Here is a 72,089-nt window from a genome sequence, read left to right as displayed (position 1 = left end):
TTACTATATCTCCACCTCCCTGGTCAGTTCTAATAACTGATGAGGTCTAAATTGAGCAACCCATATCAGCCCTTTGGGGTTACCTGGGGCTCTGGTTCATCCAGTCAGTCAAAGCAGACTGTTTAACATAGTCTTGAACAAGTTTGTTTTAAAACAGGTAACAGTATCCCAATAAAGGAAATATTCTGGTCTGAGTACAGCTATGCAAACATACAACCATTATTTCATCACTATGGAAATGTTATCTAAATATTCCCTTTTATTTCCCTGTGACTTCATCTCCCCTCAAAAGGAAGTGAATAACATTCATTAATGCACATTTATTTTTGTATAACAGTTTGGTGATCATGTAAAGCTATAGGAATATTTTCTTTAGTTCTACCAAATCAGGATGGTTTTAATCTAGGAAACAAACAAAGTCAAAGAAATAAGTGTTCTTCTGAAACTGTGGGTGAAGAAAGAACAAAATCCCAACATGTAAAGACACTGGGTTAACACCATTGTTTTAGAAGTCCAGCCATTTAACAGTACCGGATAATACTATACCCCAGAGTTGACAGGAAAACCTGATACATAAGGAATAGTTACATTTTCCTGGGTCTTGTAATATTGACTGTCCCTGTTATTTTACTTAAAGGCTTTGTGGAAGGTTGGTAAACAGGTAGAGGCCAAGCGTAGGATAAAAATCCAGCAGCTGAATTTAGTAGGAGGGTCCTATATTTTAAAAAAGGATTAGCCTTCATTAAGTGACGCTTCATAGAATAGCATGAAATACAGTATGAGGATCCTCAGTGTCCTGATAACACATCAAAGTAACCTAGTAAGTGTAAGCTTGCTGTGATGGTTGGGATGAAGAGAGAGAGCTGGGAGGGAAATTCATAGTGCAAAGTTCTTCATGGAATACAAGGAAACTGGATGAACTGATGCTAATAAAGGTGGAGACTTCTGACATTTTGCAAAAATACATATTCTTTATAATTAATTTTAGTCATGCTATAGGAAGGTCCTACATGTTTACAACTTCTATCCCTGTTCACCAGCAGTGGATATTAATTGCAGCTGTGGAGATGTAAGGCCTTTTTCATATCGACTAATGGGTGGCCCTCTTTGTTGCCGAGTTATTCCTGCCATCCTGCTGAAGAAGGTCCTTTGATTTCTTGCAGACCCTGCAAGAATACAAGGCTTCCCTCCTGGCACCCTGTATTACATGTAGCTACAACCCTATTTTGGAGTGCTTTCCCTTTGCGTCAGCTGACACATAAAATCACCAGAGGCAGTGAAATGAAGATGACAGATGGGATCCAAACCCAGCCATAGTCAGTGAGGATCTTTCCCTTGACTTCTCTGCCCTTGAGATCTGATGCTTTGTATTAAATGGACTGCTTTGCTCAGGATGCTGATACCATCCCCGGATGTTGAATCCCTCCTGGAAGCTCATGTTGGCTTGAGCTGACTTCCATGAAATGCCACTGATCGCAAGAGTACACATGAAACGGGTGATGCTAGGACTGGGCAGCTTTGCAGGGCTAAGAGATGGAATCAGTGACTGCCTTCAGAAATCAAAGTAATATTTAACTTGACATTTGCTGACGGCACAAATGAACTCTGCTTCCCCAAAGTTATGGAAAATTTCCTTGATCATGAAGTTACTGCCATTTTTATGTTGTTTTTCTAATCTTCCCTGAGAGTCTGTAATCTCCAAGCAGACCCATCTCAGGATTTGTTGTGTTTATTGCTGCATCTTTGAATGTAAATGTATGTTAGACTGTGAGATTGTGGACAAGAGGGTTTACAAAGCATTTGGTTTCTTCAAGAAGCACACAGAAGGAGTTGCAAACCATCTGGATGATAAATTTCAAGAAAAAGAATGGAAGGTCAAATCTGAGGCCTGTTCCTTATATCAGACCATAACCATTTGATGGGTTACAGGTAGGGAGGCTGAGAAACACTTGGTGTTCTGTAAGTCAAGGCTGGAGCCCTGCTGAATATCTTTAAATGATTACTCACAGCAAATTCTAGTTTTAATGGATGACAAAAGCTTACCTGCCAATAAAATATGAGGGCCCTAAATACAATCACTCTGAGGTGGGAACTTATCTGAGGTACTTAAATTAGGATATGAGTCAATGAAAAGTAACACTAGGAGGTTTGTATCTCTAATGGGCTGAAATGCCTCAGTGGAGTATTGACTTGGTGGACAACTGAGGGTCTTAATTCACTAACACACTTAAACAGATGAAATTAGGAAATATAAGCCCAAGGTGACATTTGGGGTATTCAGGGTCTGACCTCATCTATACAGATAAAAACTCTAAGAATATCATAGGAACCAAAATCTAATTTGACGAACCACTGACACTGAAAATTTGTATTTACGGGAAGTCCATTGAACTAGGGAAGTCTCCTTGATGTCTGTAGCTGTGAACTACTGCCTAAGAACTGACAACTGAGCTGCTAGGAGTTTCTTTCATGCCTAAGCATTGTTATACATTGTTATATGATACAGCATGCATTTCCATCATGCTACAATACTACAATTTGTTTCTCTGCCAAGCAAAGTTGTGCTCCAGCTCTTCTTCTGGCTCATGTAAACATATGCACAAATGGAGCAAGGAACTACATGTGCATGTACATCAAGCTCCACAAAATTTGTGACCAATGTAGGTGTCATGCCAATCTATGAATATGCAGGGTTGCTCCAGTAGCAGGTGGTATTTTCTTATTAAATGAGCTTAAACCAGTGTTTCTATGGAACTGAAATGCTGGCTATCTTCATGAAGAATGCAAGTACTTAGAAATCATCTTAGTTACCTTGGGAAGAAGCAGTTATCTAGGGAAAGACAAGGTACAGCGTAGGAGAGAAGAAAGACTGAAAATGAGAACTACTGGTCAACAAGTAAGTGAAGACGCTGTCATGTATTGTTTGGTACTACGGAATCTGCATAACACTTTTTCTAGAGATATTTCTTCTAGATGCGCTCATTTCTTTTTCTAGAGATAAAATTATATTTACAGATAGTTCTGCATAGCAGCTAAAGTTGTATTGACCAATTGAACAACATCTTTCTTAGAAGAGGAATTTAAGAGGGTGTTAATACAGTGGATAGCCTTTTTTAGTGATTCAGTGTTAAGACTGGGTTTTCTATGTGTAACTCAAGATGCCTTGGTTATCCTTTGAAACACTCATCCCCTTCAGCTTCGACCAGTCACCCCCTATTGTCCCCCAAGGTTAACAGAGCAGGAAGACTCAGGCTCACATATATCCATCCAGCATACTTCTCCCTGCCCATTGCTACAGCTCTAATCACAGATGTTAAACACTACAGCTCTGATCAAATGTTCTATCTTCACTGAATGATATATCAGGAGGAAGACTAAACAATCTCAAAAGTTTTGGTTTATTTGAAATTGTTTGCAGGGAATTGCTAAGACTTTTTTTTCTAAAGGTGTGACTAGACTCTACAAATCCCAACTGCCTACAACAGGAAAAGTTTTGACTTTCTTCTCCATATATGAACTATTAATCCAGAAAACAATGCCTCCATTCTTAACATCTCTTCCTCCTCTCATGTTGCCTGTTGCCATTTATTCTTCATTAACTCTTTCAGCTGCACAGATGCAATAATCTTGGAGCAATAACATTTCTGCTGTGAGCATGGGCTGTGAGGCCATGTGCTTGCTGTTCCTGCAGTTGCATCACAAGCACATGATCAAGGAAAGAATGAATAGAGGAATGAAGATAAGCAGTGGGAGAGGCAAGTTGAAAGGAGCTTAGCCTCTGCAATGCAGAGCCACATCCTTCTAATTTCTCTTCTAGAGAGGTTGTGAAATAGGGAAAGGTCCCATATGGAAAACCAGAACCCAGAATTTGAACACCTTCAAGTTTGGTTGTTTTTTGTTTCAGAATCTGGTTTGAAAAATACCTGAAGTCTTTCTGGTTTGCTTGAGAGAGAGAAAGGGTTCTGGCCTTAGGCATAAGGAACAGTGTGCGTACACAGAGTGCCTCGTTTTATTTAGTAACGGAAGATGGTGTGTGGTGAAAGCTACTCTAATTATTCTCACTTAGAACTTTAGGAGTTTTAAATCTTCTCGTTCATTTTCCTTAAGAGAAATGTCAGCTGATATGAAGGAAGATTACCTATCTCATTGCAATCTCCCTCTTCTTCTGCGAAGATGGAAGTGAACAAAACAACAACAGGAATGGCCACTGAAGAGGAGTAGTTGTATGGAGTGGGTGGGAGGTCTCGCATCATGTAAGGGTAACAATCATGCATGGAATCAGCTGGGAAGGGCACTGCACCCTAAGGACCCTTTCACTTACAGCACAGTTTTGAACATCCTTGAACTGGTCTATTTACACCAAAGACGGTCAGGTCCCAACCAGGGCAAGTTCTTTACTCAACTAGTAAATTTTAACATCTGTTTCATACCAGGTCTAAGTTCCACTGACTTCATATAAAGTCTCATTCAACTGAGGACCAAAAAAGTGATGTTTTAAGCTTTTTTTTCTCCATTTATATTATATTTCATTGACTGTACTTTTTGCTCCAGTTTTCCTTTGAAATAATGCTACAGACCAACAGCAACTATGGTTATCAGCTGTGCTGATGCTGTTCTTGGCAATGAATGCAGGGAGACTAGAAAATTATTTTATTCATGGAATTTCCTCAATACCTTCTGCATTAGACACAATGGAGTGAACATGACTGACGTAGTAAATTCATTGGGCTATTTGTTTAAGACCAACCCTCTATGACTCTTGAACGTATCTCAGTCAAGAGGGGATGGGCTAGAAGCTCAGCAACTAACTTTTTAAAGGAAAAATGTCCTTTTTCTTTTTGGGAAATATACACAGCTTTAGGATCTATAAAGGCAATAGGTTGATAAACTAAGGATTTTTCATTATTAGGACAGATACGGTCCATCAAACACTTGACAGTTCCAATATGGTATCAGCAAAAATGTAATCAACTTCCTGGTACTGTGTGTGCTCTGAAGTCACAGAACTTCATGCTGTGACCCTTTAAGAAACAGAGAGATTCCTCTATAAATGTAACAGGATTGAAATTTTTTCTGTCTTAAAACTGTCTCTACCTTCTCCTACTTCTTGCACTAAGCAGCAAAAGAGTAGCAGCTGCAACTCTGGTTTTGAAAGGGACCAGCATGAAGAGCTATCAATTAGTGACTGGTCCAAGACCAGACTAAATGATGACTAAAATTTAGTGGTAGCCAGTTTTCACTTACTTCCCTGAAAACAGCTAGAGTTTGGAGCAGTGGAATTTTCCCAAAACAGAACAAAAATCAGGTGATGTGTGCGAAAGGTCTTATAGTATTGAATGTCCAAGGATAGCAAGAGAGGCAAGAGGAAGTAAATTCCAGCCATGCAGAATCCTGTTTCTGACTGCAAACTCAACGAAAGTCAAATAAAATTTATTTGGAAGGCAGTGAGTCAAAGCTCAGCTGCAGGCAAAACATTCTGTACATTCTGCAGTGGAGAGGTACAAACTTTTGTTCCATAGCAAGCTGGACTTTGATGACCCCTCAGTAGGACTGGCCAGACCTGTCCAGGGCCACACAAGGCTCATAGCAGCCCACCACACATTTGCCTTCTCAGACTGCCTCTCCACTTTTCCTATTCCTCCCTCCTCATGTTGCTTGACCCATACATCCCTAGGGAAGAGAATACCAGTTTAGGAAGGAACAATCTCCCCAATTTCCCAGTGGCAAGGAGTCCCAAAAGATGTGAGCCAGTGTACAGGCAGAAGGTCCATAGCTGTGGCTTCAGCTATTCCACAGCAATTTCTACTTGCAGGTGCCTAGGCTGAGGGACATATGAAGTATCAAAAAAAAAAAAGGAGCAGGGGGAAGTCCACGTGGGTGTATGCTGTGAAGTCGGTAGCCAGATGTAATTCAGTAAGGGGTAGACATGGCCTACAGGATTGCCAGAAGGTCAGAGCTCGAGGTAGTGACTTGTATTGCTTACACCCGGAGCTGCCAGAGAGTAATCCGGTTCTGGGATAATCTTGAACAAATTGCAGCTGCCACTTCCTTCCCTCCATCTTCCACCCCACCAAACACTCCTACCACATGCAAACAAGGCAGCTGGGGTGCAGATATCATTCTCAGAGAGTGGTTCGAGCTGGTGAGGGAAAGGAGATGAGGCAGGCTTCACAATATCATTCAGGAGGAACTCCCCCTACCCTCCTCCACTGCCATGTATTTTTTTTGGCTATTTAAAGAGGAAACGTGTTGACAAGCCTTAGCAAAGCCTGACTGGGATTGCTGTAAATCCAGAGATTCTGCTGGACTGGAGATCTTGCAGAACAGAAGGTGACGCCAGAGGTGGTGATGAAAAAGCAGCACTGGAGCTCTTTCACTCCTTCTAGGAGAGAGGCTGTGCCAAGAAAATTCAATTGAGGGACAAAGAGAAAAGCCAGTAGTAATCCCCATCTACCTTGAGAAACTCAGAGCCAAATGGGCTCAGTGTAGAGCCCAAATGCATCAGGCTGGGGACCATCTAGTTCTGTGACAGATGCACTCATTCAAAATACCGGGCTGCTTTTTTTTTACTTGCAGCAAGTTAAAAAAAGATATCCACATGCAGCAGAGTGAAAAAAATGCCAACACTGGCTTTAAAAGTCTGTAGGATATGGAATAAAGGGTTTTTCCCCTCAGCTCATATGTGCTAGGAGCATTATGTAACCTTGTTTTGTAAGAAGTACACTGATCTCCTGACACTTGAAAAAAAAAAAAAAAGATGTTGACTGCAAAAAATGGGAGAGCCGGGAATGTATTATACAGGAACGGATCTTGCCAAAGTAAGCAAAGTCCAAACATCCCACACTTCCCAAATTATCTTTCTTTCCTGCTTAATGCACTGTAAATGAAATTCAGTTGGACTTTGACATTATTGTGGACTGGATTCAATCCCATTGTACATAGATAGGAACTGATGATAAAATGATATTGTTTGAATAAATAGCTCACTTCCTTTGCAGTAATTCTTATGATTGTTAACGTATTAATAATTACAACCATGCATTGCATTTATAATAGCACCTTTCTTCACCAAGAATCCTAATGCTCTTATGAAATTTGAAGTGTGATTGTAGTGTGTATGCTATCTTAACTGAAAATATATCCGACGTCACCGCTCTGCCTGTAAATCATACCTTCAAACATAAGGCGGTTAACTTTCCCACCAAGCCATTGCATTTTCAGTGCCTTTTTTATTGTTAAATATGCCTCTGCTAATTCCTCCATAGAGCTTACAAAATGCTTTCCGTCAGAATAAACATGTGAGAAATCTGCAACATTAGGCAATCTTCCTAGGGGAACTCTTCATTTCTTTCCATTGCTGCAGCCATTCCAGCTAAGTTTAATTTCTCTTGATTTTCAAAAAAAACAAGCCAAAAATCGGCAGCAGAAAAAAGACTCCTTAATGAACAGCATTAGTATTTCAATGATTCCATTCAGCCATTACTGTTGACACTCTGGGTGTGCAGAAAAACATCAGGTAAGCCCTCATTGCCCAGTCTTGAGTGAAGCAGGAAAGTGCATGCTCTTTTTACTCAGGTGAGGTATGTGAGGTCAGCCCTGGGAAAAACACTCTTAAAAGCAGCTCATGCTGCTTAATATCATTAGGCTATACATTCCAGCAATTTAGGCTAGGTATATCAATTAAAAATAAGCAAAAAATCACTACATATTTATGTAGATGAACTAACCAAAGTCCTCTTAATTCGCGATTCAGTAAAAATAGACAGGCTTTGCAAGGCTCGTACAGTCTTGTTTAGGTCCACAGGGACAGTCGCATCAGAAGCTAAAACATATGGAGAAGTGTTTAAGGGAGTTGGGTATCTCTTTAAATCCAAAAGTGAAAACTTGCCAACACAAACTTAACATGAAGGATTCCACTTTCTCTTATTGGTCAGGGGTTAAACACGGGTGCTCTGGAGGACTTTGGTAAGAATTGGATGGTGAAATCTTTCCAACCTCATACAGCACACAGCAATTGTAAATAGAACGTGTCCCATCACTGCCTTCACTGCCTCAACATCTCTGAGCGATGGGGTTAAGAGCACAGAATCTGTGCTACTCTCTGAGAATGCTGAGAACTTTTTTTTTTCTCTCTTAGGATCTGTGAGTATATTATTATTATTATTATTATCATTAGCCAATGTAGACAGTAGAAGTAGTCAATACTGGCACTGGTTACAAGCCTGGTGTCAAGATTTAATCAATCTTTATTCTTCTTGGTGTAGATTTTTATTTGTGATCTTAGAGTTAGTATGCTAATTGTATCTATTGGCTCTTTTAATCCTATCTAAAGATCAGAAAATAGGGAAAAGAGAAAGAATGGCAGTCACTCACAATGAAAACAATGTCAGAGGAAGAAGCCAAACTGCATTTCTGAAACACAAAGTCTGGAAACTCTTTTCCCAGTAAAGACAAAACAAAACCCAAATCTCTTGTTGGCCAGTCATGGAAAATGCCTATTCCTCAGATAAATGTTTGAATAGTTAAAAAAATGAGGGAAAGATGGTGTTAGCTAAAATGTTTTGTGCATGAGTGATATAACAAGATTTCTTTACCAGGCAGATGTAATAACAGTGCAAGCTGTAGGAACGCCCTGCCCTGTGAGTTAACAGACTGACAACATGGCTATTATTTTCCAGATTAGAACAAGAAGCAAATGCTTTGGCTACTGGAGCTGAAACTCTAGGGCTAACATGGGTAAGCAAAATGGAAGTATGAATGCTAGAACATCTCCAGGATGCCAGGTCGTTAACACCTCTACCTCTATTAAAAAAAACCCAAACTATAGATACTGTATTGCCTACAAATAAGGAAGCATTGTAAATATTGACCAAGATTCCAAATTATTCACAGAAGGCATGTGGAGACTTAACAGCAGCAAATACACGTCTTTTGTACGAGCTGTTATCTGCTTGTGTGGGTTATTGGAAAAGGTGGTGGGTTGACGCTTAATGCTCTATAGGGCAGATAGCACAGTGCTTGTCTTCAAACCCTTCCTGCCTCTTTTGAGGATCTCATGCTAGGACTGACACTCACTCCCTGTGTGACCCTCTTATCCCAGAATAGGTGTACTTTGTAGATGAAGCTAATTCAGAAAAAAAAAGCTTTCTGAATCTGGAAACAGTGTCTGATTCTGAATTGGCTTTGTGCACAGACCACTCTTCTTTCCCAGATAAGAGAAATCACCCAGGAAGCCAATCAATGACAAGCAGCACAGTGTAAATTCATACACACCCCCTTAATCCAAATTCACTTCCGTAAGGAGATAAGCTTTAAGTAAGTTCACTAATCAATGAGTATAAGTGGAGAAAGCAGAATGGGAGGTGTGGTTTCACTACTTAATTTATTTTCTGGGATTTTCATTTAATTTAAGTCGAAAGTAAAAAGAAAGAAGTGTTCCCATACTAGTTTCCATCATAAACATTTCTTTTTTAACAAGCCAGCATTTGCTAATAAATTCAATTGAAAAAATAAACCAAGAACCAAGACAAGAAATGGGTGCAAAATTATAAACAACCATTGGAAAGGACGGACTGAACATAAATGAAAGAAAAAAAAGGCAAGGAACTTCACTAGGCAGCAGCTTCTCCAAAGCCAGGGGTGTCACTGGGAGTTGTTTTGTTGTATACTTGAACCATTCAGGACATTGCATTATGTGCAATACATCTGACACACTGAGAGGCAAACCCTCCAGTGACTTTCCTAACATGTGGCTCTGCAGAGACTCATCCTTGGCGAGTCATCAAAAGAAATGGAATTCTTCTACAAAAATAAGCAATCTTTAGTAACATCACTGGGAGAAAACATGAATGTAGTAAGTTTTATCCCATTTCTTAGGAAGTTTGTTGCACAGGAGCAGTTCCAGATTGTGAGCCTGGGGTTCAGTTTAAAAGGGAGGAGATGGGTCCACCGTCTTTGCAACTAAGTTGTTTCTCTAAGTCTGGGTCATTTTTACAGGAAAACAGTGGTCCTTGTCTAGCAGACACGGGTTTGTCTCATTACTGCTTTATTAGTATCTCCAATTAACACATTAAAAGCTTTTTGCATCAATACCTTTTTGCAGTGTTGGCCCTTGTCATCTTCCACTGTATGTGTTTTGAGTGACAGGCCACAGGACTTCTTCAGACTGCATCTAGATCATCTGCTGCTCCCCACGTAGCTCCTGTCACTTATGCTGACACTGCAAATTTACTAAACTCCTAAATTTGTCCACCTTTGAAATGGAGCTCACTGGTATGTTGTGAAAAAGACTCAGGGCTGGACACAGGAAGAATGAAGTCTATAGTGCCTTAAAAGCCATTCGAAAGCTCTTGCTAAGTTATGGAATATAAGAGTTTTGTCTGGTAGCACACAGTTTTCAGAAATGCAATGACTTTAAATTGTAGCTGCTTCCTTGTAATTAACTAAGTACAAAAGCTGAACCCATGGAAATTGTAGAGTAAACACTACTGCTTACTTCTATACTGGAAAGAACAATGTGGGCACAGACTCCCATGCTAAAACCTAAAAGCAACACAATATACTGTATTTTGGGGTGATTCCATTGTGCTGGCATTTGATTTAGGGAGAAATAGTTGCTTTTGGCAACACAGAAACAAATTTTCTCTTGACATTATGTTTGGACCTCTTCTCGTCTCTCCTGTGGACAGTGTTTGCTGAAGTCTGTCTGGCCAGTTAAGCAGGAGGTTAGCAGTGCTGCAGCAGACATGTGGAAAGCAATTAAATGATTTATTACTTCTGTTGAACACAGGTTTTGAAAAGCAAACATTCTCCATTGCAAGAACACCACTAGTGACACACAGCAGTTTGCTTCACTAATGTTTTCCTTCGGGACCTCGCAAAGCACAGCAGAATACCACTGGAGTAACACTTGGTCCCACAGGATATACTATCCTGAAAAGAAAGTATGTCTGAGCTCGGCTGGAGACACAGTCACCTTTTTTGCAGTATGAACACCGAAGAGAGTGTGGACAGTGAATTTCAAAGGACACGTGAATCACGAAAAAGAGACTGTCTTACAAGCCTCCACATCTCTCTATCAGGCACAGCAAAAAAGAGTCAGGTCACTTGATTTAACTTCAAGCTTTGAGATCAGCATACTCATAGTGAAGAAAGGGTCACAGATAAGATAAGGTGCCATTCAGTGACACTACGGCAATTATAATAGAAATTATAAAGCTAGTGTTGAAAAACCAGTGTGTGAGCTAGGTAAGGAGTGCTAGCTCAGGACGTCAGCTACATTAAATGCTCAGTCTGCCAAAGGTCCTGGACATGCCATTGCAGCCATGATTTATGTCAAATCACGTACTGAAAGCAAGAGGATGAAGTTTAACTTGGCTGTATGTGCAGAACTACGCCAACGGTCAGGAACATGTTCAAACAGGCAATATGGACTTTAATGTGCATGAAAGTTATCAACATGGCCCTCCTGATTTGTGCCACTAAAACTCACATCCCTGGTCTACCCATGAAATTGATTAAGAACGTCAGAGGGGAAGAGAGTTCTCAGGTCACCAAATTCCCTTGTTGTATCTAGAAAACATCATATCAGGTAATCTCTCATAAATATATTAATCTCTACCTTAAATCAAATAGTTTTTGTGGCTTTGCCATTCCCCAAGAAAAATTGTTACAGAGCCCTTCACTTTTGATGGCTTACAAACTATATCTGATTTTGGATTAAGGAAAAAAAAGCAAATACCTTTGTAAAACCTGTTAATTATTCACCTTTCTTGTATTGACTTTCTGGGTGCAGATGGTGTGTGCACCAAAATATGCAAATTGGCTCCTTATCCTTCATCTGAAAAAGCTCTGTCAGCATCAGATCTTCTTCCTTCTCAACAAACATATTTACAGACAGAAGGACCATGGTTGTAAGTAGAAATTAGGACAACTATAATACAAGATACATGAAATAGCAGGACTGGTATACAATCAAATGGATGTGGTACTAATACTAATACTAATAAATCTAATGCTTTACTGTAAACAGTTCTGTTGACTTCAGTGAATTTTGTTCTGGCTTGTATTGGCCTAAGTAAAAACAGTAACACCTGCAATAGGAACACAGGGTTGTTTCAAGTGGACTTAAAGGGTAATGCAATCAGCAGTACTTAATATTTTCTCTATACATGCATAAACTGTACTAAAAATATATATAAAGTCATCCATAATAAGATGTTCTGTAACTGATGATATAAATGTATTGAGAGAAAGCCATTAGTAGCATGACTGCACTAGATCCTGGTGCAAGTAGAAGAAAAAAAAAGGGCTTTCAAAATGCATAGTAGGACATCATAAAGTATATCTAAAAAAATGAAAAAACACTCAAGAATTTTTAAGTATAGACATAAGGATTATAAACAAAATTCTGATCATGCTAAATACTCTGACATTTTGTGAAACAGAAGTCCATCAAGTAATTTATCTCCAGAATTGGTTTAAAAACAATTTTTCTCTGTGTTTCACTTAAATCCAAAAATAATTTCCAGTAAATCAAGAAAATGTTTACCTAGGATCGACACATGGTCAAACTACGGCTTTTTTTTCTTAAAATTTGACCTTTGTGGATGCAGTTCAGTCTAATCCTCTATCAAAATATGAGAAAGCATCTCAGTATTTTTAAGTGTAACACAGACATTTGGCTTTTAATTTGTTCTGTTAATAGCTACATTTTATTAATTGTGGTCTCTAGATATGGTAAAGAAAAGATGCAAGACTGTAAAGAAAGGAAAGCCTGCCAGATGGAATGAACTGGTACTTTACAAAGTTCCATTTCTGGAATGCCTACAATACCCCTGGTATGATTCAAGAGCCAGAGGACAAATAATATTATTAATATAGCAGCATAGTAATCTAATCTAAGTCAAACAATTTTTTAAAAAATGACTTCCGGATGTTTTTCAACTTGGCAGTTTGTCATATTTAAAAATAACGCAAAAGGTTCTGACTAAGGTTATTTTCTGATGCAGTACTGCAAATCTTTGCTCAAAGAAAACCAGAATTTATGTAAAATAAATAAGATGCCATGCTGAGTATTTGTAGTGAGCCGAGGAGTAACAATGTCACTGAAGGGGAAAGATGAGATTTGGACAAGGTTTCTGTTCCATGGAGGCAATTATGCATAAAATATTTTAACAGCTGAAATTACTAAAGCTTGATGTTACCTTGCTAATATATTTATGTGACAAAAGCCTGCAAAAAAGCTGACATCAGCTGCAAGTTAAACAACTAGAAAGCCAGCTGGTGGTGTGCCCTGGCAGGTTAGAGACAGAGCTCCAGAGAACAACAAAGGAGGGGTTTTGGTGGTGGTGGTAGGTACTGGAGTGGTTTTCTCTGCCTAAGAGGGATGCAGAGCAATGCCATGGCTTTCATTGGCCTTTATGTTTACTAAAAATAAAAGCCCCCAAAGTAACCATTATTGATTTTCAGTTTGGTGAAAATAATTGCCGTTTGTGGCACGTTCTGTTAAAGCGTGTGTCTCTGTAGAGGAAAACATTTAGAATTATAGATTCATAGAGTGGTTTGGGTTGGAAAGGACCTTCAAAGGTCATCGAGTCCAACAACCCAGCCATGGGCAGGGGTGTCTTTCACTAGATCAAGTTGTTCAAACCCGTGTCCAACTGGACTTTGAACACTGCCAAAGATGGGGTGTCCACAACTTCTCCGGATAACCTGTTTCTGTATCCTACTACCGTTATAAAAAAATTCTTCATTATATCCAATTTAAACCCACCCTCTTTCAGTTTAAAACTGTAGTCCCTTGCCACATCACTACAGGCTCTGGTAAAAAGTCTTTCTAGATCTTCCTTATAAACCCTCTTTATACGTTGAAAGGCCACTGTAATGTCTCCCAGGAGTCTTCTCCAGGCTGAGCAAACCCAACTCTCAGCCTTTCCTTACAGGAGTGCTGTTCCAGCACTCTGATCATTTTTGTGGCCCTCCTCTGGACCCGCTCCAACAGGTCCATGTCTTTCCTGTGCTGGAGGCTCCAGAGCTGGATGCAAGACTCCAGCTGGGGTCTCACAAGTGCAGAGCAGAGGGGTAGAATCTCCTCCCTCAACCTGCTGGCCACATTGCTTTTGGTGCAGCCCAGGATGTGATTGGCTTTCTGAGCTGCGAGTGTACATTGCCAGTTCATGTCCAATTTTACACACCCATATCCTCAAGTCCTTCTCTGCAGTGCTGTTCTCAGTCTTTCATTACCCAGTTTACACTGATACTGGGGATTGCCCAATACTTGTTGCAGACTAAAGCAGACCCTCTCGAGGAAGGGGAGTTGACTCCTTTGCTGAGAGTAACTGCCCAGGCTTAGCTGGGAGAAGATCTGGGTAGGCAAATGAATCTAGATAGGATGTGAAAGATACAGGATGAGCTGCAACAGGAGTGCGGACAGAGAGAAAAGGAGTGGGGGGCTTTCTGCTGCTGAGAGCAGACTCAAAGCTGAACTTCAGAAGCAAGGGAGAGAAGGAGGCTTCCCAGGGACCCTGAAGAGACCTGGAAAACCCAATGGGTGGACTGGGGGAAAGGACCCACTCTTCACGAACACAGCTGACAGGGGACCTGTTTAATCAAACCTGTTAAAATCAGATTCGACCAACAGCTCTACAGTTCCTCTGCTGAGACTCACCCTGTTGCAGATTATTTAAAGGTCCTTTCCAACCCAAACTGTTATATGTTTCTACAATTATTTTTACTCTAGTAAAATACAGCTGTAGGGACTGGGAGTATCTGGTTTTTTTTTGGCATGGGGAGGCCCTTTTTACTTTAAAAACATTCTGCTTCAGTGAACTGGCTGGCTAGGGATCCTGTCACACCATGTTTCTATCACATCTTAACACTGCTTTCAATGTCAGCTCGTATCGAATGACAGGTTGGGTTTTTCACTGAGAGTAAAGGTTTTTCTCTCTTTCAGGTTCTGCTGGTGTAAGCATATATTTCACTCTAAAGGACAGTACTGACCCATCTCATGTCTCCAGCTGTAGTGCAAATAGAACACGTAACTAATTTGTATTTCCTTCAAAGCAAGCTGTGCAGACGAAGCAGGACCTGCTAGTCCAGTCAGAATCCATTAGCAACAAACATTACATATTTCAATGCTTGGTCCGTTGTTTTAACTGTGGGAACAAGGAGGAACAGTTCTTAATTACTAATAATCCCTTGCATGTACTATTAACAGACTATTTTGTTCAAATAGTTGGAGCCTGCAGGGTTTTACAAGCTCCATGTACAAAGTATTCATCTTTGCTGATGATAATGAAAAGCTTTGTTATTTATTGTTTTGTTAGAAGAATCTTTCTCAGGCAAGGCAGCCGTTGTAAAAAAAAATCCTGAATTATCACAGATTTATAAACTAGAAACTAAAAGAGAATCAGGCCCAAAGCTATTAGAAACCAGAGGATTCAAAGTGATTCAGTAGTGGTGAAATGTAACTATATTATGGAATCCCCCAGTATCTACAAGCAAGGGTGATATTATACAGTGATGTAGAACTGTTCATCAAACAAAATAATGACTAATTTCTTTGTGATTTTTATAGAACAGACAATTTTGTTATCAGAAGTGCCATGCTATCCCAGGACAAGTATCAGTCGGTTAGACCTAAGACACAGTGGTAACAAACTCATGTCCAGGATGCAAAGAAATTAATTTCACTCAGTCTTACTCCACAGTGGAAAATCAACATCAAAAGCAAGCAGCTTAATTTATTAGTTATTAACAAAAAACTGTCAGAGAAGTCGAGCATACTCTCAAGCATTACTCTGAAAGCAAAATATGATTCCGCTGGGAAAACATATTTTTTAACTTGGAGAGGGGTGTTCAGATGTTTTTCAAGTCATTGAACTTGAGGGAAAGGTGACCTAATAGGCATAGCTCTTGTTTCTGCCAGAAATCTTTGCATCACCGGTAGTCGAATACCTTATTATCCAGTTATGAAAGTGTGGATGCCGGGTGAGTATGTATGTGCCTGAAATTGTTTCTCCTTTTACAAAAGCTATAAGGGTCATTATTATGATGTGGACTGAGCAGCATAACACAGGATAAAAAATGTCACCCAGTCAACTACTTGCTGCTGGAAAGGCACAGATGTCTTTAGGAAGATGTCCAGCTATTCTGGTTCTCAGTAGACAGCCTCCAGATATGCACTTCACCATACAGAGCAAGCATTGATTGCAGGCTATAAAAATTCTTTGAAGGATTTCCCAAACTAGTTATTTAGGAAGACTGTGATGAATTGTAGCAGTTCCTGAAAATTTTCCTGGGGTAACAGTAAAGAAAGATGGATTTATGGCATATATTGCATACTCAGGAAATCTTTTCCATGCCTAACCTGAAACGACTGCACCTGAAAAAGCCAGAGAACATCATCAAGAGCAAACAGAAAGTGTAAGTGGGCAAGCTAGAAGTGGCCCTTGAGAGAAATAGCCCTGGGGGAAAAACTAATTCTAGGCCATAAAGCAGCAGCTGGTATGGCTACACTGCACGACTGTAGCCTTTTGTTTACAGAACACTGCTCACGGAGGGTCAGACTAAAGTCTGGTTTTAAGCCAGGTTTTTATGGCATTATGAGAAATGGATCAGTCAATATAGAAAAATGTCTGGATATGTAAAGTAGCAAAGGCAAGATACTGTAAAGGAGTGGCAATGAACTTGCCTCATGACTATCTTTCTTTGAATAGCAGTGTAGGGAGAGGTGGTGACATGGAAAAAAAATATTTCTGAGCTGTAACAGAAAAGGGGTTTACACACTTCTTCTGTGGCCTTCAGAAACTTCAGCTGAATCTAACTTAGATACAAAACACATAGGAATGGCAGCAAACTCCCTGCCTGCTAAGTTAGCCCAGTTTTAAGCTGCCTTTGATTTACTGGAGTCATACTAAGGGACATTGGTGTAGGTCAAAATACGACTCACTCTGTGTCAGAGTTGAGAATGAGATCAGTTACTAAGAACTACATTTAAAAAACCAAAAGGGAGTAAAGGGAAAAATCACAAGACCGCTACAAATGTTAAAAGTAAGTGAGATGAAGCCCTTGCCAAAGAACCTATCAAAAATAATGAAACTGTTCTCAGCATCATTCTTACTAGAAATCATGGTGAAAGGGTCTTTCACTGAAAGTTCTGAGGATGGTTGAGATGTTCAAGGTAGGACATACGTCTGGCAGAATTTGCAGTAAATATCTGATGCTCCTGGTACAAATATACAAAACTGGCATTTGGGATCAACTTCTTACATTGCTTTAAAAGATTCAGATGAGATAGGACTGTACTTACTTACTTAGGGCTGTACATACTGCCTGTGAAGTCAAAAGAGGGAGAGGTGGGGGCATTTGCAGAATACAATTGAGCTCTCAGGTAAGATGCATAGCAATTTTCAGTAACTAAACAGAAAGTTCACAGTGCCTCAAGTCCTAATATATACATATGGTTTTTTAGGTAGATGGGATAAACCAGAGCCTGTCCTCTTTGATTTCTTCACTCATATCAATGGGAGACCTGACTGGACTGGATCTTCTGGAGGATCAGTAGTTAAATAATTTTCTTTCCAACAGGGAGGATATTTCAAAAACAGGCCTTCAGGGAAAGCAAACTCGAGTGAAACAGGGATATCTATAAACAGAGATGTCAGCCTACAGTTACAGGAAGCCACTGGACAGATTCCCTTTTAATCAGAAGAACCATTAAATTAAACTGCCTTAGATCTACTGATGAAAACTGGGTCTTCAGACCTAGAGAAAAGAAAAGGACACAAGAAATTACAGCATCTCTGTAGCTTTGTGGTCAAACCCAGGGCTACTTTTGACACAAAGCCAATTGCCTGGGCCACACCGACAGAGTTGCTGTCCTGAGAGAGGGATTGCTGTTGTCAAAGAACTGAATGGATGTTAGAATGGCCTTGTACAGGGTAAACTGAGACTCCTTTGTTGCCCTAAAGATACTGAATAATCAGATCGTTTGAAGTGTTAAATACAGAAAGATTTTCACAACTGATACCTTTGTCTTGGTGTCTTTGGAAAATTGTCACAGTTCTTTTACCTAAAGAATGTTTGGAATGCCTGACAAAGCAAGTGTAGCCGCTTCAGATTTGCAAACAGCATGCTGTATACTACTGCAGAAAGGCTTCATGAACTTAAATGTTACAATCACATAACAGAAACAAAGGCCTATCTTTATCTTAGATCAGAAAGGAAATATAAACAAGGCCAAGAACATGCATTTGAGCACACACATCTGTAGCAGAGTCAGGCACAGCTCTCAGACCACCCAGTGCCTGGTCTTCCCCTTACTTGCAAGCCGATCCATCGAATTTGCCAGATTATTTTCTCTTCTGGTTCATTACTAATCAGATAACTTTCCTGAGTTATGGGGAAACAGACAAATTTTTTTATGTTTACACTTTCTCATTCTAATTGTTAAGCCAGTCTGAAACAAAATAGGTGCAGCATTCTTTTAAACAATCCCTTCTGTATTAGAGGGCATTTACAGTTCACAGTCTTTGTTTTCAGCTCAAGATTCTAGATACCGGAATAGATTGATATCGATACAGCACACCACAGATAACATTAGAGTTCCGATTCCACAGCCAGCGGATCCGCTCAGTGGAAAAGTTTGTGAAAGAACAGTGCCTCTCCCCAAGTAAAAATCCAGAGCACACCTTTACTTTTGTTTTCTTCCATGCAAACATCAATAATTGGTAATAAAAACCAAGAAAAATTTAGCTAAACTATGTCAAAGTAGTGTTGGGAACTGACCTTTCCAAGCCACAGACCAACAGGCAAGTTAGAGTTCATCTCATAATGGCAACCCAGGCTCAGAGCACATCGGTGACATGACAAAGTGTCTTAGGACACGTTCACCTGACATGAGGCAGTATCTCTGGCAAATATTTATTTTAGCAATATGGGACAGTACTTCCTGGTGTGTTACCTCAGAACTGTTCGGTGAGTGGGAGCACCATCCTCGCATGATAAGGAAAGAATGGCTACAGGCTAAAACCAGCTGAGCCCTGGCCCAGCTGGCTCAGCTGAATGATGGTTCTCCTGGGGTTACCCTATTGAAGTGGATGGTGGTGTAAAGAATTCACGCAAAAGGAAGAAACAGTACTTGGAGCAATGCCACTGATTTTTGTTGAGTTACGCCAGGGAAATGTTTGACTTGCAGAAACTAGTCACTAACTGGAAGAGATGGCCTGGGACTAGAGATGAGGGCTTGACCACGTACACGTGAGAAGCAGCCACACAGCAGCGGCAGCAGGATCATGGTCAAGTAAAGCATTCACAGAGAAGCTTTTCCTGGAAGAGGAAAATTTGTGTTCAGCTATGCCAGTTCTGGTGGGGGCTTGTGACAACAACCTGCAGAAGGACGCACAGATTTTAGCTGCAGTCCAGCTTGCTCTGTACAAGTGGCACTACTGATGCATGCAGAGGCTGAGCCAATCAGCAAGAAGGGCCAGCTTGCAAGTGGGTCATTATACCTATTCACTTCCAGTGTAACTCCTTCCCAAGACTGGGCAGCATTCAGGCTGATTTTTACTTCTGTGCATGTGTGTGTGGGTGGCTGGGGGAGATGTTTGACCCATTTGCTGTCTCTGAGCTGGAGGAAGCTGGAAGTTCTTACTAAAGTGGCTTTGCCTTGCTGGCTGCATCTCAGCTAAATAGGACTCTGCACCTGCAAACAGAGGACCAAGGAGTTCAGTTTAATATCCAGCCATTGGAGCTGTAAATAGTGTTGCACAGACCAGTTAGGTGCTGGACTGGGTGAGTAAATGAAGTGCCAGGTGTCACTGGGAATGGAGAAGGAGCATGTGACGTTCCACATGATCCTCTGTTCAAACGCACTCTGGACATGGGAATATGCCTTTGGCTCCAGCACTACACTCTCCTGAAAAGAAATATGCATGCCAAAAATGAACAGAAAAGTATACCTTTAAATCAGTGCAATTCTCAGTTTCTGCATAAAGTTTCATCATCACTAAAACACAGAGAAGAATGGAAATCTAAGTACACTTGGTGAGTTTAGATTGTGTTTTATGCCCTTCTCCCACCTGAAGATAATGCAGAGATGGGAAAGGTTTCTGATTGTGTTCTTACTAAGCCATCCTGCTGAGAATGATTGATTTGCAGGGTTTACATGAGTGTATCTGACTACTCACAGAGTGTGTTACTCTTCTGATGACGAAAGCACTCAAGAATTATTTCTTCCCCCTCGGGGAAAGGCAAGGAGGAAAGAAAGGAATGTCCTTTTTTGCTGCTGTTCTTTGCATTGTAAAAGCATGCATGCACTTGATTTGTATCAGTAAGAACATTTTCTGGCCTAATGTGAAATTTATACATGAACCTCACTGTCAAGCAATTGCAACACATGCCTTCCAAGGGAGTTGCGTTGCACTGACAGTTAACCGAATTATTTGGAGATTCCTACCACTTACAATCAAGCAAACTGGTCCACTGACTAGTGCAGAGGCTGGGAATGGGAGAGTTAGGTTCAACTGGATGATCCTTATGGGTCCTTTCCAACCTGAGATGTTATATGATTCTATAATTCATTACTTCAGCACAAACACCATGTTGGATTTTGTTGTCCATCTTTCCCAGAGATACCTGCAGTGTGCCTATTCCCACTGTGATCATTAGGTACACCCAGTATCTCTTTTATTTTTATAAGGAAGCAGAATAAAAACAAAGGATGAAATTCACCTCCTCTGACTTCAGCTGTCTAAGCCAGCAGAAAGTGCTCAGAAACTGATAACTTCCCAAGGGTTCTTACAAAAGTCTTAGGCTGAGACAAATCATTCCAGAAAGGGACTGGAGAATGGGTTAGTTAAAACAATCTGAGCTCAGTCCTGAGGCATAACACAGACTGCCCTACTGCATCACAGTGGTGATTCAATAAGCACAGGACTCTCAGGCGAGAGCAGAGAAAAACATGTGCCATTCAACTCCTATGCCTATTCAAAGTCAAGGATTCCCACAATTTTAAGATCAGTAACACCATAATGAAACAGCATACATGAAAATAACCTGACATCAGCTGAAACGATTTATTATGAAAAAGAAATAAATTAAAGATTACTTGGAGCTAAGTAGCTGCAGCATTTTAAAATGGAAAGCTAAAGGCTAATGCATTTCATATCTATTTGGTCAGTTCAAAAGCATTCCCTTCAAAACAATTCCCAAAAGCCCCCACACAGCAAGCTGGAGGATACTGCACACTAAGAAAGTCACAGACTTCAGTCTCTTTCAGGTCACAAAAGACCAAATTGCTCAAGTAGCAGAAGCATCTGCCTTCCTTGTGTACTCTGAAGGTGTTGTTGGACCATTTTGATACCTGGCCACATAAGATACGGTCACCAGTACCATTGCATATGCTAGCTGCGAGTCACTCGTTTACAACACGAGTCAGTCCTGTAACCAGTGGTGAGACTGAACATCAGTCTCTCTCCTGACACACAGCTCAGAGTTTAATGTCAGCAAATAAAAAACCATCAGTGAGATAAGGAGTCACAATAAGGATGCAAATATAGTAATTTTGTAGTGTATATGTAAAACATGTTTTTACACTCCTGATGTAGTGCTCACTGTGCAGAAGGAAAAAAGCACCTTGCTTTCCTCCAGTGACCCAGAGTCACAGCCAAAGTAGGTTCTGGACCACTGGGGAGAAGAATGTGAATGTGCCCTGAGTGCTGCCTCTCCGACTGAACCGCAGCTGTGGAAGCGATCGCCATTTCCCTTCTAGGGGAAATGAAGTGGTGTGTGTGGCTATGGTTTTTTAATGTGCACTTTCTTCAGTCAGGACTTTTGAAAGGCATCAGCTGTCTCTAGAGTGTCTTGTAATAACCTTGGTTTATACACCACTATGGGATTAAAGACATTAGCCACCTTGCCCCATTAGCAGCGTCAATGAAACAGGGCAACAAGTCCTCTTTGAAATGAAGTTTATTCTACAAATTTAGAGTAAAATCTTTAGCTACTTTCCATAACTGCATGTAATACGAGAAGCAAAAAGCACAAGAGAGAAATATGGTCATTTGAAGGTTACTCACAGCTGTTTTCTACACTACTCACTTGCTGGGAAGCATTAAATGGCAGCTGAAATGTTTCCCTTCATTTATGCTCATGTTCTCCTCTTTGGGCATTTTGTTTCCACACATCCACATTCATCTACATGCACATAAGTGAACTGGACTGTCTTATGCTCAGAGCAAACCAGTTCAACCTTCACTTCATGACTCCTTTTTTCATGGCAGCAAATGCATTTGTGTTCCATTTCACTGGCCTCAAATGAATACCTATAGAAATGAGATTTGCACATCAGTCTGCTGTCTGTTGTCTACTCAAACTGATCTGTATTTGCTGTTCCAAATGGAGGTACTTCTAAGGAGCAGAGGAGCAAAATTTCCTTTCTACTTTTCTGCCTATTCGTAACAGTCTTCCCTCAGGACACTACTAGACACGCAGGGCCAGATCCTCTGACATCAGTGGGGAAAGTCCCAGTAATTTCAGTGGATTTTAGATTAGGCCCATTCTGGCAAGACAGAAAGAAACAATTCCTTCAGAGACCAAAGAGCAGGAGAAAACTCCACTAAACAGCAGAGTTGTTAAAAAACCACAGAAGGACATGTTTAAGAACAGGTCGTTAATAAATCTAGCTGATGCCTTTTCATCCTTTTTTCCTAACTAAGACAAGGCACTTCTGTCACAATGAAGACATTTAGTCACATTGCTAATGACTGCTGTTCTGCACACCCAGTTTCCCAACCAGGTCCTTTGAAACATCAGGAAGGGGACAAACAGCTGCAGCCCATTGGCGACAAGAACCCAGGAAGAGCAGACATGGGGGAGGACAAAGGTTTCATACTTACACAGAATAGGTACTGCACGTCCCTTCACAAAAGGGCACTGGGACAGGAGCAGCTGACTTACAGTTGTTGTGGACGATATACTGCTCTTTCATATTGCGTTTACATTTATGCGGCAGGTCGATACCTGGGTGGGAGAACACTTCTGTCAGACTTCTTCAGACTGGAGAGTAAATGTTGTGAAAGGTATGTGCTAGGAAACCAAGGGCAGATCATCCTACTGAAACTTTTTACAGTTCAAATGCGTAACCAAAAAAACCAAATGAGATTGCAAAGAAGCACTAACTCAGCAAAGCTATTTCCTGATGGTCGAGGCACTTTTCCATTAGTGGACTAGCTTAAGTGAAGACTACTGTATAAGTTCGTATAAAGACACTGTTGAACCAAGACCTAAAGGACACATGTAGGGTTTGGGTTTTTTAAAATTGCTATAAATGACATTTGTGACTCTGTAACAACCTATGATTTCTAGGTGGATGCTACAGAAAAAATTCTCCTTGTAATTTCCAGATGGAAGAATACAGAGCATATTTTCTACAAATATTCTTATCAGGAGTATAGTTCAAACTAACAGTATTTCAGTTATTTAAAAACACAGAAAAGGAGATCAGAGTTTTAGTCTCCCCATTGTAAGAATAAGCCAGATTTTTAGCCTCAGCTGAGAGGTACAAAACAGCTCTGTTGCTGTAAGTGTTAACAATCTTCCAGTTTGTGGAAACTCTCAGTGCATGCAGAAACAGGACTACAAGTAGGGGAGAACCTAACAGTACTGGAACAGGGAATCAGTGATTTAATGCACTCACATGTCTTACAACAGCCATCTGAAGTCACATCAACTGTCCCCTGTATTGAAAGCAAACAACCACAGCAGTTCAGATGCACATATTGCTAAGTAGCTAGTAGCAATGATGAGAGTTCAGGTATATTCCCTCATCTCTAACTAACATAGATTCCTCACCAGACCTAACTGTGTACCAATTATATATAAAACTGCTTAAAGAAATCCAGCAAGGCAGGGAGTGAATTTTCTTAAAACTATATATCCTCTCACAGGCCAGGTAAGATGTCCTGTAACACACGCCTGACCTCATGTAGGTCCTGTTCAAGTCAGCACAAAACAAATAGCCCCAGAGAATGACAACTGCCTCTGGATTTGAACAGCCTGACCCACGCAGAACGTCCTCCAAAGCTAATTCAAGTCAATGACTGTCTTTGTCCCTGCTTTGGTTTTCAGATCTGCTACGAAGCCCCACAAGGCTTCTGAAAGTTACTGGAAAACACTAGTTGCTGAAAGACAGGATGTGAACAATACCCCTTGCTCTTTCATGTATCATTTTGCTTAGTGATGGACCATGTATCAGAAGACACTGAGCTCATCAGTTCTCCCAGGGGTCCACGGTGAGTTACCATCTGCTCGATTGCATTTCATAGCACTGGTGTTTCTCAAGTGATGAAAAATCCCACCTTTGCTGTTGCCCCAGTAAAATGCAGGGGTTATTTGCAATTAGATTTGTTTATTTCCGTGGGACACTCCATTCAGGGCTGAAAAAGTACTTTTACTTTAAACAAAGACGATCAGTTGAGAAAGATCGAGAAATACTGAATTGGCTCATTCAAAACAGTAAAGAAAACTCCCAGATCAGCCGCAGGACTCATTCCAGAAGGCTTTTTTCTGGCTCTAAAATACTTACTGGGACACAGTTTGATTCTTCAAATGGCAGGCAGACCTTTACCATACTAGTCAAGGAAAAGTGGCCCGCTGATTCAATGCACGAGTACTGAGTACAGTTATCATATGGAGCTTTATAAGTCTTTCCAACCTGACAAAAAAAAAGGAAAAAAACCCCCAACTCAATATAGCATAGCAATAAAAAAGGAATAATGCAACTGTAATACAGTCCAGGAACTGGCAGAGGAACTGGGTTGTTCATATCACTCTGAATGTACTGAGATGTCTGGCTGGAACTCACATCTGCAAATAATGTACCAAGCTCATCCACAACCAGCCTATGCAAAATCCCTTCGGTGGCCACCTAGGTGGAAAGAATCATAGGCTGGTGGCAGAATGAGCATAAAGGCATGAGCAGAAGTGCCAGAAGGTAGGTGTGTTAATGTATGTGGAACAAAATATACACAAAAGAAAAATAATTATTTTAAAGTATTTAAACAGCTTTCTTTTTCAATAGATGGAAGAAAAGCAAAAATTGTAAAAGACAGAACAGTCTTCTTAACAGAGTTAATGGATAAACACAAAGCCTCTTCATGAAAATGTAAAAATTTTGTATTGGCACAGGAGAAACTGCTTATTATTGGCAGTATCAGTAAGAACATTGGCAGTATCAGTAAGAACATTTTCTGGCCTAATTAACTGCTTGTTATTGGCAGTTTCTCCTGTGCCAATATAAAATTTTTACATTTTCATGAAGAGGATTTGTGTTTATCCGTTAACCTCTGTTATGAAGACTGTTCTGTCTTTTACAATTTTTGCTTTTCTTCCATCTATTAAAAAAGAAAGCTGTTTAAATAATCAAGGAATAGAAGGATGAAATAGAAAAGATGCTGAACACAAGAACTACCAGAGAAGCAACAGCCTGTAAGACGATAGTTGAGACAGCCTCATTAACTGTTCACAGCAGCAGGAGGCTGTAATAAAATCGAAGAGCTAGCCTGGGGCTCAGCCCATGTCTACGCTATGCTCACGAGACATGGTGTATTACCTGGGTGTGTTACCAAGTCACACTACACTACAGTAGCTGTGCCACTTTTGATTTCTGCCTCAGCAAATTTAGAACTAGTGGTAGTACAGCTATATCAGCTTGCTTATATTATTTAGGCATATATCTCCAGGGCAAGATAATGACACTGTTTCCAGATTGGAGCAGTATGATGTGAAGCCAGCTTATGTATCTCTGCAAGAGCAGTATTACACAGTGTCACCAGCCCCTCCAAATTCTTTCTCTCTGTTGCATGTCAGGAGGAAGAGGGGTAACATGATTTCCATTCCTGCCAGAGATGCATAATTTGCAACACAGTGGTGCCTGTGAGATGCACACAGTAGACAGCAGCTGTATAAACACCTACATTTACTTCGGAAATACAGACATTTCAAAATCTCCTAGAGGTCTTCCCAGCCTCAAAATGTATGACGCTGATTCAAAAATATTTTTGATAATTCAGCTTTGTGTGCAGGGTAAAGGACTGTTTACCTCAATGGTCACATTGCCAAATGGAAAATTTGCCACGCATGCCACCTGCTGACACTGGCTGCAGCACTGACCCTCCTCTTCCACATAGCGGAAACCCTGTGGGAATAAAGTTGTGTTTAGCCATGTTACCTCATGTCTTGTTCATGAAGCACCTTTGAATCCAAGCCACACCAGAGATGGCAATGGGCCAACCTTCTGGTTCCATTTCTATTGTCTTTAGAAAACTGTTGGAACCACTTTAAGCCTAACAATGAAAGCTGACAATATCTTTCCCATATTGAATACTGACTTCTGGGCACTTCAGTTACCATGAAGACCTTCTCACTGGCTATCCTTCTTTGGGCTAACACACTATTCAGGCCAAACAAATTAATTCAGCATATGATTACTTGCAACATCTGTCACCACTACTTGGTCTGATATGATTATCCATAAGAATTGCTGCTGTTAGACATGTGAAGATCATGCATTAGTTATTTCCTCCCCCTTGTTTTAGGTATCCATTGGTCTCTTGATGGGGGTGGCTGGCTTCAGGATAAAGCATAATGGTTTTATCCATTAGTGGTGTGTCTGGCCTTATCTAGGCAAGAATGGAAAAGAAACAACTCTTTGCTTACATTCAGTAATAGACTGAACAGTTTGTGTGCAGACTGTCAGCTCATGAGTACTGAGAAGTGTCTAGAAACAAATAAACCACTGTACAGTTTCTTCACAATCTTAATTTTTTCGCTGACAATGGGCAATACCAACAGAACAGCACACACATCATCTGTCAGCAGCTGGACTTCTCTTTAACACATTTGTAATCATTCTCCCTCATGGCATCATTCCAAGAGTGACCTCTTAAATTTACTAGAGAAAAAATAACTAGCACCCTAAAAAGGACTATACAAAAAATTTAATAGAAGATTATATCCTTCTGTCTTTCTGTGAGGAAGCAGTTATTCTATCCCAGTTTTACACATTGCTTCAACAGCCATTGTTGGTGGTTCAGGAGGCTGAGCGTACAGCGCTGACCTGCTGGCATGTGGTTTGGCATTTCACTGGAACACACTGGATGCGGTTGGTCTGTGTCACAATGTCCTGTTCATCTGTGCACACACAGTCCTCACAAGAGCTTTTAGGCACCATTGCCCCAGGCTAGAAAGACAGAGAAGAGAGGAAACAAGCCATGGCAAGAATTCAGTGGGTCCTAGAATAAACGTACATCCCCTGGACTATCAAAAATGAATGCTTATGCTGGGATTTATTTTTGGAAGAACTTCCTGAAAAGAATACGTCCAGATGTCTAAAACTTCACACTGTCAGCATAACAAAATGAATGCAAGGCTGACACTCCCCAGGCATTCAATCACATTAAATGCGTTATTACATTATCTCATAAATTCCATGCATCAGTTTTCACTCAGTTTGACCTAGTAATTAATCTTACAACACTGAATGACATTTAAAATTTGTATTCAATCACAATTCTGACTTCTTGACTCTAAAACATCAGTAAGATCTCATTTAGTTAGCTAACTACTGGTCTCTAGCGTTACCTAATCAGCAACATTTCCAATAGAACGTAAGACTACTGGCAGGGAAAAATTACAGGTCGTTCTAGTCCTGCTTTTTATATGAGTGTTGACAACAACAACTTTAGAAAATTCTGACTCAGGCAGCATTAACCTGTTGAAAGAAGTGTCTGGAAGAAGACCCACCTTAAATTCAACTCCTTCAGAAACACATACACCTTTTGGTACTGCAAAAAAACAAAAAATTAAAAGGATGTGCTAGGAATGATTTAAACAGTTACTGTACTCATCTCTGAATTGTGAGTGATTTAGAGGAGACAAAGAGTAGAACTGAGGTTATTCATTAGCCTGAATAACCTGCATGAAAGGGGGAAAAAAGTAACTAGTAGGTGGTGCTAATTGTTATTTGGAAGCCCACATTTAACATCAGCTCAGACATTATGCATGAAGTGGGGTGTAATTCTGTATCCTGGTGTTTTCTATATAGAAAAATCTATATCTCATGTTTTTTTTACCCATACTTGAAATTAGTTGAGTATTTCTTTATTGTTAATCACCTTGGTGGTAACAGAGCCCGTGGGAAGCTGGGTCAGATATATGAATCCGGAAATATAATTTGGAAGCAGAGATTCTGAATAGGTTCAATGTAACCAACATTCAGTATCTGATCGATAATTTTCACTGAGTACTAGCTACGGAGAATCTGCATGAGTTAGTACTCCTCAAAAAAAAAAAAAAAGCACAATTTGTAAATGCTCAGAGGGAGAAGAAGAGGCTACTTCTTATGATTTTGACTCATTTAGAATAAATGAAATAGTTCAAGGAATAAATAGAACACCCTAAGGGAACATGGTACTTACTACAGGAGAAGATAGGACAACAGCCATCCTCAGATATAGCAACCACTGGTTGGAAGCCTAAGTCACATGCTGTTTTGTTGATAATGCAGGTTTTTATATCACATTCTGCAACAGACAACAGAGATAAAGTAAATCGAAGCATCATGTCCAGCAGTGTTACTTGCAGACAAAGCTTGAACATCCAAGAAATAGGGTAGAAATAGACTGTTCTTGAAGCACACATTTTTGGAGTTTGGGACATATTCAGGTAAAGTATCTCTAAGCTTGCTCTGCTGTAAGCCTCTTCCCCAGACATACACTTCTGGCCCTTGTTCCCACTTCTCTTTCACCGCTGGATGTCATCTCTAAAAGAACCAAACACCCTCATCTCAGATTTTCCACTATAAGCATCTGGTGGGTCACAGCACTAGTTCAGAATACAAGCTGGACCAGAGTAGGTCTCTTCTGATAGCAAGAGTTGCTGGCATGTAGATGGAAGAAATGACCACTCCAGTGCGTTTATTTGAATCTGGTACCTATGGGGTACCGAATCTCACTTAAGGATTGCTGCTAAAGGCAAATGATGCTGCACAATGACGTATGAATTATCTACTCACCACAGACTGTCTCTGTGCAGCATGGGTCATCCAGACGCATTTTTATTTTGTGTACGAAGCCCACTTTAGTGCAGTTGATAGGTGGAGATTTAGCACAAGGGCGGGGGAAGCAAGAGATATTCAAGGTCGCTTCGTCACAAGCACAGTATTGACAGTCGTGCTCCCAAGCCTCTCTAGGCTGTGAAAACCATGGGGATAGTAGTTCAGAGAGCAAAAACTAAAGGCATGAAATTAATGAATGGCTGCTGCAAGACAGTGTAGGGCTGGGTTGCCTTCATTTATTATGTAGGAAAATCAGAGTTCAAATCCCAGGGGAGGAGAAGGGAACAGTGAGAAAAAGTATTATCTGTCACCTTCTATTGCAGGTTTATGCATTTCCAGAAGGGAAGCCTGGTAGTTCTACCAGGCAACATGATTCTCACAAACTGCTGTTTCTGCTTCTGCACCTCAAGCGATTAACAAAGTTCTGTAGTTAATAAAATCTTATGTTTTCTTCCTCACTGTCATTGCAGTTTACTGGTATTTAAGCTTAGAATTAAAAGAAGAAACTCATGCAGTCATTTTTACAGGAGGTCACAGCACCCAGCCAGGATATAAAGACAGTATTTTCCTTTTTCTTACCTGTTTCACTGACCCATCTTGTGCAGTGCAACCTACAAATGGAATTACAGATTCCTTTAATGATAACTGAACCGGACAACAACAATAGCAGAAGGACAGGAACAGAAGGAAGGTCTTGAAATCTGAGAAACAGCCACAAAGAGAAAGAGAGATGCAGAGTGCAAAGTCACAGGTTGCATACCCAAAACATCTTAAAGATCCTCCTCTTTGTTCTTTTGAAAGTTGCACTTTCTGCAGGCAGAAACTACCAATCTGAAACATTTCTAGAGTTACTAGAAAGGGTCAGTACCAAGGTCCCCCCCCCATTTCCTCTGTACCTCGAATATCCCCCTTAATGTGCACTTCTAGTCAGGGTCTTATCCTCCATTCCCATTCCACCATTTACATTCTTTCTTACCACAGACAGAAACACAAATGCCATCATGCTCATTCAGCAGAATTTTTCCATCAGGACAGTAGCATCCCTCAACAAACACTGGTGTGTTATTTTGGGACGGGAGGGCATCTGTAACAACTTCTCTGCACAATTAGAGAATAAACATGAATGAATGAAAGGCAGAAATGTGACCCAGAGCAAATAGACACCTAAATCCTAAGGGAATGTGAACTTCCAGCCTTCCTCTGCAATTTTCAAGTTACGGACTTCCAAAGGGCCTTAGGAAATGACCCACCTGCTGAAACAAGTGTTTCTTTTTGCTTCTCCACATGGCTTGTATACCTGATCCTGAGCACAGCTGGCCTCTGTGGAACATTACAACACACAGGTTAGAAAGGCCAGACCCATGTATACGCTTCAATGTACAACGGACGAACAGCACATGCCAAAGCAGCCCACCCCATCGGTCCGCATAGCCCAGGCTCATGCCCAGCGAGGAGGTCCCTGCAGCTTCAGCAAGAGGAGACCAATGGATTCAGCAAGGTACTTGGGACAGTATTAGTAGTGCTTATCCCTGAAACACTGGGTCCCCGTGAACAGGGCAAAGCACACAGAGAGCAGCTGTGTGTTGCCATCTAGTGAAGAAGCTGTAGGTAACACACAGGGCTCCTCAGCTGAGCTGCTCAGGAGAGACTATGAGCCTGTTTCCCACTCGTTTTGCACCAGTTCTGGACTGGAACAACCTTTTTGATTTGTTCCTGCTTTTTCTCATATCGAGAGCAGCTTAGGAAAGATTTAAGCCTTATGATGTGGAGGAACACAAACAAGCATCTAGGTCAGGAAAGAATATACCAGAGCTGCTTCACCACCAGCAGGCCTTTCCCAGGCTTACCGCACTGCCCGCTTGCCTGCCTCCTCCAGTCCACGCAGACCCCATGGAGCCCGCACAAGGCTGCGTACGTCTGCATGCTCTGGCACTCGGTGCTGGGGTGCCGTTCGGAGCACCCGCTGGCCACACATGCCTCATAGTAGGGCTGTGGGGGGACCACGTTGTGGCACTCAGTCAGGTTCCTTCACAAAGCAAGGACACAGACAGGGCATTTCACTTCCTTGGGTACTTCCAGGGAGACATTCAACTCAAAACCAAACCCATCCCTACTCAGGGAAAGCCTCAAGGTACAACAACAAATTGCTCTGACAGGCAATATGCCCACACAGCTCAATTAAGAATGAGCTTTACCTCCCATTCTTTAAATGCTTTGAAAGGAAGCAATTTAATGTTGGACTGATATCTGCAAAGAAAAGTATCCCGCGTACCTCACAGCTATAATTCTATATGCTGAAATTTTTATGTCAGCATGTTTGACAGTCCTGTTTTAAACCACAATAGTATTTTAAAAACAGAAACATACATTTGCTTACTGTATTCTGACTGTGCACCTGTTCATCTAGAGCTTTCAGATACTGAATTATAGCAAGTTCCTGGTTGGCTTCTCCAGAACTGACAGGCAGAGGGAGTGCCAAGCAGCAGACAGTATTAAGTGAGGACTGATTTTGATGATGCAGCTGAGAAACATCTGCCAAACTTAGGAACATTCACACCTCAGTTCACTGCTGAGTTTCTCAAGGTATGCTAGACTTCGTGTTTACATCATGTCCTATAAGCAGTTGGCCCAAGTCAGGTAGTGAAGCACAAAATTATCTTGTGGATTTATTTTTCTGGCGCTTTTGGGAGTTGTCTTACCAGATGATTTTACACAGATTGGAAGGCTCACAGTGCTGATGATACTCAATCTCAGTTGGTTCTGAGACACCTGGATTACAGTTTCTGTTTGTATGATCTGGGACTTTCCAATCTAATGCCATCTCTTTGAAGGACTCTATAACCTCACCATTCCTTTTCATAGCATCATCGGATTTCTGGTTGGTGCAGGTACCTGGTAGCAATATAAAAGCAAAGTGACAGTTCAAGGACAGTTGATGCTGATGAGGCTGCTTTTAGAGGAATCCTGGAGGGAAGCTCTTCTCCTTGTGGGAAGGTAACAACACCTGGAGTCCTGGATGAGTTCACAAGAACAGCCCCAGTCATAAACTGAGCATGATATTTATGGTATGGAATATTTCCATTGGCCAGCTTAGCTTAGTCTGGCTATGCTCCCTCCTAGCTCCTGCACACCTGCTCATTAGCTGAATATGAGAAACTGAAAAAAGTCCTTGATTTATAGCAACAACTGAAAACATCAGTGTTATCAACATTCTTCTCATAGTAAATCAAAAACACAGCAGCTACTGAGAGGAAAATTAACTCTATCCCAGCCAAAAGCAGGACACGTGTTGGTTGATTCATTTCTCATGGTGGCTAAAGCAACTTATTGAGTAGATGTGATCAAGAGGAAGGGCTTAGAGTCTATCTCCATCCACCAATAGACTGTAAATAGAAAGAAAGGAAGTGACTTGTCTTCTGACAGTGTCTTTCCACCAAATAGAGATAAATTTGTTAAAAATTATGAGAAATAGAAATCAGTGGAGATGCAAGCATTTAGATATGTTTACAAGGGGACAAGGGAAGGAAGAGGAAAATTTGTTGTATTCATTACTGTCAGCTGATGAGGACACTCACCACACAGTCCCATAGTATTGTTATAAAACCTTCCAAAAGGGAGTTTTATGTAAAATGCGAGTCGACTGTAGGAGACATAAACTTCTAATTCAGGTATTTCAACTATGACGTAAAGGCCAGAACTGGTTATCGTGATACCATTCTTGGAAATGTCTGGAACAACTTTCTTACCATTAAACAAAATCTAAAACAAAAAGAAACAAAAGATCTCTGTAGACATCCTTCTGTTGAGTAAGGTATATGGTTTGTCCAACTGGAAAGTAGAGTAACACAAATTCAGACCTCAGGTGCACCAAATTAAGTCTGTGAAAGGCAGTCACTTAAGCAGTTCTCTATTATTCCTTTTTAATATGTCATAATTTATATTTGAGTGCTCATGTCAGGAACAAAACCACAACTTTCAATTATATGATCATTTCCCAAGTTTTTACAATATACAAATTTTTGTTGACACAAAGGAAAAAAGAAGGAGAAAACAGTGTAATTGTATTTCCTATCCATTCCGTTCTTCACAAGCTTCATCCTTTGTCGTGACAGAGCACTTAGCAGAACAGTAATACAACCACAGCAAAATAATACTGAGAATTCATTTTAATACAAGACTTTACCAAGTTTGTTTCTTTTCCATGTTCCATTGCTTGTGTCAGAATAACAACAGAGTTGGAGTGAAAAATGAAAAGGGACATTGAACAAATTGCTCCATTAATGGCACCACAGTAGTAGTTGTCTATGTGAATCCAGAAGTTGTGAGAGTCAGGATGAATTGACTTCACAAGTACATAGGTGCAGTTTTCTTTAAAATGATGATATGTTCCATCAAAAGTCACATAATGCTCATTTCCCCATCCACTGCAAATACCTGGAAGACAGAACGACAGATTACAGGATTGTCTTCCAAATTTCCTGTAAGTACAACTGGTTTTAACTCTTTTACTTACTTTCACTGAGAGCTGAAATAACCAGTTCGATACAGAAAAATTAGCCTAGAAGGACATTCTTCTCTGCTCTTAACAGCCAATGTTTCGGATGGGACCATTACATCCTACTGAATTACATCTGTTCCATTACATCCTACTGAATTAATATGAACATATTATAGATACTGACCACTAAACATATCTTTCTTGACACCCAGCCGAACATAACATAACTTTGAGGAATTCTTCCGCCGCAGTACTTACACTGACACTCAAAGACTTCACAGCAACCACTTTTATCGTAGTGTTTCGCAAATGGGAAACCATTGACACAGAGTTTCAGTTGCTGAGGAGGGCAAGTTACACTGGACAGTTTAATATTATTTCCTTCTCCCAGGCAAGTGGCAATCTGGCAGTTTCCGAAGTTCCATGTTTCATTAAACTATTGATGGATTGAAAAAGAAGAGGAGAGGGACATAACAAAGTAATGTAACAAAATTTTTAAACTCACACACAACAGCTATGCTCCATTCAGTTAGTTCTCTACCATGGCATTATCTGCTAACTACTCTTTCTCTGGAAGCCAGGCAATATGAAACATATAGCAATTAACAAAGCCTTGTATCTACTTCTGATCCACAACATTTTATACTGGACTCATATTCTGGTGATGGGACACTGCCAGATGTGGTTTCCTATCCATTATTCAGCTCCAAGTTCTGTCCACATACAATGATTTAGATATGTCAGATTAACAGAATAATCTTCAACTTATTCCCTCAATTATTTGGGGGCTTCTGGTAGTAGACTTCTAAATCATCTAATTCATCCACACCTACAGTCTAGCTGTAGTGCTGGTTACCAGCAACAGAGGATAACACCAAATCTTGGCTGCAGGCAATGCTGTAGCTGAAGAAACACATCTTCTTCTTGCACGTCTCTCACCTTTCTGGGGGGAATGAGCCCGAGACAATCACTCACAGGAGTCTCTGTGGAAGCAGTGACTTGGACTGTTGCACTGGGAGCAGCTGTTGGCAGACAGGCTTCTGAGTCTGGATCACAGATCTTGAGAGCCTCAGTATGACCAGTTTTACACTCTGCCCAAATTAATTCAATCCGGCACGATGCATTGCAAACAGAGTAAGCACAATGATCTGATATATTCACTGGCAGAGAAACATTTTCTCCTGCAAGGCCAAAACCCGACTGTTAGCACTGGACTGTGCATGAAACTGGTAACTCTCAAGGCCTACACATCACAGATCGGCCACATATTCAGTGCTACATTTAGCTAGCTAGGTCTCCCTGTAACCGATGGGCATGTTGAAGTGTGACTGTCTGTCTGCAGCTCCTTGAATTCAGTGACTGAACTGGAGCTCAATTCATTCAAATGGCAAAGGCTGAGGAAGGGCCACAGGTGGCTAATCTGAAATTTTGCTCTTAAGTACATTAGCGGGAATTGAAAATGAGTACAAGAGGAGAGAACACTGACTACGTCACTGAGTGCATCTGGTCTCCACAAAGACTAGGAGACAGGTAGTTCAGGAGCTACAAGAAGTTGAAGAAGAGTCTTCCTTCCTCTGTTTTTGGAATATGACTGTGGATTACAAGACCATGTTCAGCAGCTTGGAATTCAGGGTTTGTGCTGGAATCCACTGAAGTTAGCATTTGGTATAAGCTTCTTTACACCAGGTATATCCAAACCAGCACAAAGTTATAGGATATGGGAGATTTGTAGTTGTGAAGGTGTTAGTTACAGTTCAAAGATGTAACAGCTTGTGGTAATGTGTAACTGCAGCAGGCTGTATGAGCACTTGCTGAAGCACCTTTATCTAACAGTACATTTCCTCATATCAATGGTGCAGAAAAAAAATTTACTTGGTCTCTCACCCATTTGTATCAATTGTCCATTGTCATTGCAGAAGCAGGGAGTGGCTACCATTGACGACAGAAGTGCAGATGTTACAGGTTGCATATGTGGTTCTGCAGGAAATGCAATCCATTAATATTCAAATCCTCTCTCTGCTACTCTACTTTCAAGCCCTATAGCATCTACTACATTCTGAACAATCACAAAAAGAGGGAAAAAAAATTATTTTTATACCCCCACCACATTTTGTACAAATACACACTAAAATAGTCCTCTCTGCATTTATATACACTCTTTCCATTAGACTGCATGTTACTAGAATAATATAAGTACACTCCTCCTTGTAGCTAGTTTGTGGTTTTTTTTTCTGTACAGAATACAATAAAATCCAGTTTAAGATTTCTCTGAACTTTCTAATCCTGCAGGACTTCACCTGACTTTGGAGAGGTGATTTCCAGTGGTACTCCATTTTGCCTTTTAATGTCTTGTTCCAAAGAATCTGTTGGTTTAAATACAGAGAGATCATTTAGACATTTTATTATGTCAGCTACAGTTTGCTTTCAACAGTCATTCCTTTCCTAGCTATAACTCCACTATACTTCTTATTCCACTTGATAACACATTTAGTAAATACCACACACAGGCTCACCATCAAGTCTTTAGCTCTCCCACTCACTTGAGTAGCGAAGTTAACTTATAATTCTCCTTGTCCCCTTTGTATAATTTTCTACCAGGACAATACACATTTTTTTAGCCACTTATTTTCCTTTGCTATAATCTTGTGGTAAAATTCCATATTTTCTTTATTTCTTTTTTACTTCCTATTTTCTGCTCATTGACATCCCCCTCACCCTGCAACTTCTCTTTTGGGAAGGGAGTAAACTGCCAGGCAGCTTTATTTTCTTGCTCCTGTGACCCATCTGAGACTGACTTATTCCAATGCAGAAAACAGTACAATAAGAACCATAGTGGAATATAGGTGATGAGGAGGAGAAAACCAAGATTTAGAAGTATGAAATATTGAGATTAATACCACCAGTGTCAACTGTGATACACCCAAGGTTATTGTAAAAGCTGTACCGAAAAATGGCCAAATGTCTCTGTTCTCTTTACCCCACTGACAGTAACAAACTTTAAAAATTACACTTTTAGTCCCCACCATGAGACCCACAATCTCTGACCCCTTGTTCCTGAACCTTCAACTGTCTTAAATGCTGTGCTTATCCCAGATAGGCAGTAGTAGTCTTTTTCCAAGATAGACAAATCTTTTTACCATTACAGACTTTCATAAAATCACCACCAAACCTCTTCTAAATCTAGTACCTTGTGCTGGTGTGGGTAGTGTTCTGCAAGGGATGAGTGTTTTAATGATCACTCCATCAGGGCCACAGACAGCATCACTGCACTCAGTCCCATGTACTTGGCTGTATACAGTTTCATTTAACGTGTACGTCTTTCCATTGTAGCAGCAAAGGCAATCTGAGGCACCAAAAGAGCAAATGCCATGATAGCAGGGGACACTTGTATATACAAATGAAAAGAAAACCAAATTCTGGATTTACCTTCTGTAGCTCATATTAGCAAACATGAATTACTGGGCTGAAAAACTTTCTCAGTTTCTACTTGAGAAGTTGCACTGGGAATCTACCTCATTTATTTAAAGTGGGGTGGATTTTTATTGTTGCTGGTGTTTCCTGGAGTCAGCTTGCATAGAGAAAATACTGTCTGATGAAAGCATCAGAACTGGCACTGTCCTCACCCAGCACAGAGCACGGGTGCATTCCCTCTTGGCAAGGAATGTGTCTGGGATTACTGCCTTGATGAGTGATAAAACACTGGCTCAGAAGGTGTTGCACAGCCATTTCCATCCACTAATGAGGAACATGCAGTGATAAACAATTTCATTTAAATATATGAGAAGCTGTCCAGGTTTTGGACAACGTACATTCAGGAATTTAAGGGAATATATCTATTACTGTAACAAAATCAGCAAAACTGAAGATGTGTTGTTGGGTCACCTTGCATTTTGGGATGTGGTTTCTCCCAGATATGGAATTGAACTGATACCATACCTTAAGCAAGTGTGTCCTTCAGGCACAAAAACCCGTCTCTCATAAGATAGCTCTCTAGCTTATTATGCAATTAGCGGACAGGAAATAGCACCTCTGCAAGATCTGACCTGTTCTAAAAGTGCTCATTAAAACAGGTACCATGAATGCCCTGCTTCAGAATACTTTCTGTCTGTCTTCACTGACTACCAAAGAAGTGTAAACATGGAGAAGTAGTATTTACCTGGGCGAGACAAATCTCTTCATGCCTCTCTCCTGCCTCCCTATGATTATCCTTTAGGTTCTTCAGGTCAAAGGCAGTGTTTTGCTTATCAAAGTATGCCTGTACTGCTGTCATTCACCTATTAAACTAGCTAGCTGGAGTCCTATTACCAACACACCTGTAGTAACATGTGACATTGAGTTGTTTCAGTCCTATCGTCACTCAGTGAATGGTGAAGGTGGTGAAAAGTTACCTTTGGAGTCTTCAGTACATAGTTTCTCTTCAGGATTGCTAAAGATAGAGAGAAAAGAAGACTTGTTTTATTTACTTGAAACAGTATGTGGAATAACAATGTCTGTGACAGTATCTACTTCTACATAAAAGCCTAATCCTGGAGGATTTAATGATAGTTGCCACTGCCTATGAACATAAACCAAGCATTCCCTAGCTTGTGCTCTCAGTTCTATTCTACCTCTCTCACCAACAACTGACCTACCATGAAGTGCAGTCGGGGAGGGAGACGCACTCCCTGCTCTCCTCATCAAAATATGGCTTGTCAGGACTACACTCTGGGTAACAGCCTGGAAAGTCAAAGTAAACAAAGCATTCTTAGTCTGCTTTACATAGATCCAGGGAAGACACACAAATACTTCTATTTGATGCAGATTTGATCCCAAAATGAATGTGATGCCAGTATGAATGTTCTTTATATTACCAATTACTTTTCCACCTGCTCTTCTTCCCTCTCTCCCACAAGTTTTAATTAACCCTGTTTGTCAACAGACAATTCTCTGCAAATTTAGACTGAATGACCTTTTATCTCTACCCAGTTTTAAAGGCAACAGGCAAATCACGCTATGAATAGCACCATCACATGGCGAATTAGCCCAGGGAGAAAATGGGACAGCCTTTTTCAGCAGCCTTGATGCTTAAGACATCTAAAATCAGACTAATGGCTTCAACTCCCATAAAATGCATCAAAGTCAAGAAAGAATTACCTTCCAAACTGTATAGCAAGTTCCCACATTTCCCTTGTGGGTTCCTGCAAGTCTTTAAACAAGGGACTCCACAGGGTTTATAGAACCACTCATGTTTGTCAGGTGGATTGTAGTAATCACAGAACACAGCTGGAAAAGAAGAATAAAAACCCTCCAAGTCTCAGACACCAGGCAGGGGTTATTTTTTAACTCTTGTGAACAAGAGCTTGTTAAGTGACACATGCACAGCAATGTCAGAATTCTGCTCTTCTTTATCTCCCATCTGCCTGAGCACACGGAACACTGCTTTTCTGAGTGCATTTTCAGTGCAATACTTACGGCAAATGGCAGGTGTTCTCCAGTCGATACAGACACCAGCTCTGCTACAGCTTCTTGAATAAGCAGCAACTGAGGTACAAAAGCACTCACAGTCTCCCACACTGTCACAGCCACAGAAGTCAGAAATACAAGACTCATAATATGGTATTGGGTTCACCTATGAAAATACCAATAGATTTGTTACCACAGATGTACCTGCTGCAGTCTGTTTTAATGAGGGAAAGGGCTCTGAATTTCTGACATTCACCGGCAGTTCCTTTCGCAGAACCAGGCTGGGTCTGTGACAGACTGGGATTATCATGAAGGAGCTATGATATTTTACAACAGGTAGTCTTCTATTGTCACCTTCCTGGTAGAATTGGACTCTAAATCTTCTTATTCTTACATGTGTAATACTGGCATTCACTCTCAAAATGTCTTTCTAGTGTAATTTCTGCACAACTGAACTACCTTGCTTCGGATTAGCACAACTATATAGCATGTGCACTCACTGACTGGAGAGATAGTGAGTACAAAAGGAAATCCTATTTCCACCGAACTTCACGACTCTTGTGTTTTAACCTATGCCAACATGAATTCACAGAATCACAGAATCACAGAATGGTAGGGGTTGGAAGGCTCTGTGGGTCATCCAGTCCAATCCCCCTGCCAATGCAGGGTCACCTACTGTAGGCTGCATAGGACCGCGTCCAGGCAGGTCTTGAATATCTCCAGAGAAGGAGAATCCACAACCTCCCTGAGCAGCCTGTTCCAGTGCTCCGTCACCCTCAGAGGGAAGAAGTTCTTCCTCATGTTCAGACCGAACTTCCTATGCTTCAGTTCGTGCCCATTGCCCCTTGTCCTGTCGCTGGGCACCACTGAAAAGAGTTTGGCCCCATCCTCCTGACACCCACCCTTCAGATATTTGTAAGCATATATTAGGTCCCCTCGCAGCCTTCTCTTCTTCAGGCTGAACAAGCCCAGCTCCCTCAGCCTCTCCTCGTAGGAGAGATGCTCCAGTCCCCTCACCATCCTTGTAGCCCTCCGCTGGAATCTCTCCAGTAGCTCTTCATCTTTCTTGAACTGGGGAGCCCAGAAATGGACAGAGTACTCCAGATGGGGCCTCACCAGGGCAGTGTAGAGGGGAAGGAGAACCTCCCTCAACCTGCTGGCCACACTCTTCTTGATGCACCCCAGGATCCCATTGGCTTTCTTGGCAGCCAGGGCACACTGCTGGCTCATGGTTAACCTGTCGTCCACCAGGACACCCTGGTCCCTCTCCACAGAGCTGCACTCCAGCAGGTCCGCCCCAAGCCTGTACTGGTGCATGGGGTTGTTCCTCCCCAGGTGCAGGACCCTGCATTTTCCCTTGTTGAACCTCGTCAGGTTCCTCTCTGCCCAACTTTCCAGCCTGTCCAGGTCACGCTGAATGGCAGCACAGCCTTCTGGTGTATCTACCTCTCCTCCCAGGTTGGTGTCATCAGCAAACTTGTTGAGGGTGCATTCTAACTCTTCATCCAGGTCGTTGATGAAGAAGTTAAACAAGACTGGGCCCAGTACTGACCCCTGAGGGACACCACTAGTTACCGGCCTCCAACTAGACTCAGTGTCGCTGATGACAACCCTCTGAGCTCTGCCATTCAGCCAGTTCTCAGTCCACCTCACTGACTACTCGTCCAGCCCACACTTCCTGAGCTTCCCTAGGAGGATGTTATGGGAGACTGTGTCAAAAGCCTTGCTGAAGTCGAGATAGACAACATCCACGGCTCTCCCTTCATCTACCCAGCCAGTCATGCCACCGTAGAAAGCTATCAGATTGGTCAGGCATGATTTCCTCTTGGTGAATCCATGTTGACTACTCCTGATAACCTTCTTTTCCTCCACTTGCTTGATGATGACCTCCAGGATAAGCTGCTCCATCACCTTTCCTGGGATGGAGGTGAGGCTGACCGGCCTGTAGTTCCCTGGGTCCTCTTTCTTGCCCTTTTTGAAGATTGGAGTGACATTGGCCTTTCTCCAGTCCTCGGGCACCTCTCCTGTCCTCCAGGACCTCTCAAAGATGATGGAGAGTGGCTCAGCAATGACATCCGCCAGCTCCCTCAGCACTCATGGGTGCCTTCCATCGGGCCCCATGGATTTGTGGATGTCCAGATCGCTTAAGCGATCCCTCACAAAGTCCTCCTCGACCAAGGGAAAGTCATCCTCTCTGTGGGCTTCTTCTCTTACCTCCGGGGCCTGGGATTCCTGAGGGCTTGCCTTGGCACTGAAGACTGAAGCAAAGAAAGCATTCAGTAGCTCTGCCTTCTCTGCATCCTCCGTCACCAGGACACCTGCCTCATTCAGCAGCGGCTCCACATTGTCCCTAGCCTTTCTTTTGCTGCTGATGTAGTTGAAGAAGCCCTTCTTGTTGTTTTTGACATCCCTTGCCATCTTCAATTCCAGGTGGGCTTTGGCCTTCCTTGTTGCATCCCTGCATGCTCTGACAACATTCCTGTACTCTTCCCAAGTGGCCTGCCCCTCTTTCCACATTCCGTGTACCTTTCTCTTCCACCTGATCTCTGCTAGAAGCTCCTTGTTCAACCATGCAGGTCTCAATTAACCAAGGAAATTAAGCCAAGTTTGCTTTTAAAACGGCTTGTTAAACTGAAAAGGAGCTTTGTATAGGTTAAGTTAGTGGAATTAGTAGCCTTGTTTCTGTTTAGGTTAATTCATTTTGTGTCTAAAATAAACCAAATAATTTATCTCTTTAGGTAATTTAAATAAACTTTCCCAAGAATCCCTATACATACAGTCCTATGCTAACATCTCTAGATTTTACAAACTGATACCTAACTTTTTATTCTGGTGGCTAAACATTATCCTCTTTGTCTTCAGTTGCTCAAAACAGGCACTGCTGTTTCCTCAACAGGATTCAGCTGGCATAGCTGTAAAGTGAGGTTTTGAGAGAGGTAGCCCTTGTAGTTAAGGATGCTGTGTAATAGCCTTTAATAGTAAAAATTTGTGCGTAAATGTGCTGCAAAATAGCAACAAATACCTAGTAGGAAACTACTGAGGATGGGACAACAGGATTACCTTACTGTGACAGGCTTCAAAGATGTTGCTCTTAATGATGCTGCAGTGCTTCTGTCCCAGGACAGACTTGAAAGGCTGATCAGCACACAGGTCCGTCATGTTTATATTTGAGCAGGTGCTTGTTATTTTCCAGCTGTTTCCAAACTCTTGTATGCTCATCTCCACGGACTGCCCTCTGGTTGTGAAGTCATTCCTCGAGCGGCCATCAAAGTCCCCACAAAGGCCACAGACTTTTCCCTGGGTAATTTGCATAGGCACAGTAAATGGCTTGGTTATTTTGAGTGCAGCTCACTGTTTGACAGAAATAAATTACAGAACAGGGCGAAGGCAAAATAGCTGCAAATTTCTAAACAGCCACCAATATGTGGCTTAGAAAAAGCTGAACTTCAAGTGACAAGATCACTCTGTTAGCCCTCCAATACTGCAAAGCATCTGGCTTTACTTCTAGCTCCAAATATTCTGGGGTGTTTCACTGACTGAACAATGAAATAAAACACAAGACATGACCTGCTTGCCTTTTCTTGTCCACTGAACTGAGCACTTTTCCAAGCCCTGCTTTTCAAACTGGGGCTCCAGTTCTGGATGAGTAACTTTGAAATCGTAACTCTCAATCCATCCCATACCTACCTGGAAAGATGGTGCCACGTGAACTACGACAGTAGTCTTCTGGTCCCACATGAAGTTCATCCCTTGATTTGTTTCAATCACAATATAACCTCCTCTAAGATCCACTTTGTAATTCTTCTCAGCTCCTGGATCAGTGGCTATCTCCTGAATTCTTCCCTCCAAGAGCCTGATTTCACTGCTCTGCAAGGAATAGATACGTTGCATGGAAGGAAATCAAATAGAAACCTTAGTGTAAGAGCACTGGCATTCTGCCTCTTGGCCTTCATCTTATTTTTCTGTAGTCTTTACGCTGCATCTTCATCTATTGCCAGACATGTGAACCATAGACAAGACCCACTGAGTTCAATGGCAAACATCTGTCCTAGTATGACAAGTCTTACCTCACTGCCACACAAATTGTCCTCATTCTAGATAAAATCTGTTCTGCTGTCATGGCAGCTCCTGAGTGCATGGGCAATTGGGCATGCTAGAACACCCGTTGTCACGCTGCTTCATTTCACCATTCCCTCACTCCCCACTAAGGGAGAAATTTCTTTTGTGTACACTTTGGGGAAACGCTAAGCCAGAGCTGGAGGGAAGAAAATCTGCCCTGTGCTCAAACCATGGTACAGAAACATGTTCCTCTAAAAACGTTACCGTCACTATAATACCACTAATGTCACAGATGCAAATATACATACACACATGCACATACATAGAGTGCTGTTCACTCCCTGCATCTACCCCCTCACCTGCAGAAGTGTCGAGTCCTGTTAACACCAGATACCTAAACCTTTCCCAGTTTGCCTGCCTCTGCTTTCTGGCTGTTTGACTTCCACAGGTACTCTATGGCAGCAACTGAGCTGGAATATCAGGGGATACTACACTAACTGCTACAAAATTCAAGACTACAGCTCTTCAGTTATAACCAGTTCTAGACAAACCTCAAAAATCAGTGTTATCTTTAGGGAGCAAATGGAAAGTGACTTCCCACAGGCGTTGTTCTGAATTACAATTCGGAAGGTGCCAGCATCGATGTTATTGGGGCAAAAATCCTTGGAAAAATAGATAACATTGTATTAGATCTTTTCAGGAAACTAGACCATCCATAACCATTTTCAGAAGCTCTAAATGAATAGCACTCCCATCTAACTTCTGCTATTTTGCCACTTTTTTATTCACCAAAACTCTAGGCATTTTAGAAGAATCTGGTGGCAGCTGATCTGGCGGCAGGTTCATATCAGGAATTTCAAAGAGAAAAGCTAAGGAAAAAACTGAGCTCTTCATCGCACCAGCACAGTCAAAAAGGTAAAAATATTTTTTCTTAAAATTAGCAGAACCAACTGTAATTTGGGGATGACAAAATGTCTCACTGAGTACTGTCCCATTACATGAAATTATTGCGCATGAGGTTCACACATTAACCTCTATGTGCTCCTATCACAACAATAATACTGTCAGTCTTGGATGGCTGGGAGAAACGCTCAGCTATTCAACACCACACCAATCCCTTTCCCTTGCAGATGCTGGAATTACACCAGGAAAGGGCTGTCCAGCCCAGGAGTTAATCGTTTAGGATCACACGACGCCCTCTTGTGTCACTTCTGAGGGTTAATTGCTTTGCTTTGATACAGAAAATCTCACTGTACCTACTCCAGGTACAAGAGGAGGGGAGTAGGCTCTACTCATCAGCATTGACTATTTTGAACGGGATAGCCCTTCAATTACTCAGACTGAACCCTGCATTGTGAGCTGTGAAAAGTAAATAGACAGGAAAGTGAAAAAAAGTGATACCTGAGCCAGGATATAGTCACAGTCTCCCAGGAAATCAAACTTCTCCCCATCAAAACTCATGTAATGCCCGTTTCCATACACAGTGCAGGTTCCCTTGCAGGGATTGTCTGTACAGTTCCACTGCCTTTTGTTACAGGTGCTGGGAGGCGAGATGCAAAGAATCACAGTCTTTGTATGAAGCATGGTTTTTCCTTAACCACAAATGGGCAGAGTAATTTAAAAGTTTGTCTTTTGCAGTACTTCAGAGAAAGCAATCATATCTCACTCTTCCAAGCTTACCCTATCAACCGTTTTGAGACCATGCCATGAGGTGGCTTACGAATCAGAAAGTTCATATTTACTGCCAAAATATGTTTAAACTTTGTCTATTCTATATTTTCCTTCCAACATCTTTTAAATCATTAAGTTCTGGCAGCAGACAATGGGCATTTAGGAGGTAAATTCAAGGTGAAGAACTGAATATTTCAACCTTTTCTGAATCTTAATTTGTGAGGTACCACGTGGTCAGTTCTGTTCCCGACTACATTGGTGTGAACCAATATTATCCCTGCCTTCCTTCGTGTATTGCGTTTGGCTGTGATGGAGTTAGTTTAACCCATAGCAGCTTTCATAGTGCTGTGCTTTGTATTGGTTGCTAGAAAGGTGCTGATAACACATCAGTGTTTTGGCTATTGCTGAGCAGTGCTTGAACAGCATCAAGGCTGTTTCTCCAACATTCCCCTCCTCAACAGTAGGTGGGGGTGGGCAAGATCTTAGGAGGGGACATAGCCAGGAGAGCTGACCCAAACTGACCAAAGGGATATTCCATACCACATGATGGCTGCTCAGCAATAACAGCAAAGAGAAAGAAGGAGCTGGGGGGGCATTCGTTGTTACAACACTTGTCTTCCGGAGCAACCTCTACACGTACTGAATCTCTGCTTTCTGAGAAGTGGCTGGCCTGCTGATGGGGATTAGAGAATAAAACTTACGTTTTCCTTTGCATCTGCACACGGCCTTTGACTTTGCTTTAGCTTTATTAAACTGCCTTTATCCTGACCCATGAGTTTTTTCCATCTTATTTTCTCCTTCCCGCCCCCTGTCCTGCTGAGAAGGGGAGTCATAGAGCAACTTGGTGGGCACCTGGCATTCAGCCAAGGGCAACCCACCACACCTTGACAAAATTTACATCCAATTCAGGGGAACCATGGACAGAAAATGTTAGTTGTTATACCCTTGACACAAAGACTGCAATTGTCCTGTTCTCATAAGAAAACAAAGCCCTCAATGCCAAAAAACTCTTAATTGCTTCTGTGATATCAACAACTGCTTATCAGCATTTGGCTTCACATGTTAAACTTGATTGCTTGTACCAGTGGTGATCAGATCAAAGTGTTTCTTGCTCTTGTTTTTTGTGCATCCTCTTGGCAGGACTATGCAGTCTCACACTCACTAAAAAATGAGTAAGGATTCAAAGCATTTTACCCACCATGACCAGCAATAACAGTGAAGTCTATGGCAGAGTTATACTAGCAATCGGAGAAACTAGAGCATTCATTTATCTTATTTGAGAATTACGCACCTGGAAGCACTGCAAGTCACTGGAAGATCATTGCAATTCCTTCCTCCTCTAAATTTAAATATTTTCTGGGGTTCAGCTCTGCCCAACAGACACAGCCTCAATTCCCCCTTGTAGAATGACCAGCCACAGACCAACCTGGATGAGGCCAGTACTTTTAAAGCTGGTGAGGAAGCAGTTTGCAGAAAAGGATGGAAATTGTTTGACAGAAGATCTTGGTACTTGTTCTCCCCAAGTGCAGGCTCATGCAGCATGTTGCAGAGAGGAAAAGCTTCCCCTTTTATTTTTAGTAGAAGCCTGATGGCTCTAACGATGAAGAGGAAGGCTTCAAAATACATCCTGCACCACAGGTGCACTACGCACTAACAATTTTAACAGTCTTTTTGTTACAAAAAAAGGCTCCTTGGAATAACATACCATGTGTTGCAGTCCACTTTGATCGTTTCCCCAGGTTTATAAAAGTGTCCCCCATGGACACATGGGCACTGATCTTTGGGAATACATCCTCCACTGCCATCCAATACCAGCCCATCGGGACACATGCAGCCAGAAACACATTCTGTGACATACTGCATATATAAAGATACAACACAAGGCAACTCATCAATGCACAGAAAGTACAGGGAACCAGCAGAGGTGCTAGGTCTGAATGCCAGCTTTTGGATTTCTTTAAAAATACCACAACCGTAAGTTAGTGACAAGCAAACTACAAGTATCGCAGCTGCGTGGGTAGCTATAGGCTGTGTTATCAGTAAAGCAGTTGGTCTGTGAACAGCGTAACCTGTTACCATCAGTGCTTGTTAAGGACAATCATGCATGCACAATCATGTTGACCCATGCTCCTGCTAGGAGGTGAAGTCCTTACACAATGCATGTCCTGCGTCTTACAACTTTTCTGACACTCTGATCCAATTGTACCAGGACCCGCAGAGCTGCAGTTGAAGTAATACATAGGAGCTGGGCAATCTATAGGAGGAAGAAAGCATTTTAGGAAGGCAATTTAGTGAAAGCAATAAGGATGCCATCAGTAATTTTAAAACAGAGCGGAGCATTTCAGAGGGCAGCATGTGTCTCTTCTTTACAGTTTCTATTATCTTTTGCTTCTGCCCACCAACAGTGCGGGCAGAAGGAGGCAGATAACTTCTAAGCTTTGGGAAATATCTTCATCTTTTAAAGAATTCAGCAAGTCTGGTGACATTTTTACAAAGACAACTATTACCAATAACCAGCACATTTCAGGGAGAAGGCAAAAATGTGCAGAACACTAAAATGTTACAGAAAGTGAGAGATAAAACAGAAAAAATATTATAAAGACTAGCTGAGACCACAATGCCATTATTTAAGAAAATCTCACCTTTTACCAGGACAGTTTCTCCAATGCAGTCTAATCTTCCTTGAATGCATTTGCTAAAGAGATTCCATAAAATGAAAGACATCAGATATTTGCACATCTCTCTCTCACTAGAGAGAAAGGCACTGCAAAGTTTCACTAGTCACATAAATAACAAATCGCTATCAAAATGAATATTTGGTACAGCTATCTGGTTCACAGACATAAATCACCATCCCCAGAGGAAGATTAAGACACCCAGCTCTTAAATACTCTTCCTTAATCTGCCACGGGTTTACAGTGTGTTTTCCCTAAATCAAGACTTTTCTAAGCATCTATTTTCCACTCTGTGAGATGAGACTAATACTTTCTTAAATAAGAGACCTCCTAAATTGCTAAATGAATCTGTGTTTACAAAATAGTCTGGAATCCTCAGAAAAAAATATGGGAGTTAGAAGAGAGAGAGAGAGAATATGCAGACATCCGAACATACAAATAAATAGTTTGAATAAAACTGACTTCCCCTGGTACTTGTTTGCATTGCTGCCCTGAACTGGTTGAAAATGAGAAAACGACAATTGTTTTTCACTGCAGATGCAAATTAATTATGTAATTTTTGGTATTTTCCAAAAAAATTCTCTCTCTCTTTTTAAAACCTCTGTTTAAGAACTGAGATACTGGGGGTTTTCCCAGACTATTTTAATTTTTTGAATAGTCTGCAGGATGGCTTGTTGCAAGGTGTTTTTTACTTTGCTTTTTCATTTCAAAGCCAGAAATTCCCCCAAGCCTTCTGCCTTGTAGAAAACTTGCTCCCACTGTATATGGATATTTTTTTACACAGCAATGAACTTTGCATAGAGATCGATTGTAAACATTACTTAACATGTTTTCAGGTTCTTGTTTGCTAGCAGGAATATAGGATCTTAACCTTTGCTGTGGCTGCATTTCCTGCCAGGGGAATATTTGCTTGGGTACAATCTAGGAGAAATTTGTCATTATTCCTTACGGTAAAATGACACCATTCAGGGATTAGAGCAGGGACTTCCCCAGGGAGCCCTGATGCCCCCCACGTATGCAGCCTTTGCATCATCAGAGCAGCTTACCACATCAGTTTGTCCTCTTGGAAGGAGTTTCCAGGCTGAATAATCTTGCCTTTGTAGTAACAAGGACAGTCATCTGGAGTTACACATTCCTCCTCGTCATTGAGGTAGGTCCCTTCAGGGCAACCACAGCCCTCCATAGGAGCGATCTGAACTTTACACAGCAGATCAGGTTCATCCAGCGAGCGGCAAGACTGGTTGCAGTACTTCACGCTATAGTTATAAACCATAGTCTCAGGACACTCCTCAGAGGGATCTTTGCAAGAGAAATAAAATGGATATATGGCCTTCTCTGTGCACTCGTTGCTCATGCTGTTAATGCAGCTTTCTGCATGTTGGTAGCGATAAATGTGGATTTTTCAAACTAGAGGACCTTGTCTCCCAGTGGTCTGGGGGAAGTCTGCTCACATAGCCCAAACTATGTGACACCGAATACTGAAATACTCAGCAGGGTATATCTTGACTGAATAAGGGAATCAACATAATTTTGTAATTTGTACAATTTACATTTCTGTCTTATGCCAAGGACTGAAACCTATAACTTCTGATGTGTCCTTGTAGTTAAACATCTATTTTCTGTCCTTTACTAACGATTTATTTGGCTGGGAATAATTTAAGAAATGAGCATATTTTGTGAGGGTTAAATTTCAATATCAAATGGGCAGTGCCAAGGAACTCTGCTAATCATTTGATGCTACCAAAGTAAGTGTGTTTGAATTCTCATAGATGTCTTAAGAAAAACTCTTGTTGTCGTCCTCCAGGAAAACGAGAAACAACAGTTTCTAAGCCCTCTGGGTAGACCAAACAGTTAAATACCAAAATCTAAAGAGCTCAGCTGACCCTGTAAGACAGCGAAAAGCTGGTTAATTCTCACACGCTGCCAAGAAACAACACATTCAAAACTCTGCCATAAAATCTGCAGTAGTGATCCATAGGGATGACATAAAATTTTGCCATGAAATATCACCCGCATTAAGGCTCTGGTATTCAAGAAAGCCTGGCATCCAGAATCCTCTGAAATTCTATAAGAACTGGGGATCTAGTCATACTGGACCTCTTTCCAACTCACATCTGCAGATTTAACTCCACAGCCATTTTTCAGATACACGTAGATGTACTAGAAGGTACAGGGGAGTTGTTCATGGGCAATTATGCTAATCAATTTTGCAGCAATGTTATTTACTATATCAGCAATAGTTTCCATGCTTAAACAAAGCTCTGTATGGTTTTCCAGTCCATGGCAATAGTACACTTTCTTAGATTAGTTAGTGTGCTAGGTTTGTGCACGCATTCAAAACCACCACCCCCACCAACAAAAAACAGCTGGTTTCCCGGTCTCAGCTGGAGCAGACACAATATCCTGTGTATAAATTGGTCAGGCAATATTCTTCTACTTTCCAGGCATACTATGAAGATGCAGCAACTGGCATTGTATATCAAAATAGGCCAAATAAGAAACATATTAATAAAGATGTTGAACATCAGTTTATACCAGATTTACCTGAATAGGTGTCTCATTTGTTAGCTAATAATGCAATAATGTGTTTACTTTCTCCCTTTAATTTTTCATAGAGAAAAAAGATCAATTTTAGTAAACAGAGATCTGGTAAGAAAAAGATTGTTTGATTATAGTACTTATGGTCACAGATTTGTAATCATCTTAGATTACATACACCACAATCGGAGGCATGAGTGAAGGGAACATGAGCGTACCATAGATTGCTTCATGCTCACTTGCACAAGGAGCACTAGAAAAACAGTGCCTTGACTTAGCAGAGGCTACTAACCCCAGTGGTCTTCTGGGTAACCAGTAACTCAAGAAATGATTCATGCTTCCACTAAAGATTGTGTCACATACGCTGCCAACAGTTAGCTAGTAGGCTTTACTTCTTACACTCTACTGACTGCAATGTAGACATCCGCTTAGGATGTAACTTGCCTTGGATGCTGCCTGCAGCCTGGCACGGCTGAACACAGCTGCAGGAGCTGGAAGGGCCTTTCCACCCCCTGCAATGGGACAGATCGCTGACATCATTGACTGTTCTGGCCCATTTATTCTTTCACTCATGAATAGTGCAACCTTTGATCTTATCACAGACATGTTCCCAAAAGATTATTTCTTCGTAAATAAGACCTAAGATGATTGTGATCATTAAGGCATTAGCAGTTTTTTCCCAAGGTTACTGCACTGTTTGAGTCAATATTACCTGCTGTGCCAAGAGTCCACAGATTTTCGTCTAACCCATGTGCAAACCAGTCTCACTTTGACATTAAAAATGTGAGTAATTCTATGTTGATAACAAAACTTTCAATAAATAAGGACTGCATCTGGTACCTAAATCTGCATGATTCTAGAATAATTTTCTGTGGACTGTACTGTGTTCCCTTTCAATTATTTCAGCACAGCTTTGTTAAACTGTTCTTACTGCAATTTTAAATGCCTTTGACAAAGCACCATACCAGTTACATTGTTTGATTCTATTAAATATCCCACCTAGCCTCTAAATCAGTTAATTAAATAGATAATAGCTATATCAAAGCTGCATAAAAAAAATCATTGTATGTCTCCTATTCAGATGTGTTATTATTCAAGAAACCCATACGTCTATTTTCATGTTGATATAGGCAAATCTCACTTGAACTATCTGATCGTCAATGGAAAAATGGAAAACCTGAAGTAAAATTCAGAAGCTAGGACTTGCAAGTTTCACTTTCAGCTCTGATACCATCTCATAATAAATTCTGGCAGTGCCAAAGAAATATACATACATATTTGGACTCCAAACCCAGGATTTAGTGACAATGTGTATGTCCAAATGACTTTTACTCATTTGTTAGATAGTACTGAGCTGAAAATGTCTTTAAACACTTTCATATTCTCAGATATCACCAATATGTATTTATTAAAAACCATTACTATTTTACTGTGACATGGAAAAACGCAGATAATGTGAGTGATACAATTTGTATGGGCAATGTCTGAGGCAAGACGGCTGAAATGAACTGTAAAAAAGGTCTCAGAATTAAAATACATGGGGAGGCTCATGTGTTCAAAAGTAACCTAATTGCAGCTCCTTGTTGTGATTTGATTAATACATCTTCTACTCTTTTGCTTCTCTGAGTACAGGATTAACCTACTATTTTACACAAGGAACATGCATCAAAAGAATATGAAGTGGATATGAACTGATATTGGCAGGCAGAAGTTTTTCACAGAATATATGCTTATTCTATTTTTCAAAGAGCCACTAACTTGATGACTAAGCCCAAAAGATACTGACTTCCATCGACTGGGCTCTCCTGAAGCTGTTCCCCCATATCCCTACCCAAGGTATTTTTGGATGCATACCACAGATGCCATGCCTCCAGCTCTTCAGGGACACGCCTGCTGTAGCACAGTCTCTGGAATAAGTAGAGAGCACACTACACAGTGCAACTTCACTCTTCTCAGCATTACAAGTGTCATACATACATTTCTAGTGGACAGAAAAGGACATGAGTATTATTATGCCCAGCTCACAGAACAAACATGGGAATATCTAGAAATTCAAAAAGTAGTCAACCAATATATTTTTGAAAAAGTATTATTACTAATGAAATTTAAATTGTAATATCTCTAAGATAAATGTATGCTAATGAAATACGGTGCAAACCTGAGAAATAGGAAGTCATTTACAGTCATGTAACTGCAATGACTTTATATCTAACACTCACAAATAGATGAATACTAGGAATGATAAGGGCACCTATAGTTCATTAAAGCACTAAGAAGTGTCTATACCAGCCTCCCATGAGGATATACAGTCTAGGATATGTCAAAATATGTCATCTGAAAATATACAGAACTTAATATATTGCACAGTGATGATTGGAACTTGTGTACCTATCTAGTGTGTAGATAAGATACACCCAATTAAATGATAGGTCTGTATCAGAAGATGGTTTAATAGGAAATATATGTAATGACCTCTAAAGAACTTGTTAGGTAAGGGGATTTAAAGGTCAAGTTCTTTTAATTGGGTGGCTGGACAGAAGAACCCAGATACAGTCAGTTACTTAAGAGCAGTAGGGTCATACTGCGTAGATGGTGACGTATCCTGCCATTTCTGATGTAATGGAAAATGCTTCCATGACTCATGGTTTAAAATCTGATGAGATCAGCAGGAGTAACAGCCATATCCATAAGAAATTATTTTTCCTTAATTGAAAATTTCAAATTCCTATTTTACATATAGTTAACATGAATTCTCAAGCAGACATATTTTCTGAGGGAAGCTTGGGAGAGGTGAAGCACAAGCCATATTTTTAAAGGTATCTGAAGGCACACTAAATTTTAGGCAAAATTTCAGGGTCAGGTATTTTCTCAGTAAGTTTTATCACACGCACCCCCATACATGAATTTTCTGAAGTTTTTGCAGAAACTTCTTTACTATTCACATAAATGCGGCAACTGCCTAGCTCAGCCAACTTCCTCAACAGCATTATAGAGCTTTACACCAAGACTACCTATGGGCAGCTTCTTGCATTCTAAACACGAGGGGACTAACATAATTCCACTGTCATAAATGGGATATAAATGATGATATAATATATATTCTCCTCCTAGACTTGAATTTTACACCCAGTCAGAGGGAATCCATGGGGCTGAAAAAACTCTCAGTTCAATTCCACACAGAAACACTGATTTGGTTGTTCAAAAAGCGAAAAGTTTTCAAGAACAGTAAACTAATTTTTTCCTCTTTTGCTTCTAGATCGTGCAACAGAACTGTCAGTGATGGCAGTCACTTAATATTTTCAGGGCTGCAGCCATAAAGGCCTATCATATCTGGGCCTGTGTGAACCTCGTGAGGTTCAACAAGGCCAAGTGCAAGGTCCTGCATCTGGGTCGGGGCAATCCCCACTATCAATACAGGCTGGGGGATGAGGGAATTGAGAGCAGCCCTGACAAGATGGACCTGGGGGGACTGGTGGATGAAAAGCTTGACATAAGCCACAAATGGGCACTTGCAACTCAGAAGGCCAACCGTATCCTTCAAGAGAAGTGTGGCCAGCAGGTCGAGGGAGGGGATTCTGCCCCTCTACTCGGCTCTGGTGAGACCACACCTGGAGTCCTGCATCCAGGTCTGCAGCCCTCAGCACAAGAAGGACATGGAGCTGTTGGAGTGGGTCCAGAGGAGGGCAACAAAGATGATCCAAGGGCTGGAGCACTTCTCCTATGAGGAAAGGCTGAGAAAGTTGGGCTTGTTCAGCCTGGAGAAGAGAAGGCTGTGGGGAGACCTTATAGCAGCCTTTCAGTACATGAAGAGGCCCTACAGGAAAGATGGGGAAAATATTTTCAGCAGTGCTTGTTTAGATAGGACAAGGAACAATGGCTTTAAACTAAGAGAGGGTAGATTTAGACTAGATATAAGGAAGAAATTTTTTATTACAAGGGTGGTGAAACATAGGAACAGATTGTCCAGAGCAGTAGTGGAGGCCCCTTCCCTGGAATCGTTCAAGGTCAGGTTGGACAGGGCTCTGAGCAACCTGGTCTAATTGAAGATATCCCTGCTCACTGCAGGGGGGTTGGGCTAGATGACCTCTAAAGGTCCCTTCCAACCTAAAGCATTCTATGATTCTATGATCTTGCATAAAATCCATTTTGTTATTGTTCTCGTCAGCATCAGTGAACTTTGCAAACAGGCAATATTGTAACCTATTTCAGTCCCCCAGGCAGACTTCATGGCAGACCGGGCTCTGGACTAGATTAAAACACTCATTTATACCAATGCCTTACCTTGATGTACACAGAAGGGTCTACAACAGAATGGCAGGCAGCAAACTCACTGCTTGTATTAGACAGAAGAGCACACCAATGCTGGGCGAATTTTTCTGAAGTGGGAAAAAATATTGTTGTTCATAGTCACTTAAACCATGTTACTATCTGAATCAATATTCTTCTTGGGTATCACACAGAACTAGAATGTTCTGAAGTGTTCAGCTAATGCCAGAAGGAGATACAGGGCATTAACATATCAAAGTGATAAGCATGGTTGGATGGGTGACCAGCCATCCCCCTAAAAGAAAGCTTTCACCTTCTGAGTACTAGCATTGTTACTGTGGCTGGATTTGCAGAACGTCTGCAAAAACTCCCCATTTTCATCACTTTCCATTAAACTTTCCTAATTCTTTGCAGTCAGCAACTCTTTATAGTCAAGGAATAACATCAAGCATGTAATAATCAGTGAGCTGTGTAGCTATGAGCTGCAGCTTTAATTACATGTGGCAATACCTACAGGTATTCAGGTATTCAGGACAGTACAGCCTGAATCCTGTATATATATCCAAACTCAGTCAAAGTGAGAAACCAGACAGGTCACCTAGTACAGTACAACGCTGAAGTCAGTACTGTTCGTAACTTAGTCCTTTTGACTTCAGCACAGCTGTAACAACCTAGACTAAATGAAGTCCTCAGCCAAATATTGACAACTAAATATGCTCTGCTTTAAACCTAAATTGTTCTCACTGATGATGTGTGTGCTTTTGAAGTAATAGTGAAGAAGGTGTTGTCTCGTTCTCCAGCAGTGCAGTCTTTTTGTTTTAAAACCAAAGCTTTTAGACCTGAAAAACCCAATGTGTTTTCTTTAGTAATACCCTCAAAGGCAGTGGCTTTTGATGTTTATGACATTTTTAAGCTTTTTTTCGTTATCCGTGAAAATTATTCAGCACTATAATCCAGGAATGAAAAGCCTGCTACCTTTATCCACGCTGTTTGAACAAGGATCTTCAAAGCTGTCCTCAACATCAAAACAGCTGGCTCTAGTTTTCCATGAGTTACCAAAAGCAGAAGCTGAATCTTCCACAGCTCCAGTGACTGTTCTGAAGTCATCAGTCTGGATGTTATTGAAATTGCCACAAAGACCTCGTGTGTGTGGCAGGGGGCAAAAGAAAAGAAGAAATCACCACATGAGTGGAAAAAGAAATGGCTTCTATATGAACACTCTTAGCTCTATAATGGATGTCACCTGAGAGAAATCCATTTTCCTTCAGAGTATTCCTGATGTTCACACAAATCAGACAGGACCCTATCTTTAGAGTGCAATTATTATTTTTCTGCATTACAGTAGCACTTAGTGATAGCACAGAGATTGGAAGCTGCTTAAAAGTGACTTCCTCAAAGGCTTATAAGCAAAAGAAATCACAAAAGCAAAACAAAATGGGTCAGAGAGACAGGATGTAATCCCATTACACAGACACAAAACAGAAGCACAGAAAGCTTAAATGATGTAAACAGGAGATTGGTGGCAAAACTAAGAACACAGTCTGCATCTCCCAAGTCTCTGATGAAAGATAGAGTGTAAAAGACCTGCAGACACTAAATATCACAGAGATTATCTAATTGTCTTCAGCAAATTGAAGGGTTAAGCCAACACTTTGTTTCAGGAAGGCTATAGATTTAACCAGGGTTTCTCACATACCAAAGTCAATATAAAAGGAAATAATTTGTTCTCTCAAAGTGATAGGCGAGCGGCTGTAACTCAGTTTAACAGCAAACTGAAAGAGCATGATGTGTCCTACCAGATGTACGATTCTGGTAAGAATGATCAACTGTTATGGAGAGCTGCATTACAGGTTTCATTTGCACTTGAATCTGTACTCCAGTTGAGCTCAAGATTTTGATGAAAAATGTAGAGAGTCTGAAGATGGTGATGTCATCTAAAGAGGAAAGAAAAAAAAAAAGATGTATACAACGGTAAATCTTCATGAAGCTGAGTAAACAGGAACTTCCGTCTACCATTGCATCCAGTGTGACACAGGAATTCCCAGAGAGTCCCAGACCTAGTATCCACCTAAGTCAAATGACCTAAGAAGGAGCAGGATCATGTTCTTTTCAGAGAAAAGTGCAGGAATCCCTCTGTAAATACATGTAGGCTAGACTGGGGAAGATGTGAAGAAGGACATTTACCTTTGCTTACTGGCAGCTTCACAATGAAATTATTCATGTAAATATTTCCACAGGAACATATTTTTATAGTCTGCAGGGAAAAAGAAAACAGAAGAAGCCCACAGTAGTGAATACATATGACATGAGACAGACAACAGCAACCTAACAAGCTTCATTAAGCATTAAGTAGTAGTGCCTTCAAAACATGATCACCTCTGGGGTCAATGTAACTCAGTGTCTGGATGCCATACACTGATATAGACCAAACCTCTACGCCATAACAAAAAACGAAAAACCCTTTCCATGTGCAACAGTTTTGACTGAGTGCTCTCACATACATAAGAGGTTAATTATCTTTTTGAGAACCTCATGCGAAATGTTACATGTAGGTTTGGGTCCATCTCATTGGAAATGTAATGTATGCAAAATGAGAGCTATCTGATTCAAACTCCCTCAGTAGTCAATGGAGGGAGATAGGCCCCTCCAGAAGAACACCTCATACATTAGGTGGGCTGACGTATCCTTTGGAAATCCCCATCTTCCTTCACTGACTATAGAAGGAGGTTAGGATGTTGGATATCACAGAATCACAGAATGGTGGGGTTGGAAGGGACCTCTGTGGGTCATCTAGACCAACCCTCCTGCCAAAGCAGGGTCACCTACAGCAGGCTGCAGAGGACCTTGTCCAGGCGGGTCTTGAATATCTCCAGAGAAGGAGATATTCTAACAAGGTTAGGACTGCACCAGTTAAATACTAGGTGGACAGAATGAATCTGTGTAACTTCAGGAGTGCATAAATACCAGCCCTAACTTGGTTTCCACTGAATTCAGTCTGAACGATGGCATAATCTTCAGCAGGAGAAGCCTCCGGCCTTCATTTGGAAAATTCTGCTACTTTGCTCATTGCATTAGGAAAATCCTCAGGACTCAACTGCTGCAAAAAGAAGGGGATCTTTTCTTGTAGAAATCTCAATCTTTCAAAAAGAAACAAGCCAAAAAGTTTGAAGTCTTGAAAAAGAGGGACAGCTGACAAGGATATTTTTTGGCTGTCGAACTCTAAAGAAAATGGAACAGTCAGAATCCAAAAGAACTGGAAAAGAAATAACTCCCATAGAACAAAACCAATAAACACAGGTGCTGCATCATCTGCTGGTATTAATCTTACAGTCCCAGGACTGCAACAGACCTAATGAGTGCATAGTGTTAGAGAAATCCCATCTTTGAACCTAAATAAACGTGACATGTGTCACTAATTAAAGCAAGTTACTTACAGTTCTTCCTACTGTGACTAATACATTCTTTAAGCAAGTCATTGTCTTTGATGTCCCACACTGGACGATCTCTCCAATCACCACAAATGTGTCTTCAGTATTCTGAAAAGATGTGAGATAATGGATATGCAGACATTGTTAGCATGTTTCAGGAAGGGAGCTAGACGAGAAAAAAGGTGTCTCTGAAAGGCTAAAATAGAATAATGAAAGAACTGGGGCATTTAATCTCTAACTACAAACTGCTTTATTTTATTGCCAAAATCGATAAGGTTCACTACCTCTCCTCTGCATTCTGTTTCCTTGCTATCAACCTTTCTTTCAACCTGGATCACATATTTGCAGAAAGTCACATGGAATTCAATCTTTTTGCAGGAGTTTTTGCTCATCCACTTCCTTTTGACAGTCATACATGAAGAAAGCTTCAGGAGAAATGCTTAAATCTACACTAATACATCCAATAAAAAAATTAACTCATTAGAAAAAAAGATGTAAGACTGTGTTGAAGCTGCAAAACTTTGATGTTAAGCATCAAGCAATTGACTTGCAATGCATTGCAAATGGGAAAATTTATTGGTTTTTCTACTGAGCATGTATTGAAGTGCTTTCCTGGATTGGTGCCATTTAATTAAATTATGTCATATAAAGCTCCAGCACATCTTAATGTCTCATGCTACTCAGGAAGTTTAAGAGTGAAATGAAATATTGTTCATACCTTAGCTAAGACATAATGGCAGTTGCCATGAAAATTGAATCTCTTATTATCGAACGTTGTTATATGGAATCCTCCATCTACATTGCAACTTCCAGAACAGGGCAGAGAGATACAGCTCCAGTGGCCTCCTTTGCAAGTACTGTACAAAACCCAAAAAGGAGCAGTAAGAATCAACATAGCTTTAACGGAGCAAAAGTGAGATTACGTCTGTATTTGAATCCTCTTTGTCTTTTTAGCTTGTTATTCGGCTGTTTATTAAATTCCTGTGGAAGGAAGACTTTAGGTTAGGCCTTTAAAGTGTGAAGGTTGAATGCCTCTCAATGAGAGTTAACTGCACTGAGCTTCACACTACCTTCTTCAGAGAGACACTGAGGTGGTCAAACAAGAAATGTTTTTCAGGGCCTAAATTGTTTACTTGACTTTTTAAAGAAAGATAGACCTTCTTCAAGCAGGATCTTGCAACATTTTATGCTACTGATGCAACTGTTCAGAAAGCTCCTGATTCAACATTTGAACAACTAACTGTGGGGGGTCCTGCAGTTACAATTCTTAGACCCGTGCACACAAGAGGAGAATGGCCTGGCCACACTAGCTCAGGCTTTGTAAGGAGCAAGTGAGAATGTGGCTAGGTGAAAATCACTTGGAGCCCATCAAGCTCAGTTCCTCAGAACTGCAACTTTTGAGAAGTATTTCCTCAAAATGCAGGACATGTTCAATCCAAAGGGGTCTGCAGAACATCTGGCCTACTCCATCATGCACCACTGCATATTTCATTCCTCCCTATAGTATAGGTTAGGCCTACGGTCAAGAAACGATGCTGTATCAGAGGAACTCAAATAACACAGACAACTGTTCATTCACTAGATGGATATCAGAATAAGACATAAAACTGTTTTGAGAATAATATACCTGAGGTCTTATCAGCTTTCACTAGGGCAGAGTGGAGATGGGTTCAAGCTACAGGTTTTTTTCTAAATCAAATCGTTCTCAACGATCAGGACTTTTGAGATTCAGGGCTTGAAACAGTCTTTTGTAGATCTAGAGGTGGTTGGAAATGTAACTCATTAACATGGTATGACTCCTTGCCTCACTTTAGTGGTTAATACCTCTGAACTAACCAGCAAAGTCTCAATTTTCTGCATTCTGAAATCTTTACCTCAGTTTTTGCTGGCAGTTCCAAGTGAGGGTCGTAGTTACGTGGGGTTAAGGACTACCTCTAAGTTTTCCTGAACTACTGAAATTCAGATCCAGGTTTTGCATTATTTAAGACAGATGTTAGGAATAGGGGAAAAAAAAGGAGAAAAGAACAGAATGCAACTCATCAATGCTCTGAAATAAACGACTCTGCCTTGTTAGTGCAATCAAATTCACAACAGTACCAGTTTTGGCAGGGAGTGGAGTAAGTCCCTCCAGATGAGTAGACTTTGCCTTGAAACACACAGGGGCAGCTGTCTCTGGGGATGCATTTTTTTCCACTGAGGTCATCAAGGATAGTTCCTGTTTAGACGCATTGGCTAGTTAATATTCTTTTGGGAAAGGGATGGGAAACACCATCAAAGAAGATTAAAGTAAGGAAAAAACTCTGGAATATTCAGCATTTCTGTAAATGAATGTGATATGTTTTAAGGAAAACACCGCATCAGGCCCTTTCAGGTGATAATGGATGGGAAACATTTCTTACTAGAGCTCAAATGAAAGGAATCCAAAACCTAAACAATACCTCTGCACTTTACTGGAATTTGTCACTGTGAGCAGGATTATCAAGCGCCAGACTGCAAGGATGTGAGCCAGTTTCCATTTTTTCTAATAATGAATCTAACAGAAATCAGACCCTCATCTTAGTCTCTACTTCCTGTGCAAATTTATAAATGCCTATACCTGGTGATGCATGTATATTACGTGTGACTTAAATTACAGCAAGATCTTGCCTCATATCAGGAAGGCACCTCACCAGACATCTTCACCTGCTGTCTTACTGTCTACAGAACACCTCTCCTCTTTCCACATCTGTACTGTTCTTTTGTGTCTAGTCCTTAGAAATCTTTCCCTCCCCTCCTCTAGTGTCAGGATCTTGAATCTTTACAGATCTGGTTCCTCCAAGCAGAAAATTGTTAAATTATGCTAGAAGAAACAGTTTATTCATCTGTTTTAGTGTAAAATGTTAAGGAAAAAAAATTGCCACTGACTGATAGGGAATAAACTCCCTCTTTGTCCCTTGATATGTGTGATCCATTGGAAGAAGTGAACTGCCTTACCAGGAGGACAGAAACAGCCATCTGTACATGGGGCTTTGCAAATCTTGCTCCTTTCTGGGTCAGCGCATGTGTCAGCACAGGAGTTTCCACATTCCATGTACTCCATGTTGTTTGGGCATTCCTGATCTGCAAGACCAAATGAAAATGGGATATGTTAATGATGTATTTATAAGACCTCTCTTAATCATTTTATCACTACCCAACTCCTTCTTCCGCCGTTCCCCCATAACTTGTTTGCAAAACTTTCTATCCAAACATGTCATGTTTGTTTAACCTCTAAAGGAACTTTTTATGGTCACTTGTACTTCATCTTTGGAGAAAACAGTACAGCTGGGAAATATGAGTTACTTCCCATTCTTTTACTAGCTCACAGTTGGGTGAAGTCATGATATAAGCAAAGGACACCAGAATCATTTATGGACTCATAATAGTTTATTTTTGCTTGAAGCATCAGTCATTCTGGCATTAATTTTCTATCCCAACCCATACCAGTAGTTTGGAAGAACTACCTGTAGCCTTCCCCCTGGATTTACAGTGATTTCCTGCTCGGTAGTTGCGGCTACTGGGTATGAAAGCACAGGATAAGCTAAGGACAAACACATTAGATTTCTCAGTGACTTCTTCTGACTAGAAATCAACATTTAAAACAAGGCTTTTTATGAGTTAATTCTGCATGGTAAAATTCAAAAAAGAACTGGAGAAAACTTAACTATAAGGAGGAGGGGGACAATATTAAGATATAGTTCTAATTTAAGGAGCAAAATCAAGTTAAATTTGTAGAAGCTTTTCCATTAACAATGTTGGATTCACAGTAGGCAACAAGAGCTCCTAGATTTGCTCTGCTGGGATCAGAATACATGCGTATATGTCTAACTGGAAAGAAACCTCCAGAGCAGTAGTTACTTACAGCAAAGTTCTTTGGTTCTCCATTCCCCAGGGTCTCCCTTCCTGAGGACACAGTCTCGAGAGTATTGGTTTAAAGTGCTGCATATGCAGCTGGAAACCAAATCAGAGTGAGAAGAATTAACTGCACAGTGGCACATATCCTCAGTGCAGGTCTCTACGTAGTCATCAAATGCAACAACTTTGGGGCAGTTTCCAAAACGGGACATAAGTTTCTTGCATCTTTTTCTCTGTAAAAAAGAAAAGAAGAGCAATACTTGATATTTTATCAACCTTCAGGTTTATGGATGTGCATCCCAATTTTTGACGACACAGTTCCAGGGCCACAGGATAATTCAGGTTGGAAGGGACCTCGGGAGATTATCCAGTCTAACTTTCTGCCATGAGGTCCTTTCTCTTGGATTCGAATCTGTCATTCAATTGTGCGTTTTCCTACTATCTGTTTTTTTAACACTATAATAAGATATTCTTTCAGCTATAAGATCAACATTTTGCTCAGATCGATGGGTAGACTCCTGAAAAATTCAGTTCAGTACATGCTCTGTAAATAACACTTGTTTCAACACAGTGTCTCCAGGGCTGTAGTTCAGCAGAGTTTATACTTCTTGGCCACACGTACTTACATATTTACTGCATATGTTTTCTTCCCTCCTAGGATGTCTTCCAGTGTGATCATCTGGACTCACATCAGCACACTTTTCTGATGGATCCTCTACTTTGTGGAAGTTCCCAAACTGCCTCGGATGCATTTTATACCCTGCAAAATCCCCAGATGCATCTCAGTAACTGCCTGCAATTTTTTAGGTCATTTAATGTGCTATAAAGATGCACTTAATCTTCAGGCTCTAAGGCAGTACGCTTTTCAACAAATGCCCAGATTTAACCACAGCATCCACATTACAGAGGATGAGAGCCTGAACTTCTGCTGAGCTAGAGCCAGCTTGGCACACTTGTATCAAGGCCTGCTGTCAGCCCAGGCATTTATAATTGCATGAAACTCTTCACCTTTCTATTGCAACTCATCACTTCCAAAGACTTCTGTTCATTATGGGTGTATCTGGTCTTACAGAGTTTTCTATCTGCATGTGTAATCGTCATACATTTTAGTTTTCCTTCTACTCTCACAACCTAAAGTACAGCCTTAGGTGCATATGTTTGTAATCATCTGGAAATCTATTACTTTTTACAGGCTACAGAAGAGGAGAAGAGGGAGCAGGAGGAAGACAGGCATATGATACATGTATGTAACCATCACACTAGCTAGAGGTGTGTGTTTTCCCAAAGCACTACCAGAAATTTGATCCTGGATGTGAGAAGTCTTTCTGAGAAAGTTTGGAATTTGTATATTTCTGTGGAGAGTACGCATAAATTGCCATTCTGTGATTTTTTTTTTTAAAGTTTTAATAGACAGATACCTGACCAGGTCTGTTCTCGTACACTGTCTCAGTACCTGAACTAAGTGCAGGCCTGAGAGAATAACTTCCACAAAAGCATTGTTTTCAGGTGCTTTATCAGTAACTTTTCTGGAAACGGAAGCACTTCTAAGTACTGAGCTCTTGAAGTCATGTGATTTGTCAAGGATCTCAATTATCATTAAAGAAGATAAAGATTAAAGTTTCAAGAAGAGCTACTCCATGCAGAAATGGGATTTTTCTTCCCGAAAAACTTTTCCTCAAGAGAGAAGAGTCTGAAAGTGAGAAGAAATTTTGGACCTTTACATGCAGTGTATCTCAGCCTGGGCAAAAAGACTCACTGCTGCCTGCTCAGCCCAGGGAAAAGGATGTATTCAAAGCAGAAAGGAGGGATGTGGGAGGCCACCTGGTCCCTGGGTGTGGGAACTTGTTATATGTGGAACCAAAGAAGAGCCTGTTTTCTTAGACCAATGCTTCTCAGTAGAAATCTGTTTCTTCAGAACAATTAGAGCCAGCTTTAGTTTTTACCTATTGCATTTGTGAATTAAAGGGCAGAAACATGACTAAGATGCATCCAAAAAGCTTAGTGTGAAATATGAAAATGACCCCCAAATCTATCACTAAAAGTGGTATTTTTAATCAAATTTCAGGAATTTCTTTCTGAATAGGTGAGGTAGATGACAATATATTTCTGGTGACTTAAGAAGCCTAGATTTTACACAAAGGGATGATGTTATAACTTTGGCTTCAGTCCTGCAGCTAATATGCCAGGAGCCAAGTTTCTTTCCGCTCATACACCCTGCCACAGGATCGTAGCCTCAGTTGTTTGCTGTATTGGCTTCTTTCCAGTTCAGTGCAGTATCTGAAGGTGTCAGTGGATGGCACCACGGTTATTGCAGAGATGCTCACTGAAAACTTTCTGGTTCCGTCATGATGCTTTCATTTCCTTACAGAGGCAAAAATGACCACACTTGATACGTAACTGTAAAATGATGAAAATGGAAGGACAGAAAATGGACTCATGCTTCATTTAAGACTGCAAGTGCCTTAAAGTTTGCTACTATGGGAAACCTGGCAAAGTTGCTGCATGATAGCCAGGCAATTCATTTGGGTCAAAGAGGTCTGAGACTTGCAAGTCTGCAAACAGTAGAAGAACTCAAATTGTCCCAGCACTTCTCAAAATACATCTCCCGCATATGGAGATTTTCCTGTATTTCAGAGTGTCTGTCAGGAAATCTGAAACCCTGCTTAGAGGAAACAGATACCAAGCTTTGTGTCATGCATTAACAGTTCTGTTCTATGTAGAATGTGCTGTATTCATGGCCTACCATCCAAAATCAAATCATTCTTCTCACTGCCATCGTAGTTCCCACACAGACCACATATTTTCTCTTTATATGTTTCTTCCAGGTCCAGCTACAAAACAAACGGAAAGAGGAAACACACAGTTTAAAGACTTTTCCCCACATCGTCAGCACGTTATAAAGTGGTTCTCAATAGAAAAGCACAGCAGCAGAAATTCTCATTACCAATTTGTAGCAGTCTCCTTTTCCATTACAAACCTGCCATAAAACTTACCTGCAGACAGGTTGAATATGAATGGAAAGATAATCCTCTAGCAACTGTCATTCCTATCTACCAAAGACCTAACTGAAACATGCTGAATACTGGACTAATCCTTGGACCAGTGTCTCCCAGTATAAAGACACAGGTATATAGACATGTGGTACCTTGCAAGAGGTACTACAGCTCCACTCCAGGCAGGTGAGATAACTGTGCCCTGATGCTGGATGCTGCAAAGAAGCAGCTTCTGGTCAGCTTTTAGCCATATCCAGGGCTTTTTCTAGTGCATAGACTAAATGGAAAACTTCACACCATTTCTAGGGGTGGGTCTGTCCAGCGTAACTTGTTCTGCCCCTTCTAGGGAGCAATAACAACCCAGGTTAGTACATTATTGCCTTGCTAGATAAAACTATTGCACCTAATTACTCCTACATGCTTGGAGGGTAGTACTGGTGTCACTCAGGTCCACTAAAAAAAGACAGTGCTTTTCCTACAAATGTGTCACCCTAAAATTGTGTCCACTCTACAGGTAGTGCCTGTAATACTTCAGATATTAATTAGTACAGGGGAAGGGATGAAGCAAATGTTTCATTAAATCAGATTTTGAGTATCACTTGGTTGCTTTCTGGTTTTTTTCCTCTCTATTCACCTTCTACCCTCTTTCTGTCTCTCTGAACTACAAAATATGACATACAACTTTTATTTATTTACCCTCAGTCTTGATTGTGGAGGATAAGTGTTCACACCCAAAAGTGTAAATACACTGTTGCAGAAGAGGATATTTTGGGGAGGATGTATGGAGGGGAACTCCCGCATAGCAAGGCTTTGCAATGACAGAGGCCAAGCTCTACGTGCATCAAGATAGAGGGTAACTAACAAGCCAGAGCTGGAAGGACTAGCTGTGCTGCTGCCAGTGCCCCATGGAGGAAGCAAATAACTACAAAGGAGCTATCTACAGGGTTAACAGTGGCACCTTTTGTCACATAAAACTAATTGGGAATGCCTGAGGGTTGTGACTCCACCTCCCTGCCCCATTACTTATTACCTAGTTTGGTATGTCCCTATCAGCTTATGGACACAGTGATACCTCCCCCCATCAATCTCTTATATCAACACAGTGCCTGCATCCAGATCTGCTTTTCATCACTGATGAGGTTCACCAAGAGAAAAACAACTAACTGGCTGTTCATACTAGGAGAGTGTCAGCCCAGTTCCACTTCAGTGTCAGTCCCAGCTTGGAAGTGACTTGGAAGTAAGCACAGGTGTCCTCAACCAGGATGCTCTTCAAGCTGAAGGGCATGGGAATCCTGGAAATTGGAGGGAACAAAACAGATTGCATTGAAGAAAAGAATGATGAAATAATCTCAGAGATATAGGAAACAAAACTAGAGTAAAAAGGAGCTAAACAAGCCATGGGGACATTCTTTTCAAGGTCAGCCTTCATCCATACAATGTCTTAATTTTATGTATGATCACCTTATCCACTGTGACCTTAATCCACAACACAATGTACTTTGGTCATGAGTGTGTCAATACTACATCAGACACTCGACTAATATCAACGCAGCTCTGCTTGTTTACATATCCTGAGGACCTAACCCAAAAGGTCATAAGGAGCAAGATTGCAATACTGGGAAAACTACCCTCCAGATGAAGATACTACAGGTTCTCACCTTCCCTCCAGGCTTTCCTTGATATTTGGGATTCACAAAGGTTTGAAAAGAGGTCTATTCTGCTACACATGCACTGACATGACTCAGACCTACATTACTTTTTCATCTCACCAAGACAATTACTGTTCATTTCCTTAGAGCCTGAAAAATTTAGAAAATCAGAAAATGGCTAAAAGACAGGCAATTTCTTTGCCCTTTGATTTAGAAGCTACAGCTGCACTTTGTTACTGTATTTACAACTGAGTGATGCTATTCTATATCTGGTTGTTTATACAAGGCTATCAAGAGAAGACAGCCCATATGCTTACAATTTTCTCTCCAAGAAGTCTGTGAGGCTTTTTCCCAGAGTCAAAGCTTGCCTTGCCCCCTCACAACTACATGGTGGGAGCAGGTCACTGGACTTCTCATGAGGGCTGCCCTTAAAATTGTGCCCAACTTTCAGCTACTGTTGCATTTGACTTTTTATTTATGAAATATTTTTACCCTTCTGTTTGCAGTTTGCTTTCTGGCTCATTTCAGAATGGAATTAAAGGTGTGAATTTTTGACTTCTGAAACTTCTGTCTTTTGTGTAAGAAGATCCCAAGCTTCAAGCAAGATGTGATCTGAAAAGTAGTGTAATTTTCTAGACTAATCTATCTGGAAACAGAAAACTCTCCTTTCTTCCATCCCTCCTTTCCGAATCAAAGCAACATTAAGGAAACCTACATCTTCTGCTTTTACAACATACATATTGACTTTTGCTTTAGCTGTTGGTGTTGATCCCTGAGAGATGTAGTTTACATGTTTCTTGCCTCCTCCACCACTATGGGGTAGACTCTTCACAATACCATGTTCAAAGCACTACGAATGTATCATATACAACCATTTGCACCACTGCAGAATAAGACCACTTTCTAGACAGATCATCTGTTGCTAATAAATAGCAATAAAACTGCTGCACTAAAAAGCCCAAAGTATAGTCTTTACTCACTTGTTCCCATTCACTGTGATGCCTGTCTCCTTCACCTCCAAGATCACTCCATCAATGGTGACAGTGAAGTAGATCAGGAAGCTATTCTTGTCACTGCGCCTGATTTGGATGTTAAAGTCTTGGTAGCTGTCATTGCAGTGGGAAGCGAAGACATATGTGCAGGTTCCAGGAAAAGTGAACTTAACATGGTCAAATGTATGAAAGTGAAAATTGCCCCATGTGGCACATTCACTCCTACTGACAGTAGAGACCTGGACTAAAGAAAGAGTCACAGGAGTGGAGCTTAGAAATTCACCCAGCATGAGCTGCTTAGCGTATTTTTGTTGAACAATATCAAAGCAGAGATTTTCAAAGGCAAAAATATTAACCCCTGGAAGATACTAGCTTGTGGGAAGCAGTTTTATCTCACTGAACTTTTGAAGTCCATGCCAGACACCACCAACGTGAGCAGATGAGCCCAGGCTCCTTTGAAGTTAAAACTCAGAAGCAGAAGATGTTCAGCTTCCTACCTTACTTATCTACCCGGGAAGAATATGGTCCAAGACTCTATGTTTCTCTACATTGTCTATAAAGGTTGCTGAGGGGTGCCAGTGTAAATGGAACTCCTCAGCATTTACACTCTAGATACATTTACACTGTAGATATCTAAAGTGAAGGGAATCTAAATCTCATTTCCACTTTTAAAATTCTGCTTCTTAACACAGGCAAGACTTTGGTCCAAAGTCTTGAATTGTGTCCTTTCCAGGAGATATCACAGGTGGCATGAGTCTTCAGCAAAACGGCAGCTGCTGGTCTTAGCAGTTGAGACTGTCACCAGCTTCAGTAGTCAGCTCAGAGCTACTTGTTTTTCACCTCAACCAAAACTCATGTCTTGGACCTCTGAGTTGTACCTCTGTCGAAGGTATTGATACATACTTTAAGTACGTATAAGACATCACTTCAGAAAGTAGTTTTCATACCACTGAGCTGCACAAAGCCAACACAAATCACCTTGAATTAAAGAAGATACGCTTGCTACAAAATGCTTTTATCATTTCTTCTAGGCCCACCTGAAAGAATGACAAATGAAAATGGGCAAATTTCTTTGTGTAGTTTATGTAGTACATTTAGGAAAATCAACATTGCACATCCATCACAGATCAAATGAAAAACAGTCATTAATGTATGCAGTGAACTGTAAAATATTATTAAATATTCCTATCTAAGAACCAGCAGGGGAACATTTTAAAATTCAGATCTGTATGTTGGAAATGTGCAACACAAACTCAAGTGCCAAGAAGTCCTTACAGAAACAGTTTTTTAAAGGGACTGTAATTTGCCATAGGTGTTTGCAGTACTAAAGTGGAGTAGGGTAATTTAGCACTTTTCTACACTTTTCTATAATGAGGGGAAATAAGAAAGTTCAGCTATTCTTGGAAGTGGGGTTGCTAGAAATACTAAAATAGCAATAAGTGTCACGTCAGTTGTTTGTGTGTTAGGCAACTGGAAAAAGTATAAGACATTCAAAACCAAACCAGGAGGTAATAGTACAGAAGACCACAAAAAATGTGATTACTCCTAATGCAGTATTTCATACTGACAATCAAGCCTAGCAGGAATTATGGTAACATATTTCTTCAATAAGGAATGTATGTGAAATATGTTGAAAAGGGTGTCACCATTTTTTTATGATGCAAACTGCATCCAGAAAGTCTCTTTTTTAAAATTAGTCACTTAGGACATAAAACAGTTGACAAACTACCCAGTAGTGAAGGAAAAAAAGTAAAATACTTAAATGGTTGACACTAACGATGAAAACGTTGTCCCAAAAATGTACAATGTTAAACAATATCTGGCATGCCTACAGCTCTTACATGAATATGTTACACATTTTCATTTGACAATTTTGTCACCTATGGAGAGCAATATGTGAGCAAATAATCTGAGAATTAGATTTTTTTCCTTACCTATCTGAACAGGTTCTTTGCCCTTGCAACAACTCCAAATTAGGCAGAAGATCCAAAGTGACCTCCCCTTTTTTATTTCCATCTTGCCATGAAGCAGTAACTAGAAAATCCTTCCAGGGAAGTGTTTTTTTCTTGGCTTATAAGCAGATTTTTATAGTCCAGGAATTTGGCATGAGAACAAAACATTGATGGCAGGGTCTCTGAAAGGTGGAGCTTCATTCAATTTTCTTGCAGTTGTCCATGTTTAGCATCCAGCAGCAATCTCCTCTGACAAGTCAGGTATCCAGTACTCTCTTTCTTTATGTGGAGACAGAGAGCTGTGCTTTTATTTCCTTTCTTTAATACAGGTCCCCCCATCCCCCACACCCCACCCCTACAGTGTTGCTTTTTCTTGGGCGACAATAGTTTTTCAGAACATCTGATTAGTAATAAGCAATCATAGCCCTCTTTCAGAGCTTTTCTCTGGCTTGCACATCAGCACAGTCCCTTAGTTCAAGAAAAAGTGTTTGTTGCCTCTGCTAAGAAGTGTATCCAAAATATCTTGCAAAAAAGGCTAGAAATTTACTGCTTCTACAGACCAGGAAAGACATCCATCCACAAAGTGCAAACTCCTCTCCCGTACTGCACAAATGCGATTTAATCGCACCAGTCAAACATGGGAAGTTAATGTATGCTTTATGCACACAGAGGTGGTGGTTTCTCCAAACAGCATAAGGGAGCAGAGCCGAAGACCCATCAAAATGTAGACCACAATTCATTCCTTCACCTCCTAAATTAAACCACTGCAAAAGGGTTTCTTGGTGCTATCAGAGTGCTTTAATACCCTGTCACATACCCACGAAAAATCCAGTGGGCTCAGTCATGAGCTGATCTACATTCTAATGCAGGCTTAGATATCCTAATACAGATGTTTGAGGTCAGTAATTTTAGGGTCTCTTTCAGAGATTTACTTGCTCTCTTGGCACAAGCTGACCTAGCATTGCTTCACCTTATCTGTGCCACGGGGAAACTGCCTCTGACACAGAGGAAGCCTTTCACCTAGTCTCAGCAAATCAAACCGGGCTAACACATTCCCACACTTTCAACTGCTCTGTGTCCCTTTGGAAATACGCGAATGCCAGAATGATTGCCAGTAGTAAGTGGGCACAAATACAATTTAAAGTGGATGTACATTTCACCCTTGTTGCAAGTCCTCAGGCCGAGTCTGTCTATGCACTCACCGGGGAATACACATACCCTTTTGTCTGATTGACAGACAGCAAGCTGGTCCTTGAGAACAGCGTCTTGCTCACTGCTTTACCAAACTTTATGGCATTTCAAAATTAAATGTGCTAAAGCTGGCCCTCTGCTTCTTTCAGCTGTTCCCCATACACAGTTATGAGCCGCTTAGTAAATGGCTTACAGAACTGCAGGTGCAAACGCCTGCCGGATGAAGAATTGCTGCTGCTGTTGCTCTTAAGAAAATCCTGCACTAGAGGCAAGAGCATTGTACAGTAAATGAAACATGAGTTCATGTTACCCCTTTCCCCCTGTCCGTGCCCCATTAATTCCATTGTCATTCATACTTGAGGCAGGGCACTACTGGAAGGTAAAGTCTGTTCTTGAAGCCCTGCCATTTTGGCTGGAATACAGAACCAACAGACTTTACAGCACCCGTGATGGAAGTAATAGGTTTCTGCACTTTTCCTTTTAATCATAACACATCTTCCCTGCTGACCTCCACCCAAATAGTCACAAAGTAAATCAGCACAATATCTAGTAGATAAACCAAACCACAAGGATATGACAATGTAGACATGAGGATGATCTGAAATCGAAAGCAGTGCAATATGGACACTCAGATTCAGCAGATTCCCGTGGTAATTTTCAAATGGAGTTCTTGTTTAGGCCACAGGACAGTGTTAATGGCAGGTGTGGGAATGGGCTGTGAAGCCCAGGAGAAGAAGCACATAGGTTAGTAGAACACATAGACTGACAAAGAGAGCTTAGCTGAGGATAAAGATGGAAAGCTGAAACTTCTTAATTTTCCCAAATCAAGGCTAGTGTCAAAATCCAAATAAAGAACTCTGTTGCGATAGAGTCCATCTTTTTTTAATCATGGTCCTCTTCCTCTCCCATTCCCACCCAGGCAATCAAGGCACCTATTTCATTCATATTTGTTTGAGAGCAGGAAGTAGAATAGGACTCTAGGAGCATGATTCCTGACCCTAGAAAAAAATCCCTTTGTTCCCAGTGGGCAGCGCAAAAGCAGCAGCAACCACATATGACCTACTTGCCAAAGATACCCTTCAGGTTGGAGTAGTCCTTAGATAACAAAGAGATGGTGAGGCTGACCACTGTGGGGTGGTTCAGAGGCATGTCAAGGTGGGCAGGAGGGATGAGCTAAGGCATGATTTCCCCCTGCAAGTCCCACTTAGCACTTAAGGGCCTGGGAAGACCATGAACAGCACATGTTAAAACTGTGTCCAAGGAACAGATAGAATAAAACAAATAATTCATTGAACCACCATCCACTTGTACTTCACTCAGCAGAGAAAGTAATAGACATCTGGGATCCTCCCCTAAGAAAAGCAAGAGCACATCTCTTGCTACTCAGAGAAACAAGAAAATCCAGTCCTCCTGTTCTTCAGCTAGCCATTTTCTTACCTCTGTTTGCCTGCTCTGCCACTTTTACCATTGCTATGTCATTTCTTGGGGAGCAGAGTTCCTGCCAGTGACTAACCAGAGCTGCTGCTTCTGACTTCTCCACAGACAGTGCTGGCTACATTTCTTACAAATCACTGGATGATTCAATCACCTGCAATGATTTCAGGGCTACTGAAAGGAGAAGGATATTTGCATTGAAATGAATTTTTTATATTCAGGTGTGGCAACACTGAGGTTTTTAGAAGAAATACACGAAAGTATCTTCAGAAGAAAATTCAGACTGACAGGGAGCTTGTGAATATGTTGATC

The 72,089-nt window shown here is 41.0% G+C and overlaps 1 protein-coding gene and 1 long non-coding RNA gene across 2 annotated transcripts; one reads left to right on the top strand and one right to left on the bottom strand.

Annotated features, from left to right (window-relative positions):
- Nucleotides 1–8,009: 8,009 nt before the first annotated feature.
- Nucleotides 8,010–14,015, top strand: LOC142362073 (uncharacterized). Its single transcript, XR_012764630.1, has 3 exons — nt 8,010–8,142; nt 8,679–8,736; nt 10,790–14,015. It is a non-coding gene; the product is annotated as an uncharacterized LOC142362073 (long non-coding RNA).
- A 7,999-nt stretch (nt 14,016–22,014) lies between these two features.
- Nucleotides 22,015–71,492, bottom strand: LOC104338182 (mucin-5B). Its single transcript, XM_075427122.1, has 48 exons — nt 71,407–71,492; nt 67,189–67,314; nt 65,737–65,851; nt 64,310–64,397; nt 62,193–62,326; nt 61,574–61,799; nt 60,667–60,792; nt 59,791–59,908; nt 58,412–58,550; nt 57,700–57,801; nt 56,450–56,519; nt 56,062–56,199; nt 55,241–55,405; nt 54,281–54,375; nt 51,854–51,980; nt 48,508–48,760; nt 47,429–47,481; nt 46,940–47,040; nt 46,492–46,643; nt 44,517–44,655; nt 43,667–43,777; nt 42,744–42,923; nt 42,117–42,353; nt 39,066–39,222; nt 38,748–38,876; nt 38,246–38,330; nt 38,003–38,040; nt 36,802–36,957; nt 35,912–35,977; nt 35,499–35,591; nt 34,554–34,795; nt 33,873–34,050; nt 33,300–33,550; nt 32,692–32,875; nt 31,816–32,008; nt 30,964–31,142; nt 30,367–30,436; nt 30,093–30,214; nt 29,696–29,727; nt 29,075–29,252; nt 28,479–28,583; nt 27,805–27,845; nt 27,119–27,241; nt 26,102–26,197; nt 24,587–24,715; nt 23,699–23,738; nt 22,899–23,022; nt 22,015–22,325 (listed from the first exon to the last, which is right to left on the bottom strand). The coding sequence occupies exons 1-48, from the start codon at nt 71,490–71,492 to the stop codon at nt 22,151–22,153; spliced, it is 6,267 nt and encodes a 2,088-aa protein (XP_075283237.1). The 3' UTR covers nt 22,015–22,150.
- Between the last annotated feature and the right edge of the window lie 597 nt (nt 71,493–72,089).

This window comes from Opisthocomus hoazin, chromosome 7 (assembly GCF_030867145.1).
Source record: "Opisthocomus hoazin isolate bOpiHoa1 chromosome 7, bOpiHoa1.hap1, whole genome shotgun sequence".
Classification (NCBI taxonomy): Eukaryota; Metazoa; Chordata; class Aves; order Opisthocomiformes; family Opisthocomidae; genus Opisthocomus; species Opisthocomus hoazin.
The sequence above is the reverse complement of the archived record's forward strand: the minus strand, read 5'-3'. Positions and strand labels throughout refer to the sequence as shown.

Coding starts and splice junctions, on each gene's coding strand:
- LOC104338182 (XM_075427122.1), bottom strand. CDS start 71,492: ATGCCTCTGAACCACCCCACAGTGGTCAGCCTCACCATCTCTTTGTTA. Junction 65,852..67,188: donor ATCACAGTGAATGGGAACAA/GTGAGTAAAGAC, acceptor TCCAATTTCCAG/GATTCCCATGCCCTTCAGCT. Junction 42,924..43,666: donor AGATAACACTGATTTTTGAG/GTTTGTCTAGAA, acceptor TATTCCTTGCAG/AGCAGTGAAATCAGGCTCTT.